At 44.7% G+C, this 72,089-nt stretch overlaps 3 protein-coding genes across 4 annotated transcripts; all 3 read right to left on the minus strand.

Moving 5' to 3' along the window:
- Nucleotides 1–10,113: 10,113 nt before the first annotated feature.
- LOC310824231 (uncharacterized protein) lies at nucleotides 10,114–25,343 on the minus strand. Its single transcript, XM_083697063.1, has 12 exons — nucleotides 25,201–25,343; nucleotides 25,034–25,103; nucleotides 24,820–24,932; nucleotides 24,549–24,603; nucleotides 24,268–24,357; nucleotides 23,469–24,157; nucleotides 22,818–23,246; nucleotides 22,254–22,565; nucleotides 22,026–22,175; nucleotides 21,857–21,932; nucleotides 12,896–13,699; nucleotides 10,114–11,347 (listed from the first exon to the last, which is right to left on the minus strand). Exons 7-11 carry the CDS (start codon nucleotides 23,160–23,162, stop codon nucleotides 13,629–13,631), a joined length of 954 nt encoding a protein of 317 aa, XP_083553189.1. The 5' UTR covers nucleotides 23,163–23,246; nucleotides 23,469–24,157; nucleotides 24,268–24,357; nucleotides 24,549–24,603; nucleotides 24,820–24,932; nucleotides 25,034–25,103; nucleotides 25,201–25,343; the 3' UTR covers nucleotides 10,114–11,347; nucleotides 12,896–13,628.
- A 3,863-nt stretch (nucleotides 25,344–29,206) lies between these two features.
- LOC310824232 (uncharacterized protein) lies at nucleotides 29,207–31,517 on the minus strand. Its single transcript, XM_083697064.1, has 5 exons — nucleotides 31,399–31,517; nucleotides 30,748–31,176; nucleotides 30,184–30,495; nucleotides 29,956–30,105; nucleotides 29,207–29,862 (listed from the first exon to the last, which is right to left on the minus strand). Exons 2-5 carry the CDS (start codon nucleotides 31,090–31,092, stop codon nucleotides 29,767–29,769), a joined length of 903 nt encoding a protein of 300 aa, XP_083553190.1. The 5' UTR covers nucleotides 31,093–31,176; nucleotides 31,399–31,517; the 3' UTR covers nucleotides 29,207–29,766.
- A 176-nt stretch (nucleotides 31,518–31,693) lies between these two features.
- LOC310824233 (uncharacterized protein) lies at nucleotides 31,694–34,091 on the minus strand. Of its 2 annotated transcripts, none has more exons than XM_083697065.1 (6): nucleotides 33,871–34,091; nucleotides 32,964–33,033; nucleotides 32,750–32,862; nucleotides 32,479–32,533; nucleotides 32,198–32,287; nucleotides 31,694–32,087 (listed from the first exon to the last, which is right to left on the minus strand). In XM_083697065.1, exons 1-6 carry the CDS (start codon nucleotides 33,882–33,884, stop codon nucleotides 31,701–31,703), a joined length of 729 nt encoding a protein of 242 aa, XP_083553191.1. In that variant the 5' UTR covers nucleotides 33,885–34,091; the 3' UTR covers nucleotides 31,694–31,700. The 2 variants fall into 2 exon arrangements, with proteins under 2 accessions (XP_083553191.1, XP_083553192.1); XM_083697066.1 differs by lacking the exon at nucleotides 33,871–34,091 and adding an exon at nucleotides 33,131–33,273.
- Nucleotides 34,092–72,089: the final 37,998 nt, after the last annotated feature.

A 72,089-nucleotide genomic window follows, 5' to 3' on the forward strand; every position in this document is an offset into this window, starting at 1 on the left:
CCTAGATTCATTAAGAATACCCAAAATGCTATTTTACATCCCCTCAAGTTAAGATAAATTGTCTTGTGAGGAGTTTACGCTCATGCCAATAACAGTAGCTAACTATCTCTACGTCTCGATGATGATGCATGTGAACATTCAACAATCAATGAGAGAACCTGGTCATGATTATGTTGTGCTGTATTAACAGAACCTTTATCTAGCGCACAACCTCACATTAATGCACATAGGAAGAATGAGAATAGAGTATCAACAAAATAACCAATTTAACAGTTTCAAAGTAACATATCACAAACACAAAGCAAAACTCAAAGAACATCTTCCTGTCCTTCTCCTTAAGTATCATTCCCAACAAAGGACAAGGTGTGAGACACATTACAATTGCAAAGGAATTGACAAATGGCGAGGGTGCGATTTCTTCAGGATGTCCGCCAGGCACGCTCATAGTAAATAGGTATACACATTTAAATCAAGGCTGGCGCCATCAAAATCCATCTACAGAAAAATTAGTCGTGTGAACTAGATTCAAGTCACAGTGGCTGTGAAAAAAACTTCAACATATGAATTATTGTTTATCAGCTCCAGATCTAGTTATTCTGAGAAACCTAACTCTAATGATATCAGCACTTCCTTTTTGTGTTTTTTTTTTTTACTGTGCTGTAGTGAGCTATGAGATCTGAACATGCTCAGTGTTGACATAGCAGTCTACGATGTGGTGAGAATGAGTTGTGGATTTTGCTAGTTTATTTTTGACTGAAGTGAAAAAACATTATTCAACTATTATTTTGCACCTCCATGTTGAAGGTGAGTCTAATCTGGTCTTCTAGTCCATCATTAATAAATGTACTGTTGTGTAGCAGAGGTATTCTGCAGACTTAGTCCTCAATAATGTGAATGCACTATGATAATGATTGAAATTTAATATGTTGACCAATGAATTTCACAGATTGGAGCTATTTCAAATCAGACAATGTGACCGAAACACGTTGAGAGCATTGCCATGGTGTGGTGTGTTTATCCTCATGACCATGTGAAAAACAAGAAATTCTTCTGTTTGGGGAAGAATCCTTTCGTGTGTGAAGACAAGATAAGAACTACGATACAGAATGAAGTTGTGTATGATAGCAGGTTCTCCCTGAGGGATTACCCCAGACTGACACACTTCACCGTGTCCATCAGAAATCTGAAAGTAGAGGATGCTGGGACAAACTGGTGTGGATCTGACCGAACCATGAAGCCTGCCGACGACACCAGGATTCACCTCTCTGTGGGTAAGTGCTTGAAATTCTGCTTCTTCCTACAGTTAGTCACATTCAATGATCTGTCACATCAAATGATCTGTTAACAATTTATTGAGCTGGAGAATTGCAAACACTTTTTGGCCTTTACTTCTCTGTGTTTCAAAAGTCAAAGTCAAAGTGGCTTTAATGTCAATTCTTCACATGTCAAGACATACAAAGGAATCGAGAGGACGTTTCTCACTCTCCCATGGTGAGACAGATAAAGTGCCCAGACACAACAGATAAGACAAGACATACTAAAAGTAAAACATTCAATAAAAATAATTTAAACAGTGCAAAAAGAACAGTCAGTAAAGACAGTAAATAGCAGCCAAATACTGTGTATTCTGTGTACAAATAATAGTGCAATAGTAGATTATAACAATAGAATAGTAGATTGTCCAGAGTCCGTAGTGTTTTTAGGGGGGGGGGGGCTGAAGGGTTGGGGGGGGGGGGGGGTCTCCGGAAGTCGACCACAATCTCCTTAGTTTTGCTGACATTCAGCAGGAGGTTGTTGTCTCTGCACCACGTGGTCAGAAGGTTGACCTCCTTCCTGTAGTGGGTCTCGTTGTTCTTGGAGATGAGACCCACCAGAGTTGTGTCGTCCGCAAACTTCACCATGTGATTGGTGCTGTAGGTTGGTGTGCAGTCGTGAGTCAGCAGGGTGAAGAGCAGGGGACTGAGCACACAGCCTTGGGGGGCCCCTGTGCTGAGTGTGATGCTGCTCGAGGTGTTGTTGCCGACGCGTACTGCTTGTGGTCTCTCACTGAGGAAGTCCAGCAGCCAGTTGCAGAGGGAGGTGTTGAGCCCCAGCTGGTCCAGTTTACAGATCAGTTGATTATGGTGTTAAATGCTGAGCTAAAGTCTATGAAAAGCATTCTCACATATGAGTCTGCTTTTTCCAGGTGGGTGAGGGCTGGGTGGAGAGCAGAGCAGATTGCGTCCTCTGTGGAACGTTTTGCTCGGTATGCAAACTGAAAGGGGTCCAGGGTGGGGAGGAGGATGGACTTGTGTGAGACATGACTAGCCGTTCAAAGCACTTCATGATGATCGGGGTCAGTGCTACAGGGCGATAGTCGTTGAAGCAGGATGGAATGGATTTCTTTGGCACAGGTATGATGATGGAGGTCTTGAAATGTGATGGGACAGCAGCTTGACTCAAAGAAGTGTTAAAGATGTCCGTGAAGACATCCTTAAGCTCCTCTGCGCAGTCCCTCAGCACACGGCCTGGAATGTTGTCTGGGCCTGTTGCTTTGCGGGGGTTGATGGTAGAGAGTGTCCTCTTCACACTGGCAGCAGACAGGCACAGGACCTGATCGTGGGGGGGGGTGGAGTTTTCTGTGGGCTTGTGTTGTTTGTTGCTTCAAACCGTGCAAAGAAGCTGTTGAGGTTGTTGAGCAGAGAGATGTTATAGTCGCAGGTCTGTGGTGCGGGCTTGTAGTCCGTTATGGTCTGAATGCCCTGCCACAGGCTCCGTGTGTCTCTGCTGTCCTTGAAGTGGCAGGTAATCTTGTTTGTGTAGTCCAGTTTTGCTTTCCTGATGCCACGGGACAGGCTGGCTCTCGCTGTTCTCAGGCCATTTTCATCCCCGGCTCTGAAGGCTTTGTCTCTGGCCCTCAGCAGCCGATGGACAGCCCCTGTCAGCCATGGCTTCTGGTTAGCCCGAGTGATGGTGGTCTTTGTGTGGGTCACATCATCAGAGCACTTACGGATGTAAGAGAGGACAGTGTCTGTAAGCTCCTCATTGTCCGTATGGTTGTTCTGTGTGGTTGCTTGCTTGAACATGCCCCAGTCTGTTGTTGCAAGACAGTCCTTGAGAGCAGACCTGGACCCCTCCGGCCACACAGTTATCTCTTTCCGGACCGGTTTTCCGACTTTCACTCTGGGCCTATATGCTGGCATTAACATAACAGTGATGTGATCAGAGAGTCCGCTGTGGGGGAGGGGGGAGGCCTTGTATGCTCCTTTGTGTGAAGTGTAGACCAAGTCCAAGGTGTTTTCCCCTCTTGGTGGGAAATTGACATGCTGATGGAGTTTTGGTAGGACAGTCTTAAGATCAGCATGATTAAAATCTCCAGCGAGGATGGTAAATCCATCTGGGTGTGCTGTCTGTTGTTCACTGATGGCCTGATACAGTTCACAAAGTGACGCATTCCTGTCACTGTTGCTGGAGGTTGGAGGGATGTATACCGCGGCTAGCAAGACCGCAGTAAACTCTCTCGGCAGATAGAAAGGACGGCACTTTATGATCATAAACTCTGCCAGTGGTGAACAGTGTTTGCATACTACCACAGCGTCCCGGCACCACGCATCACAAATGTTAACACAAACCCCGCCGCCACGCTGTTTACCTCCGTTGACAAGGGCTCTGTCCGCTCGATAGCATGTTAGCTGCTCAAGTTGTACAGCGGAGTCGGGGATGTTGTCGTTAAGCCATGTTTCAGTGAAAACAAGTACACAGCAGTTACTCACTGTCCGATTCGCTGACCTCAGCAGTCGTATGTGATCCATTTTGTTGTCCAAGGATCGTACATTAGCCAGGATGATGGATGGTATGGCTGGGCGAGTTGGACTAGCCACTAGCCTAGCCCGGATAACTCCGCGCTTACCCCTCTTCTGCTTCCTCGCGCACCGCTTCCGACCTCTCCTTTCCGGGGGAGTAGTGGCAGTCGAGTCGAGTTGAGTCGAGTCGAGTCGAGTAATCGCAGGCTGGCAAAGTAATCCAAGCTCTTTGAGTTTCTCTGTTGTGGTGTCCAAAACGTTGTAAATCTTGCTCTCGCAGATGTCTAGCAGAGCCTGTCGACTGTACTTGTATTCTGACGCAGACAGATGACACGAACACGACAAACTTTCGGGCAAACAATTATTAAACAAACAAAACACTGCATTCTCTGGAGCGCGAGTGGTCGCTGCGTGTACACGCGCCGCCATCTTGTATCACTAAAAGTGCAGCAGTTATTGCATTTGCAGCTATTTGCATTTATCAGTTTTCAGCTGCTGGATAGTTAGTGTTAGATGTACTAAACATTTTCATCTGTGATCAGTTTGCGCCTCTTAGGTCATGAGAGAAGAAACAGGGAACCTCCATGCTTATCATGCCCTCCACTTCCATCTAGCCTGTGTCAGTCCCTTTCCCTCTCCCCAGTCTGTGTGTCTGTGTGTGGGTGTGGCTCCAGGCCCCTGCTGGCCCATTCACGTAATCATCTCCACCTGCCGACCTTCACACCTGCGGCTCGTCTACTCATCACCCATCTGTGTTTTATTCCCTAGATTTCTGTGCACTCTTTGCCGGTTCATCATAATACTTCCTACCTATATGTCGCAGCATTTCTAGTTTGTTGATGCCTGGTTTCGGATCTACAAGTGTTTTCTGGACTGTGCTTCTGCCTAACCCCTGTCGGATTATCTGTCTTCCCCAGAACTGCCTGCCCATGTCTCGACCCCTGCCTGGATTTCCCTGTCGGATGATTGATCAAGCTTTCTCTATGGGCAAAATTCAAACATTGCCTGAAATCGAAGAAAGGCGACGATGCAGAGCTCCCCAGGGGCTGCTTTTATATTTGTGTCCTGTCTCTGTGTCCGGCGCTTGGGTTCCTTAGCTCTGACTGTAACAGTATGATCTTCAATCCATTCACGTGTTCTGAATGGTTTATGCCAATTTTTGTTTTTGTTTCTATTTATTTGTTTTACCACTTTTTGTTTTTAATAACACTGTCGATGAAGAAAACATCCAAATGGAGGATACTACTGACATGAATATATATTATGAACTGAGAGGTTTGTTTCTTATTTGGCTTTGCTTTGAGTCATTTTTTAAGATGTACAGTGGGGGAAATAATGATTTGATCCCCTGTTGATTTTGTTAGTTTGCCCGATTACAAAGAAATGAGCAGTCTATAATTGTTATGGTACTTTTATTTTAACAAATAGAGACAGAATATCAACAAAGAAGTCCAGAAAAAACACATTATATAAAGTTATAAATTCATTTGCATTTGATCGAAGGAAATAAGTATTTGATCCCCAAGCAAAACATGACTTAGTACTTGGTGGAGAAACCCTTGCTGGCAAGCACAGAAGTCAGACATTTTTTATAGTTGGTCACCAGGTTTGCACACATCTCAGGAGGGATTTTGGTCCACTCCTCTTTACAGATCCTCTCCAAATCCTGAAGGTTTCAAGGCTTTTGCTTGGCAACTCGAAGCTTCAGCTCCCTCCACAAATTTTCGATAGGATTAAGGTCTGGAGACTAGCTAGGCCACTCCATGACCTTAGTGTGCTTCTTCTTGAGCCACTCCTTTGTTGCCTTGGCCGTATGTTTTGGGTCATTGTCATGCTGGAAGACCCATCCTCAGTGCTCTGGCTGAGGGAAGGAGGTTCTTGTCCAAGATCTTATGGTACATGGCCCCGTCCATTGGCCCCTCAATGCAGTGAAGTCGTCCTGTACCCTTAGCAGAGAAACAACCCCAAAGCATAATGTTTCCACCTCCGTGTTTGACGGTGGGGATGGTGTTCTTGGGATTGTAGCATTCAGCATTTCTCTCCCTCCAAACACGAAGAGTCGATTTTATGCCAAAGAGTTCAATTTTGGTCTCATCTGACCACATCACCTTCTCCCGAGCCTTCACTGAATCATTTAGGTATTCATTGGCAAACTTCAGATGGGCCTGTACATGTGCCTTCTTGAGCAGGGGGACCTTGCGGGCACTGCAGGATTTCAATCCGTTACGGTGTAGTGTGTTACCAATGGTTTTCTTGGTGACTGTGGTCCCAGCTGCCTTGAGATCATTACCAAGCTCCTCCCGTGTAGTTCTGGGCTGATCCCTCACCCTTCTCATGATCATCCTTACCCCACGAGGCAAGATCTTGCATGGAGCTCCAGGCAGAGGGCGATTGATGGTTATTTTGTATTTCTTCCATTTTCTAATAATTGCACCAACAGTTGTCTCCTTCTCACCAAGCTTCTTGCTGATGGTCTTGTAGCCCATTCCAGCCTTGTGCAGGTCTACAACTCTTACCCTGATGTCCTTTGAATGTTCTTTGGTCTTGCCCATGGTGGTGGAGAGGTTGGAATGGAAGAGATTGATTCTATTGACAGGTGTCTTTTATACCCATAACAAGCAGAGATTAGGAGTACTTTTCCTAAAGTGACAGGACTAATCTGTGTGCCTCATGGGCATATAATCGGTCTGTATGAGCCAGAATTCTTGCTGGTTTGTAGGGGATCAAATACTTATTTCCTTCGATCAAATGCAAATGAATTTATAACTTTATATAATGTGTTTTTTCTGGACTTCTTTGTTGATATTCTGTCTCTATTTGTTAAACTAAAAGTACCATAAAAATTATAGACCGCTCATTTCTTTGTAATCGGGCAAACTAACAAAATCAGCAGGGGATCAAATAATTATTTCCCCCACTGTATGCACCCGTCCAAATGCATAGCGTTTCATGTTAAGAACAACACAGTGCAATTTGTAACCAGGAAAGTTGAGAAATAAGTGGCAGGACAACTCATTCATGCTTTCTGCTGTCTGTAAGAGTCAAATAACGTGGAGAGAGTACAGTGTAAGGTCTCCCATTGCAGTTTTAACACTGAATACATGCAGTGATAAAAACTACAAACATCCACATGACCCTTCACTCCTCTCTCCCTAACATATATACCTTTCACTGTCAAACACAGTGTTGACTTGCATTACAACCCACAGTGCTCAACATTTCAACTCTTACAGTTTGAAATCACTTTGTTCAACAGCAATATTCACATTTCTTTGAGAAAATCGAGTGCCATTGACATACTGTAGTTATAGTGTTCACAAAACCATTGTTAAAATCACACCACAATAAACAGCATACCAAAGTATTGTAAAGTATTCTGAATTTGTTCTATTTGCTGAATCAAAATGGTGCCCCCATATCACCAGAAACATAAAGACCTGTTTTCTCACACAGTTAATGAGGACAGAGTTTTTATATTGTTTTGAATAATAACTGTTTATTTCAATTTAGCATTTGTTACAGAGCACTGAATTTTCTGCAAATCTCTAAAAAAGTGTATAGGAAAGGAAAAAACACTAGCAAAAATACACATATTTTCCATCGATGTTTAAACACAACTCACTGCAACACAATTAGGTCATTAACAAATGCTATTTCGGTCCAGAAAAAGCTTCTTTGACCACGGAGACAGCTTCAACATAGAAGCTGCGGAAGAGGGGCATCCGTTAGTAGGTGGCTTGTTGGTCTAGGGGTATGATTCTCGCTTTGGATGCGAGAGGTCCCGGGTTGAAGCTATGCTCACCACTATACCACCAATGCATTCATGACACCAATTGGAACCGCAACCATGATATGACCATTCATGACCACCACATTCATATGCCCTCCAGGACTCACCATTTCAACATTTTGCGGTGTCTTTGTTGTCACCTTTTTTTCATGGGCTGGATTACTCAGTAAAAAAGGCAGGGGGGGGGGCGAGAAAAATCTTACAACAAATCACACACAGTGGAAGTAAAGTCCCTGCTTTTTGCCAACAGGGCGGACACGTCCCCCAACCTGAGGCTCCATTGCGGGGGAGGGGCATCTGTTAGTAGGTGGCTCGTTGGTATAGGGGTATGATTCTCACTTAGGGTGCGAGAGGTCCGGGATACAAATCCCGGACGAGCCCTTTGATGAAACCTTTCACCAGCTGGGTCCACCAAATGGCAGTGCTTTGATTCAATGGTTCAACAGATGTTGCCCTGGGGAGCAGCAAAATTCTATGGTCATCATGTCCTGGCTTTAATGATCCGGTGGGGAAGGCTACCGGGCCAACACAGCGTAGGACGAGCTGTTAACGAGAGACGGATACGAGCGAGTTTGACTGCTACCAAAGGTAAGCTAGCTGTACGATCGCTGAAAATCTTAAACCACTAAAACAAACTTGAATAGCTTCCTTATATTAGTTGAATCACTAAGATAAGATCTCCGATGATGAAATATGTGCTTGTCACTTGTTTGATGGCGAAATGTTTAAACTGTCGGCTGTGTGGTGCCATTATACGGTTTAGTGCAGAGAGTGATCCATTCTAGATAGATTGATTTGATTCATAACCATTTTTATTGACAATGAAGTGTATGTAGATAAAAGCTTATGATTGATGACAGGTAGACAGATTTGATTGATTATAAAATATTGCTCCTAGTCCCATGACAGAATTTCACAGATAGATGTATCGCTCCTAGTCCCATGACAGACTTTGACAGTTAGATTGACATTCTTCCTCTTGTTGGCCTCAGATGGTGACCAAGAAGCACAGGGCCATGGGAGACAGGACAGTGAGTGGCTGTCTCGCCTCAAGACCTCTGCCACCACTGGGGTTTGGCCCTCTGATGTAGGGGACAGGCCAGCCCCCAGTCAGAAGAGGTGGTATACTCTCTACCAGAAGGTAAATATTGTCTGTGAAATACACCAACAGATTAAACAGATATAGGCTAGGTTGTATATGCCATGACATTGAGCATACCATTTGAGAAATGTCCAGTGCAGACCCGCGGCCAGACATCACTGTTTGGTGGGCCAGAGTTGTGTCTGTGGATTTCACTCCCAGAAGGTAATGAAGGGACATCAGATGTAACTATTTGTCATGCTGAAAAAGGATCCCATTATCAGTAGTATTGATACTTGTTGTATCTGTATGTCTTCAGCAGACAGCAAGTGTTCTACCGGCACCCACATCTACCTCCGTGCCTGCTGCTGCCACGGTCCAGGGTCCAGCTCCACCTCGTGCCACGGCCCCTGCAGAGACCACAGCCTCAGTCCCTGCCAAGCCTGGTAGAGTCCTCTCCGGCCTACATTGACTGTGTCAATGGTAAATATTTCCATAACATTTTGCCAAACGTTATCCATCTATTTTATCGAAGCACTGTTTTGTCATCATTATTATCCTGACCAATTTCACTTGCCATTCTACTCTTCAGTTTTATAAACCCCGGTTTGGAGGGGCATCTGGTGCTGCAGCCAAACCAAACCTTGTGGCTAGGAAGGCTGTTGAGGTATTACATGAATTTGTTCGTCTTAATATCTCTGTGTTATTAGTGTAACTCGTGTGTGACTAATGTGGCTTATGCCTACAATCACATAGATACATGCACAATCACAATATCAATCAACCGAACAATCACAATATACTCTCCTGGTGTACTCTACCTTTCCTCTCCCTCACAGTCTCTGTCCAGCCCTACTACTACCTCTGCTGGTACTGCCAGCAGTGCTACATCCTCCATGAAGACCCCCTCCTCTGTACCCAAGTCCCCCTACAGCCCTGCTACGGCCTCCATCAGGACCCCTTATCCTGTACACAAGTCCCTGTCCAGCCCTGCTGGAGCCTCTATGAGGACCCCTTCCCCTGTTCTAATCAATCAATTTGACACATTGCTAATAGCGAGTGATGCAGTCCATAAGAGAAAGAAACAGAGGTCTGATCATTTCAGATGCATAAACAAAGATACACACGCAACTTGAATAGAGTACAGACCTGTAGGCCTATAGCACAGTCATTAAACATCATTAAAACAACAGCAAGTGTAAATAAACTTCTGGTTGTTATGTCACATAAAGCAAGATGTTGGCTAAAGCGATCTTGAATTTACACAAAACAACACTTTGGGAGACTTTGCCTATTTTTATTTCTGCCGCTGGTGAGACTCGAACCGGTGACCTTCGGATCCACTCTTCCCCCCCATTCAAAAACGGAAAAGGCGATATTTTTAATTTTTCTTTAATCGTTTCGAATACATACTGACAAAAAAACTAGTAGATAATGGAAGAGAAGCCTCAATTTCGCTCTCTCTCTTTCTTTTCCCTCTTTTCTCTCTTTTTTCTCCTTTTTCACACCTTCTTCCCCCCCTTTGGCACAGTCGGAAGAGCATTAGACTTTTAATCTGAGGGTTCAGATTCAAGTACATGTTCAGGCAAAGCTGCATTTCACTTCAGGATCTACTCCAACAATCGTAGGAGATTGGGCATCTCTCCATTAACAATGCGTTTTTGCTTTCCGTTTGGGGACGAAGTCTTACATGCTCACAACTAAAACTCCCTGACCCTGACATGATTTGAACACGCAGCCTTCAAATCATGAGTCAGACACACTACCATTGCACCACAAGGTCCTTGCAATGTAACTGTCATTTCAGACAATGTGAATCCCAAAACCAAGTTTGGGAAGTTGATGAGATGATTACAAAAGCTGGAAACAGAACACCATGTGATCGCTTTTACTGCAAGTGTCTGGATAACTCAGTTGGTAAAGCATCAGGCTTTTAATGAGAGGGGATAGGATTCAAGTCCTTCTTTGGAATGAAGTCCATTTTGCTGCTAGATCGACGACATCCTTGCAACAGTGGAAAGAGATTGTTCATCGTGCTTTTCCATGTCGTGTTAACTCACAATTAACATAACGCACCGCCACACAAACAATGACAAAACACACCAATAACAAAAACAACTTGCGTTGTTAAACGTCAGTTGGTTCATTTGGGTGTTTCTACAACACCGAGACACGCACACCAAAATAAGAAGAAAGAAGAAAGAAGAAAAAAGGCACGCAAAAAAACACATCACACAGATGCGCCAGTCCGGAGCCTTAACAGGTGAGTGGTAGCGTAACACAACAGATAGCAATTATGGGCTAAGGTTACTTCATCTAATTCAAGGATATTACAAATTCACACTTAATGAAGCAACAAAGACGATTTCGGTTAAAAATAATAATAGAATAATAGAAATCCACAATGCATCATTGAGCTGGAAATGACAAACATCTGTAAATAAAATAATAAAAATCCCCTATAGGTTTCCTCCCGGTTATATCGGTTGGACAGCGAAATAACAAATGTCTCAAAGTAGGAGTAATTCGTCTGAAAAGGAAAAGCTACAGGTCGCCAGCATCCTGTGTTGTTCACATACGGGCTCCTCTCTCCTCCGCAAGTCCTGTTTCTCTCGCCGAGTAACAACTGGTGCACCCTGCCCTCCCGCGATAGAGAGAATGGTGTGAATTGGAACCCTGAGGTGAATTGGAAAGCTATCACAACAAGCAAAATCACAACAAGCATACAACAACAAAAGACGAAACGAAAAAAAAAGTAAAAAAAATCAATTTACAGTTATATATTTCCCATATCATTTAGTCATTCTCATCAATATCATCATACTGACCGAACATGGCATTGTCATTTACATAACACTCACAACTAACACCTCTACTTCTGCAAGCGGTGCAGAGGCCCTTCACTTCATTACTGACGGGAAACTGGGCCAAGCTTCATTGCTTTCAGAGTTACAGCTTAACCTGGGATGAGTGGGCACAGGCTGGCAGTGTGTGTGTGTGTGTGTGTGTGTGTGTGTGTTTGTGTGTGTGTCTGCGTGCGTGTGTGTGTGCGTGTGCATGTGTGTGTGTGTGAGTGTGTGTGTGTGTGTGTGTGTGTGCGCGGGTGTCTGTGCATGTGTGTGTTTGTGTGTGTGTGTGTGTGTGTGTATATGAGGCAGTCAGGCAGTGGTGTGTGTGTGTGAAGAGGATGGTCGTCAGTGTTTAAGGATGGACAGAGCAGTGGAATGACTCTTGTCTCCAGTGCGGAGGAGAGGATACGTTCGACCCATTGTATCTGTGTTGGTCCACTTCCACAGGGGAGAGAATGACTGGATGGCTTTTCAGAAATCATTACGCTGTCTAACACATCTCATATGATCTCCTACAGTACTACAGTGTGTGTTTGTGTGTGGGTGTGTGTGTGTGTGTGTGTGTCTGTGTGTTTACCCGCAAGGGGGCCCGGGGAATGGCCGGGGGATTTACTAACTGACATTCCCGACAGGAAGCGCACCACCTACGCACCTCTGCCCGAATCCCGGGCCAATAAAATCGAGCCATTATACGGTGCAGTGTTTTGTCATACCCTAGATGGCCCGCCATGGGGTTGAAATGAGCCGCCTGGAAGACCATTTCGCGGCGGCTGCGGGGAACCAGCAACTGGGTTACTTCCTCCTGACTATGTGAGTCACGACTTACTCGATATAACCTGTCGCTGATAATCGCAAAATAGGGGTGGGCGCGCACTGTGTCTGGCCGTATCAAAGTACCATCAATTGCTATCACTTGGTCAAAGGCTGATCTGAGGGTCTCGTCACGAGACTGCTCGAGGGGGAAGTCGCCTAGCAGCGGATAGTTCGGCGAGGAAGTCTCGGGGTGAGGCGCCCCCGCCGGCTCCGGCTCCCCGGCAGTGTCGCGAGGCGCCGCCTCGGCACAGAGCACATTACACGCCACACACCTCCCTAGCTGTCGTGCACGCATCCCGGTAGCTCTCTTTACCGCTTGAGGAAACCCCTCCCAATCCACACCTAGAATCAGGGGATGCGTGAGGCGTGGGCTAACCGCCGCCTGTACTCTATGGTTTTTCCCCTCAAAATTAATTTCGAAAGCGACCACCGGATATTCGTGAATGTCCCCATGCACACACCTCACCCGCACCCTCGATGCCTTCAACAATGCCCCCGGCCGAACCAGGCGCTCCTGGATCATGGACTGCATGCAGCCCGAATCCAGGAATGCCTGGTGCGTATCATGTTGTATCCTTACCGGAATACGATACGCCGCTCCTGGTCCGGGGGGAGGGCCCGGTATGTCGCCGATGCGGACGACCCGTCCCACGTCCATCGCCCAACACTCGGCCTGCACGTGGCCCGGCCGTCCGCACCGCCAACACACCCCCCCTGTCGCTCGAGGTGCTCCCTGTGGGGCCGGGGTTGGTTCCGGATGGGTGCGCCCCTGCCATCTCGTCCTCGGGGCGGGCGCCGGCCTCTCTCCTTCTGCTCCCCCGGCTGGGCGTTGGCCCCCACCCCCCTTGCCGCGGGGCCGGGGTTGGTCGTTGTGGCCCCCGCGGTGGGAGGGAGAGATGGTCCTCGGCCTGTCCGACGGCGGTCTGGAGGTCCTGGGGGCGGTGGTACTGGACCTTGGGGGGACCTGGTGCCGCTCCGGTCCCCGGCGCCGGCCCGCCGACCCTGGTGAAGTCCTGAAGGAGGGCCCTGTCGGTGATCCTCGCCGCCGTTAGTTCCTCCAGCGTCGTCTGCTGGGTCTGCTGCAGGGCCGTCTGCTGCTCGAGGACCAGCGCTATCCTCGACATTGCCGCTGCTAACGCCTCCATTCTGCCTTCCCTCTGTGTCCCAGGTTGGGCGCCAATGTAACGAAGTCCGTTGTACACAGAGGCAGACGCAGTATCGTAGTGAGGGATTTTGTCCCGTTTATTATCACAACCATTCACTTTATCGGCTTTTCAGCCCGTCTCAAAGTTCTAGCGGCTTTTCAGCCCGTCTCACAGTTCCTGCGACTTTTCAGTCGTCTGTCTCGGAAGCCACTCCTGTCGTTCCCAGCCCACCTCGCCTTCTGAAATGGCAGAAGCACACACATCTTAAACATTCGCCGGCGAGACTTAATTCGCAGCAGGTGTGCAACAAAAGTCTCGCCGACACAACCCCGGCCACGGTCCTGTAGCTCCCTCTACAGGCCGAACGCTGCATGTCCCCCCACAATGGTATTTCAGGCATTTGAAATATAATAAATATTTGCCACCTGTTGACCTGTGTCTCAGTATGGTTTGAAATCCAACAAACTTGTGACTAGGATGACTTCAATGGATCCGTCTCACACACGCACACGCACACACACACACACACACACACACACACACACACACACACCCAAAATAGCAGCAGCCATCTGAGTGGATTATGGTTTGCTGTAATTTGTAACCTCTGGTGGCCCAGTGTTGACTGTGTGCGTGAGAGAGAGACAAACACAGAGAGACAGAGAGAGTCAGTCAAAGGCAGAACAAGAGGTGTGCATATGCATGTGCGTGCGTGCGTGCGTGCGTGCGTGCGCGTGTTTCACACCAGGGATCTCCTACACAGTGTGGATGGGAACCAAACAAGACAGCCTGAGTCCCAGTAGTCATATTTCAATGTTCATTACTCAATGTCCCATGAACCACCATGTTTAACGTAGTCATAACATGAGGCTCTTTAGTGGTTGGCCTCTCTAAGCACAAACACTGACAGTAATGCATTAGAACAGTGTGTTGGGCCGTGAGGCAGAACACCACCTTAAAGGTACAGCTCATACTGTACACACACACACGCACACACACACACACACACACACACACACACACACCACACACACGGAGGAATGCATTACAATATTCCCCCACAAAACAGAGCTTGGGAGGGGCCGTGCATTTGCTTTTTAAGAGAGGCACCTTTGATCTAAGATTAAACCTAAAGTAGCACATATCAAATATAATTTCCAGCAAATTCTAACATTCCTTGAACTCTTCACTCCCCCCCACACACACACACACACTCCCATCCCACACACATACACACACAACATACTATCTTCAGCAGGGCCTTCACTTTACCGCTGAAAATACATTTCAACAGAACATGAGGTCATGTTAGCCATGATAAGAGCATGGTGATGGAAATGGACCAGGGCCAGGGAGCCTTCAACGCTTCACACCCCCAGACAAAGACAGGCCAAGCTGGCAGAGAATCTGGGGAGATGCCGGTGGGAAAGGGCCAGCGTGGTGGAGTGTGTGTGGGATGGGTGTGTGCGTGTGTGGGATGGGTGTGTGTGTGTCCAGTTCACATGAAATGCGGAGGTCCACGAGGCTCAACGGAAACCACTTTAGATAGCCTTACAATATCCAAACATTGTCTTATCCGTTTGACTTGAGGATCATTTGTACTCTTTTATATCGTCGTGCTATCAGGCCTGGTCACAGGCCAACTTCCTCCACTGATACAGAGAATGTGCGTCACTGTTCATAGTTCATAGTTGTTGAGTCTATTCAATGAGATCAAATAGAATCAAATCCAACTTTATTTTTAGAACACATTTCACGCACGGATGCAGCACGATGCACTTTACAGGAATATGAATAAAAACAATTCAAAGACAACGAGACAAATCATAAGAGGATAACAAGTAAAACAGTCCTGGGAGTTTAAGACAGTCAAAGCAGAGAACAAGTGAGGCCTGTAGATGAGTTAAAAGAACTGAAGGACTGAAAGAGTAAAAAACAATGATCTAATAGAGTTTGAGATGATCTCAAGAGCACAAACATTTATTTGGTCGTCAGAAGTATTAGCGAGACGTCCATGCCCAGACGTTCAGTCTGCTACAACAGAGCCATTTAGCGTTTTCTTTTTTGTAAGTGTTCGTGTGCTCGGGTGCCTGCATGCGTGTATGTGTGTGTTTGCGTACATGTTGGCTCTTGATAAAATAAAGTTCCCCTCTGATGTTCAAAACGAATCTTGTTTTGACATACGAGACAAATTCAGCAAGATAAGATGAGAAAAGCACAAACACAGGAAATAAGATGTGAGTAATTATTCACACATTCAATCCAAGGAAGAAGTCTCACTTTTAGATGTTTATGCTACCATGTAAGGTGTTTGTGGACCAGCAGTAAATACGTAGAAACTATCAACCAATCGACCACTTTTTTCCTGACACCATTTACATGCGAGGTCTACGGGGTGATAGAGGAAAGCTGTTTGTCTTCACATATCTGTGTGAGATTAAATTCAGTGCTTATGTTTAGCAACATCTGTTCCAAATTTTCCTTCTCAGAGCCTTGCTTGGCAAAGTTTTTGCGGGGAATTTTATCCTAAGCTCTTGAGTAGCATTGACTGTGAAGAAAAGCTTTAAGAACTCTTCATAACAAAAGGAGATGTGGCCAGCCATTTGGATGCAAAAAAAAACGAATTGCACCTTTAAGTACTATTCACTCACAACAATGAAAGTTCCACCGGCTACCCTTTTGGGTTGTTGTCTGTCCCTGTGACAGAACCCTTGAAAGACCCCTTTTGGGTTCCAGGTAGAACTGTCCGTGGGAGAGGGGGACAGCCGAATAACCCTTTCGGAACCCTCTTTCTGTAAGAGTGTATACTGTACCAGGGGAGGCTAGTGGAGGTAGAAATCGGAGGATGGAATGAGCAATGGTATCAAACACACTCCTAATGAATGACAGATGACCGTTTCACTGTCCTACTGTGGATGTCTGGTGAATAGACCCTTTGTCCATCCTGTTGAAGAGACAATGCTGATGCTGCTGATGGACCCGGCGGTGAAAAGGTTGTATACAGTTGATGTGATCTCTGTGACGACCAACAACAACCAACAGGCTACCTTCTCGTAGACACCCACCACATACCAGGGTGGGGGAGGCTGGTGGAGGTAGAAATCGGAGGACGGGATCATTGTCACGCATGGAATGGAATCAGGAATGATGTTACCATACCATTCCTCATTCCGTTCCATGCATGACAATGAGCCTGTCCTCCAATGTCTACCTCCACCAACCTCACCTGTTGTATACAGTACCTGTATATGCTATCCTGGTATGCAGAGTGATAGATGAAACAGTGATAAAAGCATCAAGGTGGACAGGGTTCCCAATTATACCAGAGGCCTCTTCATGTTGTCAGTTGAGGACACCAACACACCCTGCCTGTCTGCCTCTGTCTGCTGGGACACATCCTGAAAGGGCAAGCTGTTGCTCCAGATACCACCACTGCTCCACAGGAGATATGTGAATGTGTGTGTGTATGTGTGCGTATATGTGCGTATGTGTGCGTGTGTGTGCATGTGTGTGTGGGGTGAGGGGGCTGGGGGGGTGGGTGGGTGTGTGTGTGCGTGCGTACGTACATGCGTGCGTGCTTGTCTGCAACTACTCCCTGTGTTTGAAAGGGACTACAACTTTAAGAACTACAATCCCTAGAGGATGTTATACCTCTCATGTCTCATGAAGCTCAGAGTAGCGGTCCTAAAGGCCTGAGGTGTCTCACAAGTCGTATAATTATTGTCCTGGATAAAACTCAGTCAGAAAACTGCAGAATACTGTAGACATTCCTACAACATACACACCAGGGGAGGCTGGTGGAGGTAGAAATTGGAGGACAGGCTCATTGTAATGCATAGAATGGAATAAGGAATGGTATCAAACACACCTATACCATTCCTCATTCCATTCAATGACCCCGTCCTCTGATTTCTACCTCCACCAGCCTCCCACTGAAGGATAGGTGTCTTCTGAGGAGATATGATGCAGTATGAGGACCATGAGAAAGTGAAAGCCAACAGTTTGTCTGTGATGAATTAAAGGTAAACAAGAGTATATCCACATTGACCAGGAGCTGTCATGTTCAAAGGTTGAAGTGAGAGACACAGTGTGAGTGTGTGTGTGTCATCTCCAACGTACAGGCTTGATTGAGTGTGTTTACACTGGTCAGATAGAGAGACCTCCTGGCCTGTCTGTTGCTGCTGCTGCCTTGGCTGACCTGGCTTTAATAGAGCAGGAGGGGGACGTGGTGGAAAAGGGCCAGGGGTGGGGTGGGTGTGGGTGTGTGTATATGTGTGTGTGTGTGTGTGTGTGTGTGTTGGGTGGGGCTCAGGACAGGTGTTGTGGGCAACACTTATAGGTTATGGAAAATGACCAGTCAGACACTTAGCCCATCTATGTATGAGGATATTAGGCTAGCAAGATCAGTATTCTCTTTTAAATCTCTTCTTAAAACTCATGTTTATAGACTAGCCTTTAACTGAAAAATGAATGTGTTGTGTTTTACTGTTTATCTAGTTAAATTTTTTGCTAAAGGTGCTTTTTAAATAAAGTTTATTATATTTTTTATTATTGTTATTATCATTGTTATTATTATTATTATTATTATTATTATTATTATTATCCTCCTCCTATCTGTCTAAACCTACTATGAAAGAAATACATAAACAAGAACATTTTCAGATTATTATTTTTTTATTTTCTGAGGAGCTGCAATTTCAAAAGTCCCCAGTATGGGAAGCAGCAGCCCTTGGGCATCTCCTCATCTTCGTTCACAGGACGTACCGTTGCCTTCTTGTTTTTAAAGCAACGTTTAACTATTGTCCAGAAGGACAGTTTAGATTTAGGAACAGACCCAGGCATACATAGCTCAGGGGACTGAGCCTCAGATGGCAGAAGGTCATTCTCACCAAGAGGATAGACAGCAAACGGCCAGGTTTGGTCGACTAGGACTAGGATCTCCAGAGCAGACATTGAGTTCAGGGAGTGGTATAGAAATGTGTCACTTTCAGCCATATTTATAGTGTAAAATGTTGTGACGTCACGGTGCCCTTTGTGTGATGTCATAGTGCCATTTATACAAAACTGTGGTGTTTGTTTTATTTTTACAGACCTGGCACGATGCATGTGTAGCCAACTAACCATAGATAAGCATTGAGGCACTGTTAATCTACCATTATATCACTGATTCAGAAAAACATTTCATGGAGTTTAACAATATTAATATGCGTTTAGGCTATGGAGTTATTATTCCCTTAAATTTACATTTTTGACATTTAGCAGTCGCATTTATCCAAAGCGACTTGCAAAAGAAAGTTAGACAGTTTTAGTTTCTGCCTGTATGCTGGGATCAGATGAATAAGAGCGTGGTCAGACAGTCCCAGAGCCGCGCAGGGAACTGCGTGATTGTTAAAGTCCCCAAGGACAATAACTGGGGAATACGTGTTCTCTATCTCACACACACACACACACACACACACTTCTACGGTTATGGTGCACGATCAGGACGATAGGAAATGATGGCTCTGGCTGTTCGTCATTACCAGAGCTGTGTAGGCCTAAATGAAGAGTAGTGTCATTCAAATTCTTGTGATGTTAGAAAAGAAAAGGTGTTGATTGTTCTCCATCCTGACTCTAACCCTAACCCTAACCCATTTCAAATGTCATGCTGGGTTTAAAAGATATTGAAGAGAGAAAGCCAAATAGAGTTCCTAATCTATCTCTAATATAATGTAGGTTTATTCCATATTCACAGTTTTGATCAAAGCATTTGCATTATCTATTTGAGATTATGGAAGATGTTGATTGGTTCTGTAGCAAATGTTTATATTAATTTGGACTGAATGAGTACTGATGAGAAGCAGAATGTTTCAATTGTACCGTGTTTTTTTTTCATTTGCTCAGGTCATACATAACCTGTTAAACCAGAGGTTTAAATAATAAAGGAATGACCTGGAATCAAAATAAAAGGGGGAGCCTCCAGATTAAATCATCATATACTGTATTTCTGAGGTGATCAACTCCAGATTAACAAAGATGAGCTAGAATAGGAAAACAATGTTAGTGCAGAAGGTACCTCAAAGAAAGTAGTAATTTTATTAAAAATATATACAGTATTTACGTCATATACATTTTATCCCAACACATTTCACAGGAGCCAATCAAACACACTCACAGCAGTCACTCTAACCTACCTGTTGTAGACTCCCACAGACAGCTGTTTTGGGAGGAGCGGGGATAGGCAGATGGTTGGTGTGTTGTGTTAAGATGTGTATAGGTACACAAGAGTAGGTTATGCTGAGTGAGAGTGGGTGTAGGCCCACTGTATGGGTACTAAGGTTGCATTTTGGGCTCATAGGAATGTCTCTTTGCCTTTTAAAGATGAGGAAACTTGCTGCCAAACATGTCTTACCTTAATTGAATGATTTAGAAAAGTAGAGAAGTCCTGAGCGATTATTACAGAAACATATTGAATTCCCTTTTGGATGATGAAAGGAAGGGTGGTAGCTATAGAGATTGGCCCAATAGTTTACTTCATATGGTTGGTTTGTTATTACTTAACATATGCCATTTAGCACACGCTTTTATCCAAAGCGACTGCATCGAACCCCCAAACTAAGCATTGTTAGCACTATGTCTACCAACTGAGCCACAGAGGACCATTATTACGTCCCTTACAGTCGTCCCCCCTCCAGACAAAATGTGCAATATACAGTATGTCATATTACAGTACATAGAGAAAGTACAAGAATTGCTCTGTTCTGATAGGTCAAACGGTGACACCCCCCCCCCCCCGTGACCTCAACACTGCAGAAGAAAAGGTAGAGCAAGTGAGGGTGTTTAGACTGGGGCACTTGTAGCCTTGAATGTCTCTCAAAAGCACAGGGCTCTTTACTAAAATGCAATTATTTTTCAAATCAAAGGGCAATCATAGACAAACCCATACAAACTCACAAAGAAAGAAAAAAAGAAATACAGTATGAGTTCTCCATCCCATCCCTGTCTATATATCATAAGTGATACTCGCATCATACCTTCATGCTGAGGTTATAGTACCTTCGGATATCCTCTGGCACTCTGTAGCTCCTAAACATACACTCTTCGAAAAAAAAGTTCCCAAAAGGATGCTTTGGCTGTCCCTGTGGTAGAACCCTTTTCCACAGAGGGTACTACATGGAACCAAAAAGGGATCTTCAAAGAGTTTTCCCACAGGGTCAAGTCGAAGAACCCTTTTTGGTTCTAGTAAACGTAAGAACCTTTTTTTTTTTCTTCTTCAAAGAGTGTAGCAGAGGCAAGTCAGAGGGAGAGTTTTATATGTGTCTTGTATGAGTGTTTCAAAGACAAGAGAAAAAAAAAAGAGACAAAATTGTGCCAAAAGATTAAGATGATTCTTTTAATTGTCAATCTGTTTTGATACTGCATACAAAGGTTGTAGCTAAAGTGTTTTTTTCCAATGTTGTAGAAAAAGTGTGTGTGAGTATTGATATATTGATTAGTGTTTTGTTGATCTACATTATGAAACTCTAGCAGCCCAAAGGCCTTTTAGAACTTTTAATCTATTCTTTGATCTATGAGGACTGAAATAGTGAGGCAAATGCTGTTGACTGTGTGGTTAAATACAAACAACTAACATACAATGTGTGAGAGTGGGTGGAGAGGAGAGTTGGATTATGAAACGTGATCAATTCTGAATGTAATTCTACAGTGGCACTATTTCAGTAAAGGTAAAAACTGGACAGCATTCAAAATGGATTCTCAGCATTCTTAAGTGGTAAAGAAATATGGCAGAGCCATTAAATTCAGGTCTCAGTGTCCTTTTAGGTCAACGTGAGCCAGCCAATTCATGTGAAGTACAACCATTTCTTATACTTGTCATTGCTGTTTTAGTTTTCCTTAAGCTGGACACACTGTACAGTAGAGTGTGATATCAGCATCATGCTGATTTGTGTCAATGTGTAAGACTATGGAATATGATGAAGCCAGAGATTCCTGGCTGCTGTTACAATCATGAATTTGAAATCTTGATGTGTGCTTTGTTTTTGAATATGTGCTATGAGGTACAGCTTTTAGGAAAACCTACAAACAATAAAAAGTGGAAGCCAAATTCAACCACTGTGCTGCCATGTATTATTTTTTATGTCTGTGGACATACTGACAGTGGGACAGTGAAGCATTTTCTCTTCTTTTGGCTCTACCCTCGACAATGAAACAATTACTTTGAGGTTATAGAACGAGATTCTCAGCTTTTATTTGATGGCTGATTGCATGGATATTGGTTTCACCATTCAGAAATTACAACGCTTTTGGAGTGTATTTTTTCAGGTGTCCATCCTTTAAAATCACTCTTGACACAGAGGTTAAACATGTCAAAAGTGTGTCCGCCTACTAAGTAAATTGTCAAGTTGTCAAGTACTCACCACCGCAGTGTTCTACTGCTTCAACGCAGCATTCAGCTGCCTCAGTGCTGCTCGCCAGTGTCATGAGCCCAGCAGGCTGTAAACAAAGACAATGAACAGTATAAGAGTAGGAAAAACTGTATTGTATTTCATCTTCATGATGTAATTCAATGTGATATTTATTGCTTACCAGAACCACTCCACTGAGTTCAGCTGCAACTCCACTGCATTTAGCTGCAACTCCACTGCATTCAGCTGCAACTCCACTGCATTCAGCCAACTCACTGCAGCTTTCAGCTTCCTCTCCAATGCTGCACACCATCGTCATAAACCCAGAAGGCTGTAAACAAAGATAATAGAACAGTATAAGAGTAGGAAAAACTCCATCTATTAATTAATTTATTCATTCATTCATTACCTTAGGGAGCTGTGGAGTCATCGCTGGGAGGACACATTCCAGGGTAATGTGTGATTCCTCCTCTGTGAGTTGAATCTCCATCTTTGGGTCCAACTGCTTACTTTCCCTTTTGATCTGGTCTATAGCCAGCTGGATAGACCTGCTCACCTCTACCTGGGCAGTCTTCTGAAGGAGCTGTTCCAGCTCCACCTTGGTGTTGTCAGAGGACTGGTCACCCAGGCAAGCCATATGTGGCTCAGTCTCGCTGATGGTAGAGGAGTCCTCAGCAACCGAGTCCACTGACATGGCATTGTCACTGCTCTCCTCAATGGACTGTAAACAGACAGAGTAAAGCATCACTTTAAAACTCATTCTGTAGTTGGTTCATGGAGTACACCAAACATATATAACATGAATGATGATTATGATGTATATGCTGTACTGTCCACAATTATATAAATATACATCCAGTATCATAATACATTTCAACTACAAAAGAAAACAAGTTTAAGATTTAAAAAGTCAATATAATGGACCAGCACTAAACAATTAAATAGAGCATTTCAGATGGCTCTTATTTCTTACCACAGTGGCCAGGCGTGGTTCTAGCTCCTCTTCAGGGAGGTCCATGGTGTTGAGGTCAGCCTGGGTCTTCAGACTGACCTGGACCAGCTCCTCCAAAGCATTCTGCTGAACAGCCATCCTGTCCTCCTGGATGATCTGGTGGATCGACAGTCTGAGAACCTTCTCAGTATGTGCCTGAGCAGTCAGCAGAAGCTCTTGTTCGAAAATCTTGGTGGTGGAGCCCTCCACCATGGTGTCCATAGAGGCCTTGTCATTGAGACTAGCCATCTCTGCCTCAATCTCTCTAATGGTGGTGGAGTCCTCCATCTTGGTGTCTATTGAGGCCTGGTCAATAATGGGCGCCATCTCTGCCTCAATCTCTCTGATGGTGGTGGAGGCTTCACTAACTGCATTCACTGATGTGGAAATGGCACTGGTCTCCTCTATGGACTGTAAACAGACAGAGTGATTAGGTCTAAGCATAATTAAAAGCACACACCCCGTAGCAATCTCAGAGCACACTAAACCTATACAACATAAATTATGATTATCATGTGCCTGTATTGTACCTGTATTTACAATTGATTAAATATAACATATCACAGATACAATATAATGGACCAGCATTAAACAAAATCAAAAAGAGCATTTCAGATGGCTCGTATTTCTTACCACAGTGGCCAGGCGTGGTCCAGGGTTACTGGTAAAGCCCACACATGCTTGTGTGAGCTGAAGCACCACCAGACACTTGGCCGTGACCAGAGCCTGTAATGCGGTACAGCTCAGACAAAATGCTCTGGACAAGACCGGAGACTTGGGAGTGGTGGAGAAGGCCTTGCCCAATCCCCTCTACTGCCTCAATCCAGGGGAAAGAGCAGAGGATCTTGTCCAACTCACTTCTGTTGAGTTCACCCCCTGGGCCCAGGGGAATTTTCTGAAGACCACCCTCACCATGTCCTGTGACATGTCCTTGCTTAAGGCGGTGGGTCGTCGCCATACTGCCGCAAGTACTTTGTTGCGGCTCGGGCGACCAGCCCACAGATCTCCTGGACGGCAGCACCCTTTCTGGCCTTCATCATGGCCCTATCAGACTGCTGAAAACTGTTCCCCACTGGCCCGTCCTCTAGGAGATGCTTTAATGATAACCTCACCACCTCTGGGATGAGGTCCTTTTTGGTAGACCTGAGGATGGCCTGCAGAGTGAAAACCTGGCCTCTCTTCCCGTGTCTCTTGTCCCTCTTGGGCCCAGCCACGATGGAGTTTTGCAACCCGGAGAAGACAGAGAGGAGGATCTTACTCGCACCCATTTCTGCTGCCGGGCGGAGCTTCTCTAAGAACATCTGCAGCCCCTCTGTGGTTATCTTTATAAGAGAGAAAGAGATGGGAGAGAGAGAGAGAGAAAGAGTGAGTTAACTCAACCAAGGTTTGTCTGGTGTTCCAGGAGCAGACAACAGGATGTGGTGATACATACTATTCTGTAGAACTGCCTAGAGAGGTGCTGCTCTCTGCAGAGCTCCTTCTCCATCTTCTCCAGACAGAGGAGCCTCTGTCCATTCCAGGCCTGGAAAAACATCATTATGTCAGTTTCAACATTTAAATAGTAAGGGAAATGTGACACTGGTCCATCATTTAATTAAGTTGAATATAGACCGACATACTATTGTAAATGTTACTGCTTACTCTACAACATTAAACTCATCTCAGTGATTTTCTGTGAATATGTATGTAGGCCTACTATGCTTTCATCCTTACCACTTCAGCCATATAGAGCTCCCTTAACTCAGCTTTCAAAGGGAAGTCAGGAAACCTATAAAAAAATGTATATGTAAGATCTCTCTCTCTATCTATCAATGAATCACAATATACATCATATTATTAACTGGACATCTAGTTTCTAACTTTTAGAGTGAATTGTACTATCTATAATTGAAGAATAGGTTACAGTGTAGCAAGCAGTTGACTATTTCTGGTAAGTATCTATTCCTGAGTAGTATCTATTTCTGAGCACCAAAGCTTAACTTACTCCTCCAGGAAGACCCTTCCAGCCATCAGCCAGTCCTTCATGTCGTTTAGGGTGATGTTGGACGGGACTTTGTCCTGGTCCTTCATGAGAAGGAAGTGTCTCATGAGCTTTTTCTGCAATATAGAGTTCTCCATTAGTACAGTAATAAAACAGTAAATATTGTTGATTTTGGCAAAAATATGTTTCATTGAATGATTCAACAAAACAAACTTACCTCGGCCAGAAACTGTGCCTTTCCCACTGAGTATAAGGCTTTATTGGGCAGGTCGCCATCCATTGCAATCCTACAGAATAAGAACATATGTTATGTTTAGCTCGAACATAATTTTACACAGGAGTAAAAAAAAAAAAGTCCGCTTTAGTAATGTGAGAGATACGTACCTGACAAAGAACAATGAATGCTACTTAAAAACAGAAAGTGCTATTAAAAGAGGTTACGGCGGAGTATAGATTGGTGTCAAATAAATTGAGATTGATGCAGAACGTTTCTATCTAGATGCTTGAATGCATGTCATCTTGAGCACTGTGACGCGCACATTGTTGCGCAGTGCACGGCAAAAGCCATTTTCTCTACTGTAAAGTGATTGCATCACATCAAAGAATACCATCACAATATCTGAAGACAAACGTGCTAAACCTGTATAGAAATCTCAAAAGGAGAATGAAAATAAAGCTATTTAAGCAACATTGTTGTGCGTGAAAATATTTTATTTGATATTCAAGACATACAAGTGGTCATGTGGCTGAACACCGATTTTTAAAAATATATCTTCTAACTTGTGCAGTTTTACACACTGTCTCAATGTCTGGGATAATTAGGACATATTCAAATATATTACTGTAGGAGTACATTTAGCAGCCAAATATTATACATATGATTGTCAGGGCTGTCATGGTGATGAGAGAACGCGTTTAAATAACAGTATCAAACAAAGTGCATCATGTGAGAAATAGTCTATCTTCATACCAACCTCTGTATGATTTTCTATTGCTTCTAAAAGAAAGTGGAGAAAGTTAGTCAACTGTACACTGTGTTGACATGGCTTTTTAAAACTATTCCGAATTAAATGGTTGTAACATATATATCAAATGGATATATATATAAATCAATGTCCACCTACCTTTTCTTTTGCATCTGCGCCGTTTCTTTTTGAACTTGCGTTTTAGTGGGTGTGTGTATGTGTGTGTGTGTGTGTGTTGGGTGGGGCTCAGGACAGGTGTTGTGGGCAACACTTATAGGTTATGGAAAATGACCAGTCAGACACTTAGCCCATCTATGTATGAGGATATTAGGCTAGCAAGATCAGTATTCTCTTTTAAATCTCTTCTTAAAACTCATGTGACTAGCCTTTAACTGAAAAATGAATGTGTTGTGTTTTACTGTTTATCTAGTTAAACTTTTTGCTAAAGGTGCTTTTTAAATAAAGTTTATTATATTTTTTATTATTGTTATTATCATTGTTATTATTATTATTATTATTATCCTCCTCCTATCTGTCTAAACCTACTATGAAAGAAATACATAAACAAGAACATTTTCAGATTATTATTTTTTTATTTTCTGAGGAGCTGCAATTTCAAAAGTCCCCAGTATGGGAAGCAGCAGCCCTTGGGCATCTCCTCATCTTCGTTCACAGGACGTACCGTTGCCTTCTTGTTTTTAAAGCAATGTTTAACTATTGTCCAGAAGGACAGTTTAGATTTAGGAACAGACCCAGGCATACATAGCTCAGGGGACTGAGCCTCAGATGGCAGAAGGTCATTCTCACCAAGAGGATAGACAGCAAACGGCCAGGTTTGGTCGACTAGGACTAGGATCTCCAGAGCAGACATTGAGTTCAGGGAGTGGTATAGAAATGTGTCACTTTCAGCCATATTTATAGTGTAAAATGTTGTGACGTCACGGTGCCCTTTGTGTGACGTCATAGTGCCATTTATACAAAACTGTGGTGTTTGTTTTATTTTTACAGACCTGGCACGATGCATGTGTAGCCAACTAACCATAGATAAGCATTGAGGCACTGTTAATCTACCATTATATCACTGATTCAGAAAAACATTTCATGGAGTTTAACAATATTAATATGCTCAGATGAATAAGAGCGTGGTCAGACAGTCCCAGAGCCGCGCAGGGAACTGCGTGATTGTTAAAGTCCCCAAAGACAATAACTGGGGAATACGTGTTCTCTATCACACACACACACACACACACACACACACTTCTACGGTTATGGTGCACGATCAGGACGATAGGAAATGATGGCTCTGGCTGTTAGTCATTACCAGAGCTGTGTAGGCCTAAATGAAGAGTAGTGTCATTCAAATTCTTGTGATGTTAGAAAAGAAAAGGTGTTGATTGTTCTCCATCCTGACTCAGAATATATCATTTCAAATGTCATGCTGGGTTTAAAAGCTATTGAAGAGAGAAAGCCAAATAGAGTTGCTAATCTATCTCTAATATAATGTAGGTTTATTCCATATTCACAGTTTTGATCAAAGCATTTGCATTATCTATTTGAGATTATGGAAGATGTTGATTGGTTCTGTAGCAAATGTTTATATTAATTTGGACTGAATGAGTACTGATGAGAAGCAGAATGTTTCAATTGTACCATGTTTTTTTTTCATTTGCTCAGGTCATACATAACCTGTTAAACCAGAGGTTTAAATAATAAAGGAATGACCTGGAATCAAAATAAAAGGGGGAGCCTCCAGATTAAATCATCATATACTGTATTTCTGAGGTGATCAACTCCAGATTAACAAAGATGAGCTAGAATAGGAAAACAATGTTAGTGCAGAAGGTACCTCAAAGAAAGTAGTAATTTTATTAAAAATATATACAGTATTTACGTCATATACATTTTATCCCAACACATTTCACAGGAGCCAATCAAACACACTCACAGCAGTCACTCTAACCTACCTGTTGTAGACTCCCACAGACAGCTGTTTTGGGAGGAGCGGGGATAGGCAGATGGTTGGTGTGTTGTGTTAAGATGTGTATAGGTACACAAGAGTAGGTTATGCTGAGTGAGAGTGGGTGTAGGCCCACTGTATGGGTACTAAGGTTGCATTTTGGGCTCATAGGAATGTCTCTTTGCCTTTTAAAGATGAGGAAACTTGCTGCCAAACATGTCTTACCTTAATTGAATGATTTAGAAAAGTAGAGAAGTCCTGAGCGATTATTACAGAAACATATTGAATTCCCTTTTGGATGATGAAAGGAAGGGTGGTAGCTATAGAGATTGGCCCAATAGTTTACTTCATATGGTTGGTTTGTTATTACTTAACATATGCCATTTAGCACACGCTTTTATCCAAAGCGACTGCATCGAACCCCCAAACTAAGCATTGTTAGCACTATGTCTACCAACTGACTACCAAGTGAGGGTGTTTAGACTGGGGCACTTGTAGCCTTGAATGTCTCTCAAAAGCACAGGGCTCTTTACTAAAATGCAATTATTTTTCAAATCAAAGGGCAATCATAGACAAACCCATACAAACTCACAAAGAAAGAAAAAAAGAAATACAGTATGAGTTCTCCATCCCATCCCTGTCTATATATCATAAGTGATACTCGCATCATACCTTCATGCTGAGGTTATAGTACCTTCGGATATCCTCTGGCACTCTGTAGCTCCTAAACATACACTCTTCGAAAAAAAAGTTCCCAAAAGGATGCTTTGGCTGTCCCTGTGGTAGAACCCTTTTCCACAGAGGGTACTACATGGAACCAAAAAGGGAAGAGTTTTCCCACAGGGTCAAGTCGAAGAACCCTTTTTGGTTCTAGTAAACGTAAGAACCTTTTTTTTTTTTTCTTCTTCAAAGAGTGTAGCAGAGGCAAGTCAGAGGGAGAGTTTTATATGTGTCTTGTATGAGTGTTTCAAAGACAAGAGAAAAAAAAAAGAGACAAAATTGTGCCAAAAGATTAAGATGATTCTTTTAATTGTCAATCTGTTTTGATACTGCATACAAAGGTTGTAGCTAAAGTGTTTTTTTCCAATGTTGTAGAAAAAGTGTGTGTGAGTATTGATATTGATTAGTGTTTTGTTGATCTACATTATGAAACTCTAGCAGCCCAAAGGCCTTTTAGAACTTTTAATCTATTCTTTGATCTATGAGGACTGAAATAGTGAGGCAAATGCTGTTGACTGTGTGGTTAAATACAAACAACTAACATACAATGTGTGAGAGTGGGTGGAGAGGAGAGTTGGATTATGAAACGTGATCAATTCTGAATGTAATTCTACAGTGGCACTATTTCAGTAAAGGTAAAAACTGGACAGCATTCGAAATGGATTCTCAGCATTCTTAAGTGGTAAAGAAATATGGCAGAGCCATTAAATTCAGGTCTCAGTGTCCTTTTAGGTCAACGTGAGCCAGCCAATTCATGTGACGTACAACCATTTCTTATACTTGTCATTGCTGTTTTAGTTTTCCTTAAGCTGGACACACTGTACAGTAGAGTGTGATATCAGCATCATGCTGATTTGTGTCAATGTGTAAGACTATGGAATATGATGAAGCCAGAGATTCCTGGCTGCTGTTACAATCATGAATTTGAAATCTTGATGTGTGCTTTGTTTTTGAATATGTGCTATGAGGTATAGCTTTTAGGAAAACCTACAAACAATAAAAAGTGGAAGCCAAATTCAACCACTGTGCTGCCATGTATTATTTTTTATGTCTGTGGACATACTGACAGTGGGACAGTGAAGCATTTTCTCTTCTTTTGGCTCTACCCTCGACAATGAAACAATTACTTTGAGGTTATAGAACGAGATTCTCAGCTTTTATTTGATGGCTGATTGCATGGATATTGGTTTCACCATTCAGAAATTACAACGCTTTTGGAGTGTATTTTTTCAGGTGTCCATCCTTTAAAATCACTCTTGACACAGAGGTTAAACATGTCAAAAGTGTGTCCGCCTACTAAGTAAATTGTCAAGTTGTCAAGTACTCACCACCGCAGTGTTCTACTGCTTCAACGCAGCATTCAGCTGCCTCAGTGCTGCTCGCCAGTGTCATGAGCCCAGCAGGCTGTAAACAAAGACAATGAACAGTATAAGAGTAGGAAAAACTGTATTGTATTTCATCTTCATGATGTAATTCAATGTGATATTTATTGCTTACCAGAACCACTCCACTGAGTTCAGCTGCAACTCCACTGCATTTAGCTGCAACTCCACTGCATTCAGCTGCAACTCCACTGCATTCAGCCAACTCACTGCAGCTTTCAGCTTCCTCTCCAATGCTGCACACCATCGTCATAAACCCAGAAGGCTGTAAACAAAGATAATAGAACAGTATAAGAGTAGGAAAAACTCCATCTATTAATTAATTTATTCATTCATTCATTACCTTAGGGAGCTGTGGAGTCATCGCTGGGAGGACACATTCCAGGGTAATGTGTGATTCCTCCTCTGTGAGTTGAATCTCCATCTTTGGGTCCAACTGCTTACTTTCCCTTTTGATCTGGTCTATAGCCAGCTGGATAGACCTGCTCACCTCTACCTGGGCAGTCTTCTGAAGGAGCTGTTCCAGCTCCACCTTGGTGTTGTCAGAGGACTGGTCACCCAGGCAAGCCATATGTGGCTCAGTCTCGCTGATGGTAGAGGAGTCCTCAGCAACCGAGTCCACTGACATGGCATTGTCACTGCTCTCCTCAATGGACTGTAAACAGACAGAGTAAAGCATCACTTTAAAACTCATTCTGTAGTTGGTTCATGGAGTACACCAAACATATATAACATGAATGATGATTATGATGTATATGCTGTACTGTCCACAATTATATAAATATACATCCAGTATCATAATACATTTCAACTACAAAAGAAAACAAGTTTAAGATTTAAAAAGTCAATATAATGGACCAGCACTAAACAATTAAATAGAGCATTTCAGATGGCTCTTATTTCTTACCACAGTGGCCAGGCGTGGTTCTAGCTCCTCTTCAGGGAGGTCCATGGTGTTGAGGTCAGCCTGGGTCTTCAGACTGACCTGGACCAGCTCCTCCAAAGCATTCTGCTGAACAGCCATCCTGTCCTCCTGGATGATCTGGTGGATCGACAGTCTGAGAACCTTCTCAGTATGTGCCTGAGCAGTCAGCAGAAGCTCTTGTTCGAAAATCTTGGTGGTGGAGCCCTCCACCATGGTGTCCATAGAGGCCTTGTCATTGAGACTAGCCATCTCTGCCTCAATCTCTCTAATGGTGGTGGAGTCCTCCATCTTGGTGTCTATTGAGGCCTGGTCAATAATGGGCGCCATCTCTGCCTCAATCTCTCTGATGGTGGTGGAGGCTTCACTAACTGCATTCACTGATGTGGAAATGGCACTGGTCTCCTCTATGGACTGTAAACAGACAGAGTGATTAGGTCTAAGCATAATTAAAAGCACACACCCCGTAGCAATCTCAGAGCACACTAAACCTATACAACATAAATTATGATTATCATGTGCCTGTATTGTACCTGTATTTACAATTGATTAAATATAACATATCACAGATACAATATAATGGACCAGCATTAAACAAAATCAAAAAGAGCATTTCAGATGGCTCGTATTTCTTACCACAGTGGCCAGGCGTGGTCCAGGGTTACTGGTAAAGCCCACACATGCTTGTGTGAGCTGAAGCACCACCAGACACTTGGCCGTGACCAGAGCCTGTAATGCGGTACAGCTCAGACAAAATGCTCTGGACAAGACCGGAGACTTGGGAGTGGTGGAGAAGGCCTTGCCCAATCCCCTCTACTGCCTCAATCCAGGGGAAAGAGCAGAGGATCTTGTCCAACTCACTTCTGTTGAGTTCACCCCCTGGGCCCAGGGGAATTTTCTGAAGACCACCCTCACCATGTCCTGTGACATGTCCTTGCTTAAGGCGGTGGGTCGTCGCCATACTGCCGCAAGTACTTTGTTGCGGCTCGGGCGACCAGCCCACAGATCTCCTGGACGGCAGCACCCTTTCTGGCCTTCATCATGGCCCTATCAGACTGCTGAAAACTGTTCCCCACTGGCCCGTCCTCTAGGAGATGCTTTAATGATAACCTCACCACCTCTGGGATGAGGTCCTTTTTGGTAGACCTGAGGATGGCCTGCAGAGTGAAAACCTGGCCTCTCTTCCCGTGTCTCTTGTCCCTCTTGGGCCCAGCCACGATGGAGTTTTGCAACCCGGAGAAGACAGAGAGGAGGATCTTACTCGCACCCATTTCTGCTGCCGGGCGGAGCTTCTCTAAGAACATCTGCAGCCCCTCTGTGGTTATCTTTATAAGAGAGAAAGAGATGGGAGAGAGAGAGAGAGAAAGAGTGAGTTAACTCAACCAAGGTTTGTCTGGTGTTCCAGGAGCAGACAACAGGATGTGGTGATACATACTATTCTGTAGAACTGCCTAGAGAGGTGCTGCTCTCTGCAGAGCTCCTTCTCCATCTTCTCCAGACAGAGGAGCCTCTGTCCATTCCAGGCCTGGAAAAACATCATTATGTCAGTTTCAACATTTAAATAGTAAGGGAAATGTGACACTGGTCCATCATTTAATTAAGTTGAATATAGACCGACATACTATTGTAAATGTTACTGCTTACTCTACAACATTAAACTCATCTCAGTGATTTTCTGTGAATATGTATGTAGGCCTACTATGCTTTCATCCTTACCACTTCAGCCATATAGAGCTCCCTTAACTCAGCTTTCAAAGGGAAGTCAGGAAACCTATAAAAAAATGTATATGTAAGATCTCTCTCTCTATCTATCAATGAATCACAATATACATCATATTATTAACTGGACATCTAGTTTCTAACTTTTAGAGTGAATTGTACTATCTATAATTGAAGAATAGGTTACAGTGTAGCAAGCAGTTGACTATTTCTGGTAAGTATCTATTCCTGAGTAGTATCTATTTCTGAGCACCAAAGCTTAACTTACTCCTCCAGGAAGACCCTTCCAGCCATCAGCCAGTCCTTCATGTCGTTTAGGGTGATGTTGGACGGGACTTTGTCCTGGTCCTTCATGAGAAGGAAGTGTCTCATGAGCTTTTTCTGCAATATAGAGTTCTCCATTAGTACAGTAATAAAACAGTAAATATTGTTGATTTTGGCAAAAATATGTTTCATTGAATGATTCAACAAAACAAACTTACCTCGGCCAGAAACTGTGCCTTTCCCACTGAGTATAAGGCTTTATTGGGCAGGTCGCCATCCATTGCAATCCTACAGAATAAGAACATATGTTATGTTTAGCTCGAACATAATTTTACACAGGAGTAAAAAAAAAAAAGTCCGCTTTAGTAATGTGAGAGATACGTACCTGACAAAGAACAATGAATGCTACTTAAAAACAGAAAGTGCTATTAAAAGAGGTTACGGCGGAGTATAGATTGGTGTCAAATAAATTGAGATTGATGCAGAACGTTTCTATCTAGATGCTTGAATGCATGTCATCTTGAGCACTGTGACGCGCACATTGTTGCGCAGTGCACGGCAAAAGCCATTTTCTCTACTGTAAAGTGATTGCATCACATCAAAGAATACCATCACAATATCTGAAGACAAACGTGCTAAACCTGTATAGAAATCTCAAAAGGAGAATGAAAATAAAGCTATTTAAGCAACATTGTTGTGCGTGAAAATATTTTATTTGATATTCAAGACATACAAGTGGTCATGTGGCTGAACACCGATTTTTAAAAATATATCTTCTAACTTGTGCAGTTTTACACACTGTCTCAATGTCTGGGATAATTAGGACATATTCAAATATATTACTGTAGGAGTACATTTAGCAGCCAAATATTATACATATGATTGTCAGGGCTGTCATGGTGATGAGAGAACGCGTTTAAATAACAGTATCAAACAAAGTGCATCATGTGAGAAATAGTCTATCTTCATACCAACCTCTGTATGATTTTCTATTGCTTCTAAAAGAAAGTGGAGAAAGTTAGTCAACTGTACACTGTGTTGACATGGCTTTTTAAAACTATTCCGAATTAAATGGTTGTAACATATATATCAAATGGATATATATATAAATCAATGTCCACCTACCTTTTCTTTTGCATCTGCGCCGTTTCTTTTTGAACTTGCGTTTTAGTGAGCAGTCTGAAAGTCCCATCGTGCGAGTGTCGTTTCCCAAATAATAATATAAAATCCGCAGCCAGAGATTAGCTTGTGCGGTGTCCACACTTCCGGTTTCCACTTCATTTCTATGAAATGAAAAACTGCACGACTCAAGCGGTCTCTGTCTTTCACCGAGGCGCCATCGATGTGGTAGCGGTATAAGCTTGTACGCATAATTCTCCAAACCCCTACCTCCTTGTTTGGGTGCCACCTTGCTGTGCAGAATGTCATAGTGTGACATCACTTCATCTCGATTTGATGAGAACCTTATCACGCGCTGAGTTACTGTATTTTGGATTAAAACACTGCTGCGTGCACCACAGCTCTGTCCAAATGCGCGCGGCGCGCTATAAAACAATCCCAAGCTGTCGTGCATGAATACTGTGCATACATTCAAACATACATACATGTGTAGTAAACATTTCATAATCTATACAATCCATCACTTTCTAGGTAGGATAGACATGAGATGGACCTTCCTTGCTCATTGACCACATCGCAACATATCACTACCACTTGAAGCCAAAAAGTGACGAGTAGCATTGGTGATGAAAAGTATATCACATGTAGGTTATGCATGGCTTGCATATAGACAGCTGCGATCTGCAACTCTGCTATTTCTCCAAATTCACTTCTATTGTAAAGTCAAGGTCAAACTAGACCTGATAACCCTGGGTCCGTTGTAATGGCCTGAAGCACTAACAAGACAATCAAGCTGCTACATGTTAATTAGGACATGATTGGCTTCAGGTGTGGGAGACAGGATGTAGCCTTCATAAACCGCTCACAGGCACAAGTAAGATATTCACTCTTGAGGAACAAAAGTCACATCATGAACGCTGTGAGGGTATTGCTGAGCTTTGCCCTCAATTGTTGGATCCTCAAAGGTTTGAAAACTGAGTGTTATAATTAGAATGGATTGTTTCCATGCTACAGTTGGGTGAAATGGGCCTTCTGTCTTGTTACTTAATCATTGACACATTTTCATGTCAAAGCCATTATTTGATGAGATTGCTACGGTGTGTGAAATCAACGTCTGCTTGCACTATTTCCCCATAGTTTCTTGTTCTCCTGTTGGAAACACTTTTTCCCAAAATGAAATCCCTGTGGAGAGACCATTCGGAGGTAAGGAACGTCTTTGTAGTCATCCTCTTGCTGTAGTTGAAGTTTGCGTTCTTAAAGCCGCAACCCACAATTCGTGAAGCTTTTTTTGCATATATAGATTTGTTATACCCATTGATTAAGAATATGCGCCATGAGCGGTTTTACCCCAGCATAACCCATAATGTGTGGGACTTTAACTCGCAATGTTCAAACAATCGAAATGTGAAAACACTGTAGCTTCAAACAACATTGACTAGCATGATCGACAGTCTGTCCAGGCATGACATTTTGATGATGGATTGTGGCTTTAATTTACTTTCTTCCAGAGATAATAATTAGTGAAACACTTGCTTTTCAGGACTGCAGGATTTGATTGGTTTCAATGGTATTCAGTAACTCAGTTAATTGCAACCTGTTACATGGCCGTCAGATTCCACAACTCTGTTGGATGACACTCTGAGCGGTGTGTTTGAATTGCAACTGTTACTTAACCCACATTTCCTGCATATTTTCTAGGTGACTCCCAAGGGACTTCCCTGAAGGTGCTTCTGTCCATGGGATCTGTTGCCAAAAACAATGTGAAAGAAGGTGAAGCCTGTCATTTAACGTCTGTTAGTTTGATACTTGTTCAAGCGTTTACTAAACATTTTCTAGGACTAACTTGCACTTCACTATGCCAGGTCTTGACTACTGACATTCTTCTCTGATATTCAAGTGTATTTGGAAACTAACGAACTGGATATTGGAGCCTCTCTACACTCTGCTGCTGCTTCCTTGTCTGGCAACCTGTCAGCGGATGTCGTGCCCGGGAACAACCTGACAGCGGACGGCAATCTCACAGCGGACGTCGTGCCCGGGGGCAACCTGACAGCGGACGGCAACCTGACAGCGGACGGCAACCTGACAGCGGACGGCAACCTGACAGCGGACGGCAACCTGACAGCGGACGGCAACCTGACAGCGGACGGCAACCTGACAGCGGACGGCAACCTGACAGCGGACGGCAACCTCACAGCGGACGTCGTGCCCGGGAACAACCTGACAGCGGACGGCAACCTGACAGCGGACGGCAACCTGACAGCGGACGGCAACCTGACAGCGGACGGCAACCTGACAGCGGACGGCAACCTGACAGCGGACGGCAACCTGACAGCGGACGGCAACCTGACAGCGGACGGCAACCTGACAGCGGACGGCAACCTGACAGCGGACGGCAACCTGACAGCGGACGGCAACCTGACAGCGGACGGCAACCTGACAGCGGACGGCAACCTGACAGCGGACGGCAACCTGACAGCGGACGTCGTGCCCGGGAACAACCTGACAGCGGACGGCAACCTGACAGCGGACGGCAACCTGACAGCGGACGGCAACCTGACAGCGGACGTCGTGCCCGGGAACAACCTGACAGCGGACGGCAACCTGACAGCGGACGGCAACCTGACAGCGGACGGCAACCTGACAGCGGACGGCAACCTGACAGCGGACGGCAACCTGACAGCGGACGGCAACCTGACAGCGGACGGCAACCTGACAGCGGACGGCAACCTGACAGCGGACGGCAACCTGACAGCGGACGGCAACCTGACAGCGGACGTCGTGCCCGGGAACAACCTGACAGCGGACGGCAACCTGACAGCGGACGGCAACCTGACAGCGGACGGCAACCTGACAGCGGACGGCAACCTGACAGCGGACGGCAACCTGACAGCGGACGGCAACCTGACAGCGGACGGCAACCTGACAGCGGACGTCGTGTCCGGGAGCAACCTGACAGCGGACGGCAACCTGACAGCGGACGTCGTGCCCGGGAACAACCTGACAGCGGACGGCAACCTGACAGCGGACGGCAACCTGACAGCGGACGGCAACCTGACAGCGGACGGCAACCTGACAGCGGACGGCAACCTGACAGCGGACGGCAACCTGACAGCGGACGGCAACCTGACAGCGGACGGCAACCTGACAGCGGACGTCGTGTCCGGGAGCAACCTGACAGCGGACGGCAACCTGACAGCGGACGTCGTGCCCGGGAACAACCTGACAGCGGACGGCAACCTGACAGCGGACGGCAACCTGACAGCGGACGGCAACCTGACAGCGGACGGCAACCTGACAGCGGACGGCAACCTGACAGCGGACGGCAACCTGACAGCGGACGGCAACCTGACAGCGGACGGCAACCTGACAGCGGACGTCGTGCCCGGGAGCAACCTGACAGCGGACGGCAACCTGACAGCGGACGGCAACCTGACAGCGGACGGCAACCTGACAGCGGACGGCAACCTGACAGCGGACGGCAACCTGACAGCGGACGGCAACCTGACAGCGGACGTCGTGCCCGGGAACAACCTGACAGCGGACGGCAACCTGACAGCGGACGGCAACCTGACAGCGGACGGCAACCTGACAGCGGACGGCAACCTGACAGCGGACGTCGTGCCCGGGAACAACCTGACAGCGGACGGCAACCTGACAGCGGACGGCAACCTGACAGCGGACGGCAACCTGACAGCGGACGGCAACCTGACAGCGGACGGCAACCTGACAGCGGACGGCAACCTGACAGCGGACGGCAACCTGACAGCGGACGTCGTGCCCGGGAACAACCTGACAGCGGACGGCAACCTGACAGCGGACGTCGTGCCCGGGAACAACCTGACAGCGGACGGCAACCTGACAGCGGACGTCGTGCCCGGGAACAACCTGACAGCGGACGGCAACCTGACAGCGGACGTCGTGCCCGGGAACAACCTGACAGCGGACGGCAACCTGACAGCGGACGTCGTGCCCGGGAACAACCTGACAGCGGACGGCAACCTGACAGCGGACGGCAACCTGACAGCGGACGGCAACCTGACAGCGGACGGCAACCTGACAGCGGACGGCAACCTGACAGCGGACGGCAACCTGACAGCGGACGGCAACCTGACAGCGGACGGCAACCTGACAGCGGACGGCAACCTGACAGCGGACATCGTGCCCGGGAACAACCTGACAGCGGACGGCAACCTGACAGCGGACGGCAACCTGACAGCGGACGGCAACCTGACAGCGGACGGCAACCTGACAGCGGACGGCAACCTGACAGCGGACGTCGTGCCCGGGAGCAACCTGACAGCGGACGGCAACCTGACAGCGGACGTCGTGCCCGGGAACAACCTGACAGCGGACGGCAACCTGACAGCGGACGGCAACCTGACAGCGGACGGCAACCTGACAGCGGACGGCAACCTGACAGCGGACGGCAACCTGACAGCGGACGGCAACCTGACAGCGGACGTCGTGCCCGGGAACAACCTGACAGCGGACGGCAACCTGACAGCGGACGGCAACCTGACAGCGGACGGCAACCTGACAGCGGACGGCAACCTGACAGCGGACGGCAACCTGACAGCGGACGGCAACCTGACAGCGGACGGCAACCTGACAGCGGACGGCAACCTGACAGCGGACGGCAACCTGACAGCGGACGGCAACCTGACAGCGGACGTCGTGCCCGGGAGCAACCTGACAGCGGACGGCAACCTGACAGCGGACGTCGTGCCCGGGAACAACCTGACAGCGGACGACAACGTGACAGCGCAGGTCGTGTCCGGGAGCGACCTGACAGCGGACGACAACGTGACAGCGCAGGTCGTGTCCGCGAGCGACCTGACAATGTACGGCGTGCCTGAAGGTGTCTTTGAGGGTGAGGCCACCTCTACTGAAACGGCTGTCGTGGGTAAGGCCTGTTTTTAACATCTACTTAAGTGAATTTGAAGTCTTATTCCTAGTGAACATTTTACAGAATTAATTTGCATTTGTCTTGACTACTGACCACTGATATCTTTCTCTTTTAGATTCAAATGTTGCCACTTGGAAGTGAGATCTCAAAAGTGCATCTGGTGTTTATTCACTGTGAATAAAATATTTTACTCAACTCATTGAGCCTTTGGATTTTTGAAGGTGCCTCCACTCAGGCAGTTTACACTAGGAACTCTGTTCAGTATCTGGACTGTTCTTTATGGCTGGGGTTAAAGGGATTTAGTCAGATGGTCCCTTACCTTGAATGTCTATGGGCCACGAGAAAATGCAACTCATGGTTCAGTTGTTTTAAATATTATTGGCTGACTTTCACCTTACAATGGGAGGTTTAGGTCCAACCCCCATATGGTATAAACAGTCATTAGTCTTAGCTGCTGTTCTTCGAAACCAGCATACCTTTTGACTGCGTCTTCTGCATGTTGCGGAAGTAGTGTGGTAACTAGTTACAACTGGTATACCTATGCAATGTCAATGGAATTGTCATATCCGATTTTGCCAAATGTAAGTTCTAATGGCTGAACCTCACATGCCACCTGCTTTTACCAGCTGTTTTGAGCGACAACCTGTCAATGCAGAAGACTACTTCAGTCTATGCATGATTGTGGGGTAGATGCTCAAATGGGATCCTTGGATTGACCCTTACCTAACCCTTACTTGAAGTGTTTTAAAATCTCTACTTGAGTGGGGTGACATCCGTCAGGCTGTCCCACATATTCCCACTTAGCATTTCCAGTGCTTTGAGTCTGATCCTGCACAGCCCACAAACTTCTTGTGCCTATTCTGCATAATCCCACCACTCCCATTTCATCAATATCAGGTTTTTAATCCCTGTCAATAACATACCATTGTCCTTAGATTGGTAATCCTTATGAATGATATTGCAATTATGATGTCAATCATGCCACTGTTCTGACAACACTTACCAAAGAGTTCATCGCTATTACGCTGGTGAAGTGATTGCATCACGTCAAAGAATACCATCACAATATCTGAAGACAAACGTGCTAAACCTGTATAGAAATCTCAAAAGGAGAATGAAAATAAAGCTATTTAAGCAACATTGTTGTGCGTGAAAATATTTTATTTGATGTTCAAGACATGAGCGAATACAAGTGGTCATGTGGCTGAACACCGATTTTTTAAAATATATCTTCTAACTTGTGCAGTTTTACACACTGTCTCCATTTCTGGGATAATGGGGATACATTCAAATATATTACTGTAGGAGTACATTTAGCAGCCAAATATTATACAGATGATTGTCAGGGCTGTCATGGTGATGAGAGAACGCGTTTAAATAACCGGAGCTGACTTATCAAAGCCATTTGAATTACTGGTCAACACATTCAGTTGATTGGAGTTATTTTGATACTTTTCCTTCCGTATTGATCAGTCCTGCCTGGGCCAACGGTAACTACAGTTTAACACCATGAAAAACTGTATCAAACAAAGTGCATCATGTGAGAAATAGTCTATCGTCTTACCAACCTCTGTATGATTTTCTTTTGCTTCTAATAGAAGTTGGAGAAAGTTAGTCAACTGTACACTGTGTTGACATGGCTTTTTAAAACTATTCCGAATTAAATGGTTGTAACATATATATCAAATGGATATATATAAATAAGTGTCCACCTACCTTTTCTTTTGGATCTGCGCCGTTTCCTTTTGAACTTGCGTTTTAGTGAGCAGTCTGAAAGTCCCATCGTGCGAGTGTCGTTTCCCAAATAATAATATAAAATCCGCAGCCAGAGATTTGTGCAGTGTAGCTTGTGCGGTGTCCACACTTCCGTTACCTTTAATGTGTGTGGTTTCCACTTTATTTCTATGAAATGAAAAACTGGACGACTCAAGCGGTCTCGGACTGTCCTGTCTTTCACCGAGGCGCCATCGATGTGGTAGCGGTATAAGCTTGTACGCATACTTCTCCAAACCCCTACCTCCTTGTTTGGGTGCCACCTTCCAAATACCAGAAGTATTTATTAGCCTTTCAAAATAAAGGTATATTTGAAGCTTAATCCCTGAGGTGAGACAATGTGTCTCTAAACGATAGCCGACATAACATCAATACTTATCAATGCATTAGTCATGACATATGAAACATTGATAGTGGTAAGAGTTAAGAAATGTATGTTTAACATAATAGGCATTTGCACAAGATTTCGGCAACTTTAACAACTGAGGTATTCTTACTACCTTTGTATCTTAATGGAACATTGAATTAATTTAACCACTATGTGTTATCTGTGTAGTACTTCTATGGAGATTTGCTGTACTGTTCCAAATAGAACAAGAAACTAGAGGGGGGAGGTACAGCAGAGATGCTGGACACATTTCTTTTTTCTTTTAAAATGTTATTATTCAGGTAATTGACACTGTCTGTTATGTGTAGGACTTTTCCATTTGCTCCATGCAGTTGTCATGGTGACAATGGACAATGCATTGTCACAGAATGTGTGATAATGTCACAAACCAACATGATGACATCACATACAAAATGAAGACAAAGTAAAGACAGATTCACCAGAACCTTCAGTATTGACTCCACCTTCAGAGAAGACTGGATTTAATTTCCATAAACATGGTCAAAATCCCAATAACAGAAGATGGGGGTACTCACTCTGGTGAGTACTGAGAACTTTTACGACACGAAGAATTTGTGTTAAATAGATTCATTCTGGGTGAAAAAACATTTCATTACATTTTTTGTGACCTGAAGGATTGGACTCTGATACTCATGTTAAGTAAGTGATTTTCAATGTTTAATTCTGTCCTGTCAGATGTGTCCTTGGAAACCGTTCAGGACGGGTCGAACATTGGGTTGGACATTGCGGCCTATGAGCTTTTCTGCGATTGGCTCCAACATTCACGTGACCCCTGCCTAATGGGCAGATTATCCACTATCATGGACCAGACTGCCAATGCCCGGATCAACGTCACCTGGGTGGCCGTCTCCCAGCGTTAAATTACCAGGCGCACTATACCCAGATGCAAAGTCCCCATGTGGGCCATGACCAGGTGGAGGGCCACCAGGTGATCCGTCAACAGGTGCAGATTGAGTGGATGCAGGGACCTGATATACCCTACCCACCATCTAGAGTCTAGATTCTAGACTGATGTGGTTCCAGGACGGGTCCTTTTGGATCGCGGACCCTGAGGAGTTTATCGACCCAGAGCTGGGCCTCATAGTAATCCCAGAGTGGCGGGTACACCAGGGCGAGCTACCCTACCTCTACCCACAGATGCTGTGGTACCAGCAGGGTTGCCTGTACCCGGTCGATCCTATGGTCGTTGTGAACCCTCCCAGGGAAATGGAACCCATGGCAGAAGAATCAGAGGAGTCAGAGGACTCTGATAATGATAATGATAATGATAATGATGATAATGATGATGATGGTGATGATGATGATGACGATGAGGAGGATGGTGCTGAAGAGGTCATCGAGGCCCCCCTTGTCCGCAGGCCATTGGAGAGGGCCTGTAAAAGAAGCAGGGACTTCATCTATATTAGCGAGAGCGAGAGCGAGGATGGCGGTGCTTCTAAGCGCCAGAGACGGTCAGATGACACTGACTCTGAGGAGGAGTGGTCCCCCAGCTCAAGGCCTGGCACCTCAGGAGTGTCGAGGAAGAGGAGCAGGGACGACGATGATGACGGCGACAACAAACGCACTAAGAGGCAGCGTCCTCTGTGAGAAACAGACTGTTGTAACTCTATTAATATACATAGATAAAATCTCTTACCAAACAATAGAGGGTAAAAAAAACACTGTGTGGCTTTATAGTTCATTGTTAGGTAATTGAACTACAGAGGAAAGATTTGGTGGAGACATAAAGCCCAGGTTTGTTTTAATATGTCAATGTTTACCATAACCTATATGGTTCAGTTGTGACAGTAACAGTGGAATATGCATCAGCTATAATCATGTGACAACATGTGTTGCAAACCAACCAACATCATGAAATCTTAGGCCCCAGCCACACTAGTCGTATAAGGATGAAGTCTCGGTCTGATTTGATTCGGCCGTCATATTTAAAAACTAAACACTCTGAGCCAAACAACACTTGTCATCTCTGTTGTCTGTCAACGGATGACTCCCATGGAGAAACCATTGGCTCAATCCGTAAGTAAGGTGAGATGTATGGTCAGAGGTCAATCTTTGGATGAACTTTCATGACAAAATAAAAATGTTAAAGACAACACAAAAGCACCTTCTTAAAAGAGCATACATTTCAGTGTGTTGAAGACAACGTTATCACTTTTGTAAAAAATTAGTTGAAGAGCTTCAAGAGACTGTTGAGTCCAGCTCTCCCAGAATGCTTTCAGAGCGAATTGTTGTTGACATATTGGAGAAATGTAAAAGCTATATACAGTATCTTTTTATTGAAGCCCTGGATATGTAGTTTCATACTAGCATGTTAAAATGAGCAATATCTGCATTTTTAGGTTCAGAGTTTGTTGTGTGCCAAAGTGCGAATGTGTATTTCAGGGAATCGCTAAACAAGGACACCCCATACTTTTCAACAAGATCTGCACAGAGCTCTACATCACAGAGGGAGATGCAGAGGTCAACACTGAACATTAGGTGAGGAAGATTAAGGCAGTATCCAAAAGACCATACTGTATAGTGAGGGGTTAGTATACTGTATAGTGTGTGTGTGTGTGTGTGTGTGTGTGTGTGTGTGTGTGTGTGTGTCAAGTCTACAGTTTCAGCCATGATTGTTAGTTTGCTTGTATTCCAAGCAGAGGATGACATTTGCCTTTTTAACACAAGTTTAATCCACACCCATAGAAAGTAACTTTCAAGGAGATAACAGAGGTTTGTCTATGGACCTACGTGTGTAGAATATAAAACCTCCCTTTCCCCATTTATGCTGGCATGGGGTCATGAACTTTAACCTCAAATTGTCACAAAATCATTTCATGAAGTCTGAACTTGAGTAATACGAACCTCTGGTAGAAATCTTAACAAAACTATATACCATACTAATACACATGTTAATACTTTTATATACATATAATATGTATATAGGAAGGAAAGATTTGTATGTCAGTGCTTTTGCTGCGAAACATGGGACACTATGCTTGAAAGGGTACCTGTCACGCCTTCCACTTCCACCTAGCCTGTGTCAGTGGTGGACTCAATTTCCTAACCCTGGTCCTTTTTATAAAACTTCAGAAGTCTTTAATTCCTTGGAACAGGCAAGGAAGTGATGATGAACAAGAGGTGACGTCACTCCATGTCCTGAAGCTCCGTGCCCAAAGAGACCTCTGTGTGGAGAAAAGAATAAAATAAATATGTCACAGGACTATTATACCCTAATCAGAGTACAGTGCTGAACCAAGACATCAAACTCAAACTCTGTGGTGCATAACGACGACTCTGACATATAGCCACTGTAGAGACCCTGCTGTGCTGCTCAGAGGGTCAAATGGATTGGTAAATTCTGATCCACGATCAGTTTCATTTGTTTCCCAGTTCAGTTAGGCTTGAGGCTCAGAGAACTGACGAGCTGATCCTTGATCTGTATGGTAGGTGGGGGAGATGTCTCCAAAGAACAGCATGGGCTCATCTATGGCCTGATTCCAATCCATTCCCTTGCCCCTTCCACTGATTCCTACACCTTCAGTGACTGAGTACAGTATGTGAAAGCACCTTGAAGCCTGTATCCACAAAGTGTCTCAGAGTAAGAGTGCTGATCTAGGATCAGGTCCCCCACCTTTCCATATAATCTTCTTCAATCTGATCTAAAAGGTTGAACTGATCTTAGATCAGCTTCCCTACTTTAAGACGCTTTGCGAATATGAGCACTGGTGAACACTGAAGACATAGGAGCTAGGTGAAGGGACCGAAATAGAACTGGACCAATACATGACACTCACCTGGTTTGGGGCAGTTCCTCCTTGTTGTGTAAACAGCTACAATGACAACCAGAAAGGTCATTGTCGTAAAGAACACTATGCGACTGCTGGACAACCACTGAGCAACAGCACAAGGACCTGGGCAATGAGACAAACAGTGATTAAACACAATCTACTCTCATAGTGAAATGGTTAACATCCTTCAGATTGATCTCAATGTTGTACCATCAAACAGCCACTAGAGTGCACTGAAGATCAATATGTTTCTGTCAAACACTTAAAGCATTAGCTGAGAAAAACATCCAACAAACTCTTACCTGGAGTTACTGTACCTGGAGGACTAGTATATGGCATTACAGTTGTCCTATATGAAAAACATATCCAAAATGGACATTTATTTCAGAAACGGTACACTTGTCCTGTACAGTGTATGTGTTGAGGTGACAGATGTATCTACTTATCAGTGAACAGGGAGATATTTACCTTTCCAATCTAAGAGTGTGAATTTTTGAACTTGATAGTTAAGGGTTAGGGTTCACTTCTCCGTTATCGGTCAGCTGACACCTCCACTTCCAGTTGTTGTCCTCCCTAGTGATAGATTTAGCATTAACAATCAATGCAATGAATAGCTAGGTGTATTCGAGATCACTAGGTTGAAATAGAGAGACTCACTGTTTAGAACAGACAGATCAACGTCTGCTCTTGAATGTCTTGGGTCATCCTCTGGGTATTGTCGACAGATGTAGCGTCCAACATCCTCAGCTCTGACATGATCAACATGCAGAGAGCAGTCAGAGCCCACACTCAGTCTCTCTGCTCTGTCTGAGTTGTCACCTCCGATAATCACCCTGGTGACCTCTTCAATACCACTCCTGAATTCATCTCTGTAATAGGTCCATGTAGTTAAGGAGCAGTCTCCTTCACGAACCACGTTCTTACACAGCACTCTGACATCTTTACCCATTCTAGAGAACTGAACAGTGTACTGTCCTTTGACCCCTGTGAAAAGGAAATACAAGTAAAGTGGTAAATATATTTATAAATGTTTTGTCAAACGTCACACTGACATCATCACCCATTCTGTGGTACAGAGAGGGAGAAACCCTACTGACACCTGGATAAACAGAATTAGGTGTCTTAGACAACATATTATTTGGCCACAGCCTGTCAACCATAACATTATATGCTCATATGTTCAAGATTGTGAACTCACAGTGATCTCTAACAACACAGGTACTAGTGTACAATGAAGTTGTCTCTCTTTAACACACAAACATGTCAGTCAGTATTTGAGAATGAGTTGAAAGTATGCTCCAAGCTCCAGTTCTAAATAAGATACAGTTCCAGACAAGAGAAGAGCAGTGGTGATCGGTATCTCCATCAGAAGACCTCCCCACCTTACACTAAGCTCTGCATCCACTGACATATACAGCAATGAAGACAAGCCAGGCAATACAATAAAGTACAATACAATACAATACAGTTGTTCTGTTTAGCATTTGTTTAGTGCAAATTGTAATAGTGTGTGTGTCTCTTTAAGAGACCAGAGCGCGCCAGTGAGTCATATGACAGCAAACAGGAAGTAAAGTTCAGTAGCCAGTACGAATTCCTGTGGTGCAGAACGATCGGTAATCTGCTGCGATCTGTGGGCATCCTCAGTTTTATAGAGGCATCGTTGGTATGTGATGTTTCTTATTTTGTAACGTAACTTTGTTGTAATTTTGCAGTTTGGCAACTCGATTGTTGAGTTCGTGTGTTTGTTACAAACGGCCATAGGAATGTATGTAAGTTCGCCATCTGGCCAAACACCAGTTATAAATAAGTCAATTCACGATTTTATGAGTTAACAACCATTGTATATGTTGCATTTCAATCTAAAACACTGACTTTGTTTATTTACAGTAACTTGATTTATCCATTTGTGTATGTTTTAGTTTCACACTTCTTTGACGACATTAAACCTGGAACAAAAGAGGTGGCTTCAGAGTCTTGTTGTCAGGGAGGAGTGGGCGAACTGTCGAGTTGCATCCCCTTGCAAGGAGGGCAGTATAGTGAAACAACGGCCTCTCAACAAGCGATGCATCGCAGTGTGAGCAGGAGGAGCTGAACAGACATCGTCACACGCAGCCAGTGGGCGATCAACACAGCAAGTATTCTTCTAAATCATCATAATTGACAGTAACAATGATGGATGAAGGAGTAACATGGGAGACGCGGTCTCGAGCATCATGCACTTCAGTGCGATCAAGATCATCAACAACAGAATCTGCTGCTGCTAAAGCACGGGCTAAAGCAGAAGCAGCCAAAGCACGCCTCGCGTTCGCTGAAGAGGAGGCTACGTTAAAGCTAGAACAAGCCAAATTGGAAGCATCACTTTCAATACTCAACATCAAAAAGGAAACAGCTGCAGCAGTGGCTGAAGCTGAAGCACTCGAAGCAGCTGCTGATTTGAATAAAGACACAAATAACAACCAGCTCTGGGAAAGGCCTCCTTTAGAACCCATTGAGCGCACCACAGAATACGTCCTCAGCCAAGGCCAACTCTGTGGTGCAGTACCACAACAAAGCAGTCTACGTCAAAAACCTGAGGTGAGTGTTAACACTCCAATTACACATCTTAAGCCTGAAGCCAATCCCTTCACACCACTCCAGGGCAGTAGTGCATCTCAGCTCCATCACCAGATGTCTCAGCAGCCCCATACCTACGCCAATGAACACACTCATAACAACCGAGTCCAATTTGAGCGTGGACACGCCTTTCCACCGCAGGCCCTCACGTCACCATTGGACAGTGGTCGTTCCCCTCATTCGGCATATCCAAATTCTAAATTTGACAATTCAAATGTAAGTGACTTTGTAAGATATCTGGCTAGACGAGAGCTTGTTAACTACAGGCTTACTCAAGTTTAACGACAAACCACAGAATTACAGGGCCTGGAAACGGTCATTTCAGTCTGCAATCCATGGCTTACATCTGACGTCCAGTGAAGAGATGGATCTTCTGCTCAAGTGGCTAGGCGATGATTCAGCCGAACATGTGGAGCAAATCAGAGCGATCCACATAAACCGCCCGGATGCAGGACTGGACATGATATGGAACAGGCTTGACCACACCTATGGCTCCTCTGAAGTTATTGAGGATGCCCTCTTCAGACGAATTGACACTTTTCCCAAAATAACAAGTCAAGACTATTCAAAACTAGTTAAGTTAAGCGATCTATTGAGCGAACTCCTAGCGGCTAAAGAGGAAGGAGACTTACCTGGCCTTACCTACCTTGACACGGCGAGAGGGGTCAACCCAATTGTGCGGAAGCTTCCTTTCAACCTGCAGGAAAAGTGGGCGTCAGTTGGTGCATCATACAAGCGCAAGCACGAAATTTCCTTTCCACCATTCAGCGTCTTCGTAGATTTCATCAGCAAAGAAGCAAACGTCCAGAACGATCCAAGCTTCAACTTCCACAACCAAGAGACTGGTTTGAAGGCCGAGAGGACAGCTTGGACGCCTAACAAGCATCGAGACATTTCAGTGCACAAAACTGAAGTGTTCTCCAAAACAGCATTAGAAGCAAGTGATTTCCCCTCAAAGTCAGACGACTGCAACACGTTTTGTCCACTGCACAAAAAACCACACCCCTTACGCAAATGTCGAGCATTCAGGGAGAAGTCCATTGAAGATCGTAAAAGCTTCCTCAAAGAGAATCACGTCTGTTTTAAATGCTGCTCCTCTACATTGCACATAGCAAAGGACTGCACAGTCAAAGTACAGTGTACTGAATGCAGCAGCGAAAGGCATCCTACAGCGCTCCACCCTGGGCCAGCACCTTGGACAGTGGAGGTCGACCCCACATCAGAGCACGGCGGGGAGGATGCCTCATCTCAAGCGCATGTCAGCACCCAGTGTACTCAAGTCTGTGGTGGAGATCTTGCTGAGAGGTCATGCTCCAAAATATGCCTCGTGAAAGTTTATCCATCTGGCCGTAGAGACATGGCTAAGAAAGTATATGCCATCTTAGACGATCAAAGCAACCGATCGTTGGTTCGATCCCAATTTTTTGAAATCTTCAGCGACACAAGTCGAAGTGCCCCGTACACTTTGAGAACGTGTGCTGGAGTGAAACAAGTGGCTGGAAGGAGAGCTACAGGCTACGAGGTGGAATCTCTTGACGGAAGTGTTCGCATCCCATTACCAAGCCTCATCGAGTGTAATGACATCCCGAACAACCGAGAGGAAATTCCAACTCCCACTGTAGCACTTCACCATCCTCATCTCAGGTCGCTGGCGAAACTCATTCCAGAGGTTGACTCAGCGGCTCCAATCATGCTGCTCTTGGGTCGCGACATACTCCGTGTTCACAAGGTCAGAAAACAGGTGAATGGCACTCACAACTTACCCTATGCACAGAAACTGGACTTGGGATGGGTGATAGTCGGCAACGTGTGTCTAGGCAACGTCCACACACCACCAACGGTCACCACATTCTTCACCAACGCCACTGATCTTGGACGTGCTACGCTCTTCCAACCCTGTCCAAATGTCTTCCATGTCAGGGAGAGATACAGCGGACTCCAAGTCAGCGAGCACCCTTCAACACGCTTAGATGAGTTGTCTGTGTGTGAGACCGACCACCTAGGTTCCACCGTGTTCACGAGAACCAAAGACGACAACCAAGTAGCCCCCTCGATCCAGGATGCCTACTTCATGAAAATAATGCAGGAAGGACTGTGCAAGGACTCAAACAGCAGTTGGGTAGCGCCATTGCCCTTTAAGTCTCCACGCCAACGACTCCCGAACAACAGGCCTCAAGCGCTGAAACGCCTCACATCTCTCAGGCGCAACTTCGACAAGAAGCCCGAAATGAGAGAGCACTTCCTCAGCTTCATGGACAAGATGTTCAAGAACGGCCATGCAGAGGTAGCTCCTCCCCTCAGTTCAGTAAGACACACCCCCTGCAAAGGCTGGCATCACTGTAAGTCGGACATCAGCATTGAGGAAAGAAATCAGGCCTCAACTATTATCCTTCAAACAGTACAAGAGGAGTCCTATGGACAAGAGATCAAGTGCATTCAGGAACAAAGGAAGATCCCACGGAACAGTCCCCTGAGTAACCTTGATCCCGTCATAGACTACGATGGTCTGCTAAAGGTACACCACCAGGGCCGGCTATTTACAGAAGGCGCAGTTCGGACCGCTGGCTTTTGGATAGTTGGTGGGAAGAGACGAGTGAGCAGTATTATTCACCAGTGTGTTACCTGTCGACGACTTAGAGCTCCCCTTGGTGTCCAGAAAATGGCTAACCTCCCAGCAGCTCGTCTTTCTACAGACTCTCCCTTCACACATGTTGGACTAGACGTGTTTGGCCCTTGGACCATCTGCTCACGACGAACCAGAGGTGGGCTTTCACATAGTAAACGCTGGGCTGTGATTTTCACGTGTATGAGTGTGAGAGCCGTACACATCGAAGTCATCGAGTCTCTCGAATCATCCACCTTCATCAATGCCCTTCGGCGTTTCATCTCTGTTCGTGGGCCAGTCAAACACATCTATTCGGACAGAGGGACCAACTTCATCGGGGCCTGCAAAGAACTTGCAATACCTTCCAACATTGACAGCGCCACAGTGAGAACTCACCTGTCAGATCAAGGCTGCTCGTGGACCTTCAATCCTCCTCACGCCTCCCATTTCGGTGGAACATGGGAGAGGATGATTGGGCTGGCGAGAAGAATCCTTGACTCGATGTTTGCTCAAATGAAAGACAAGCTCACACATGAAGTCCTGACAACATTCATGGCAGAAGTTGCAGCGATCATCAATGCCAGGCCGCTGGTTCCTGTGACAACTGACCCTGATGATTCTTTCATCTTGACACCTGCTGCGCTGCTCACTCACAAGGTGAACATTGTTCCAGCACCTGCTGGAGAGTTCGGAGCTTCAGACCTCTACAAGCGACAGTGGCGCCAGGTCCAACACCTGTCGAACACCTTCTGGGACAGATGGCGGAAGCAGTTTCTTCCAACGCTGCAGCCACGCAGGAAGTGGCTGTCAACTCACTCAAACATTGAACCCGGCTAGGCCTATCTCAGAAATAGTGCTTCTTCTCCCTCCACACAGCTAAGGACTGTTCTTGTGTGGCGTGTAATTACGCCAGACGGGGAGTGTTCTGTTTAGCATTTGTTTAGTGCAAATTGTAATAGTGTGTGTGTCTCTTTAAGAGACCAGAGCGCGCCAGTGAGTCATATGACAGCAAACAGGAAGTAAAGTTCAGTAGCCAGTACGAATTCCTGTGGTGCAGAACGATCGGTAATCTGCTGCGATCTGTGGGCATCCTCAGTTTTATAGAGGCATCGTTGGTATGTGATGTTTCTTATTTTGTAACGTAACTTTGTTGTAATTTTGAAGTTTGGCAACTCGATTGTTGAGTTCGTGTGTTTGTTACAAACGGCCATAGGAATGTATGTAAGTTCGCCATCTGGCCAAACACCAGTTATAAATAAGTCAATTCACGATTTTATGAGTTAACAACCATTGTATATGTTGCATTTCAATCTAAAACACTGACTTTGTTTATTTACAGTAACTTGATTTATCCATTTGTGTATGTTTTAGTTTCACACTTCTTTGACGACATTAAACCTGGAACAAAAGAGGTGGCTTCAGAGTCTTGTTGTCAGGGAGGAGTGGGCGAACTGTCGAGTTGCATCCCCTTGCAAGGAGGGCAGTACAACAGTACAACACACCATTATGTACACAAGTGTGCAAGGTGCAGTAAGATGTAAAGGCGACAGTTCACAGGTTGTCATGATGAAACCTAAACACAGTGTTGGTTGTCTCCTGCTTCATGACTAGCTGCTCTCTTATCCTGTCATAGTCAGTCTCACCTGTGTTGATAAAGTTTAGCATCACCAGCAGTCCTACGAGGGAAGTCTGAAGGACCCCAGTCATTGTCCTGTCACTCTGGCCTCTGTTCTGTAGCAATTTCCTCCTGCTCTAAGTGTGTTGTGTAGTTTGTACCAGAGTGTTTTGTCAGGACTAAAATGCCCCTCTGTTGGGTACTAGTCTTACTGAAATGCCACTTCCTTGATGTGCTCATCTCATCTGCTCTGTGGTTATGCCATAATGACATGAGAGGGTGATAACAGTAGAAGCACACCAAGCCCCTCTATTAGACCTCTACATGTTGACGGATTTAGAATCGAACGTGATGAAATTCTTATTTTTTATGAAGTGGGAAATCACAGTATAAGCTACTGCTCAGTTGTGAATTATGTATGTATATGAGACCAGCTGGTGATTTGGTTTCTAATTGATTTTAGTTTTGACAAAACCGGTATCTTCACGACCTAGAAATGGTAAATTATCACAATTAGTAGTTTTAATCAACTCTGCACTTTACAATGTACATTTAATTATTTTGTTATTTTGTGTGTGTTGTTGTGTTGTATTGGAAGCCATAGAAGCTGAATATGTATTTATTTTTTTTACACTGAAAAATGTACAATGAAGCATTTGAACTTGAACTTGAACTTATTTGGTTATTCAAAACCAAATCCAACCAATGGTTATTCATGGAGTGTGTGTGTGTGTGTGTGTGTGTGTGTGTGTGTGTGTGTGTGTGTGTGTGTGTGTGTGTGTGTGTGTGTGTGTGTGTGTGTGTGTGTGTGTGTGTGTGTGTGTGTGTGTGTGTGTGAAAACAAATGTTGCACAATATGCCGAATGAGGAAGGAGTTTTTATTTTATTTTCAATCATACCATTTCATTTCAATGCAGCATTTGTTACAGTCCGCTGAATTTCCTGCAAATCTCTAAAAAGTGTATCGGAACGGAAAATACACTTGCAATAATACACATATTTTCCATCAATGTTTAAACACAACTCATTGCAACACAATTAGGTCATTAATAAATGCAATTTTGGTCCGGAAAAAGTGCTTCTAAAATGCTGTGTCCTACTCGGTTTGCATATAGAAATGTTGTTAATTCCAGGGGTGTTCTAGGGGACTGGACTCAATTTCCTATACCTGCTCCTTTTATAAAGCTACAAAAGTTTTGAATTTCTGAGAACAGTCAAGGAAGTGATGATGAAGAACAGGAGACTCCAACTCCTGAAGCTCTGTGCCTGAAGACCTCTGTGTAGAGAAAATGATATACATGTAAGGAAATATGTTACAGCACAATTATACACTAATCACACTACAGTGCTGAACCAAGAGAATAAACTCTAACTCTGTGGTGCATAACGACCACTCTGACATGGAGCCCCTGTAGAGACCCTGCTGTGCTGCTCAGAGGGTCAAATAGTTTGAAAAGCTCTGGTCCAGGATCAGTTTAATTTGTTCCCCAGTTCATTCAGAGTCACGCGGGTTACAAAGTGCTTTGGCTCAATGGTTCAACAGATGTTGCCGCAGGTAGCAGCAAAATTCCATGGTCGAAAAGCCTTTCTTCACGTCCTGGCTTTAAGGATCCGGTGGGAAGGGCTACCTGGCCAACATGAGCATAGGATGAGGTGGCTGAGTGGTTAAGGCGATGGACTGCTAATCCATTGTCCTCTGCACGTGTTGGTGCGATTCCCATCCTTTATACACAGCCTTGCTTCTTTTTCCACTTGGACGACCGTGGGCGTGGAAACAGAGGAGGTGGAGAAACAATGCAAAGCATGCGGCACATCCTTCGGAGACCACATTCAGACGGGACATCGTCCAACAGCTTCTTTGAGCACAGAGACAGCTTCAACATAGAAGGCAGAGGCGGGGTTCGAACCGAGGCTTTCAGCGAGACTGCAGTGTCGGTCCAGTGCCTTTGGATACGCAGGCATGGGCCCCTGGGGAAAAGGACACATAATTTGTATTGGCCGGGAATCGAACCCAGATCAACTGCTTGGTAGGCAGCTATGCTCACCACTATACCACCAATGCATTCATGAGACCAGATGGGACCGCAACAATGATATGACCACTCACAACCACCACATTCACATGCCCTCCAGGACTCACCATTTCAACATTTTACGGGGTCTTTGTTGTCACTTTTATTCTATGGGCTGGATTACTCAGTAAAAAAGAGAGGGGGGGCGAGAAAAGTCTTACAACAATGAACACACAAAATCAGAATCAGAACCATAATCAGAATCTGATTTATTTTATTTGGCCAAGTATATTTGCACATACAGGAAATTGACTTGGTGAGGTTGGTGCATGGACATAGAAAACACAAATATTGACAAGAAATAACAAATATTGACAAGAAATTTACAAAATAGCATTAGCAAGTATTAACAAAATAGTAATAACTAATTTACAAATTTACAAAAAAGAGCAGCAGAACAATACATCTCGTAGGCTGTGTGAGACTAAATGTCAATGAGGCTAGAGGCTGTGAAATGGTTGTGGGGCATGTACACTATAAATTAAAATAATTTTAAATAATTATGAATTACTCTGTCAGTGCATTGTTTGCGTGACAGGGTGGGGGGGGGGTCAGTGAGAGGCAGGGGGCTTGGTTGCGAGCCCCACTGCCATTGGGACGAGACTGTTCACGTGGCGTGAGGTTTTAGTCTTGATTGACCGGAACCTTTTGCCGGATGGAAGTCTCTGGAAGAGGTTGTGACCAGGATGAGAAGTGGAAGTAAACTCCCTGCTTTTTGCAGACAGGGTGGACACGTCCCCCAATCTGAGGCTCCATTGCGGGGGAGAGGCATCCATTAGTAGGTACCTCGTTGGTCTAGGGGTATTATTCTCGCTTTGGGTGTGAGAGGGTGGACCACTCCATCCAAGCGCCTTGCCTCACCGCATCAGTGGATTGGTCGCCTTACTGGCGTTGCATACGCGAATGAAGTAGTCCTCTCTTTATGCGGACACTTCCCACAACCTGAGGCTCCATTGCGGTGGAGGGGCAGGGAGTTGTCAGACGGCTCGTTGCTCTAGTGGTATGATTCTCGCTTTGGGTGTGAGAGGACCTGGGTTAAAATCCTGGACGAGCCGTTTGACAAAACCTTTCACCAGCTGGGTCCACCACATGGAAGCGCTTTGGCTCAATGGTTCAACAGATGTTGCACCAGGTAGCAGCAAAATGGTCAAAAACCCTTTCTTTACGTCCTGGCTTTAAGGATCCGGTGGGAAGGGCTACCTGGCCAACATGAGCGGTTAAGGCGATAGACTGCTAATCCATTGTGTTCTGCACGCGTGGGGTCGAATCCCATCCTTGTCGCACAGCCTTGCTTCTTCTTCTGCTTGGACGACCGTGGGCATGGAAACAGCGGAGGTGGAGAAACGATGCAAAGCATGCGGAACTTCCTTCGAGGACCACATTCAGACGGGACATCGTCCAACAGCTTCTTTGAGCACAGAGATTGCTTCAACATCGAAGGCAGAGGCGAGGTTCGAACAAACGCTTTTATTGAGACTGCAGTGTTCGTCCAGCGCCTTTGGACACGCAGGCATGGGCCCCTCGGGAAAAGGACACCTAATTTGCATTGGCCAGGAATCAAACCCAGGTCAACTGCTTAGAAGGCAGCTATGCTCACCACTATACCACCAATGCACTTGTGAGACCAGGCGGGACCGCAACAATGATATGACCATTCACAACCACCACATTCACATGCCCTCCTGGACTCACCATTTGAACATTTTGCAAGGTCTATGTTGTCACTTTTATTTCATGGGCTGGATTAATAAAAAAGGGAGGGGGGGGGCGAGAAAAGTCTTACAATGCACACACAAAATCAGAATCAGAATCAGAATCAGAATTATTTTATTTGGCCAAGTATATTGACAAGAAATAGCAAATATTGACAAGAAATGTACAAAATAGCAAAGTATTAACAAAATAGCAGTAACAAATTTACAAATTTACAAAAAAGAGCAGCAGAACAATATATCTCGTAGGCTGCATGAGACTAAATGTCAATGAGGCTAGAGGCTGTGAAATGGTTGCGGGGCATGTACACTATAAATTAAAATAATTTTAAATAATTATAAATTACACTGTCAGTGCATTGTTTGTGTGAAAGGGTAGGGGGGGGACTGTTCAGGTGGCGTGAGGTTTTAGTCTTGATTGACCGGAACCTTTTGCCGGATGGAAGTCTCTGGAAAACCCTAAATTAAATAGATGGATGGATGGATGGATGGGTGGATGGATGGATGGATGGATGGGTAGATAGACAGACAGACAGACAGACAGACAGACAGACAGACAGACAGACAGATAGACAGATAGAGTTTGTGGATACAGGTGAAAGTTGGATTGTCAAGATTGAAAGATGAAAGGAGTAGTACCCAAAAACGGTTGTATGAGTCGCCACATGTGTGCATTCAGTTCAAAAATAGTTGTTTTTCTTTCCTTTTTCTTTTTTTCTTTTACAAAAGTGTTTTGACAGTTTGTTTTGATTCTCTGACGGTGATGGTTATGCATCACCATCTAGTGGCGAAAAGTAGGCATTTCTTCACGAGAGTCTCCTTCCCTCTTCCCTCTGCCCACATCTGGTTAACCTGCAGACCAATTTCTGATTACTTCCCTGATGACTGTATTCACATGGTGACGGAACTCAGAGGGTTTAGTGACTCACAGAAAGAGGAGTTCTAGCCACCTAGCCCATGTGAAGTCATGTGGTAGTCTGTACATCACGTGTCAGATATCTTCAATTTGTTCAACTCGGGCCTCTGGGATGCAGGGATGAAGGAGCTCTCTTTAAGACTAGGGACCAAACAGTGCAGACTGGAGAGATTGACCCTGACAGGTTGTGGAGTGACAAAGACAGGCTGTGAATATCTTGCTCAAGCTCTTAACAAAAACCTCCATCTGAAAGAGCTGGATCTAAGCTCGAATGAACTAGAAGATTCCTTAAATGGAGTGTGCTTAATTGCTCATGGACTGGGATATCTCCAGGAAAGACTAAATACTCTCAAATAAGTCAACCTTTCATCGGAAAGTAATCACTTATGCTAACCACTGAGATTCAAGGTCGGGGACGAGTCCTGTGCTACTCTGGCTAGATCTCTGATAAAGTTTAGCAGTTGTGACTTGTGCACTGAACTGGATTTAAGCATTAATAACCAACGAGACCAAGGTGTCAATCAACTCATTGGTACACTGATGCAAGTTGACCGAGCAAGTGTGGCGTGAGTATTAAATTCACCCTGTAATTGAGTGTTTCACATATAAAATGAAGTTAAAGCTTCCAGTTTGGATATTTGAGCTTTAAAATAGTGCCCAATGGCCATGATATATCGGTAGCAATCAAGGAATGATATCACGCGATAAAAAACATTCAGTGAAGAGCACTGTTTTGGTTCACACAAAGAGCTTTATAAAATCTGGTGTGAAGGTTGAGTACTGGCGTTGTTTGTTTACAAGGATATGCACATTATGCCGCTATATATGTACATATTCAAATTCTCAGTAATATATTCATGTTGCATGGATTTGGTTTCTGCTCTGTAATGTGTAAACATAAGAGGAAAACAAATAATGTCTCCCCTTTTATTCTAGTCTTGCAAACTGTGGAATCACTGAGGAAGGCTGTGCTGCTCTGGCTTCTACACTAAATGCAAACCTCTCTATCTCGGAATGCCTGAGAGAGCTAGATCTGAGCGGGAATCACCTAACAGACTCAGGAGTCAACCAGCTCGCTGCAGCACTGAAGAATCCATCCTGTCTAATAGATACACTCAGGTGAAAACTAGAACCAGTACTCCCATATCAGAAAAAATGTGTACTGTATAACTTTACATGCAACATTGTATTAAAATGCTTTTCATGGGCAATTTGCGTCAAGGGGAATGGTCTTTATTCAATTTGAACATCCAATGACCGTGTGTATTATTTACAGTTAGTCATTAACGAATGCAATTTTGATCCGGAAAAAGCTCTTTCCAAAATGCCATGTCCTACTCGGTTTGCATATAAAATTGTTATTACTACCAGGAGTGTTCAAGAAGACTTTCCTAACCCTGCTCCTTTTATAAAGCTACAGAAGTTTTAAATTTCTTACAACAGGCAAGGAAGTGATGATGAAGAAGAGGTGACGTCAGTTATTATTGTTTTGAATAATAACTGTTTATTTGCTTTCTACTTTATTTCATTTAGGTCTGTAAGAGTCAAATAACACGTGGGGAGAGTACAGTGTACAGTCTCCCATTCCAGTTTTAACACTAAATACATGCAGTAATGAAAACTACAAACCCTTCACCCCTCTCTCCAAAACATATTTACTTTATTACACTATCAAACACAATGTTGACTTGCATTACAACCCACAGTGTTCAACATTTAAACTCCTTTCCAGTTTTGAAATCACGTTGTTCAACAACAATATTCACATTTCTTTGAGAAAATCGACTGCCATTGCCATACTGTAGTTATAGTTTTCTCAAAACCATTGTTAAAATCACACTAAAATAAACATCATACTGAAGTGTTGTAAAGTATTCTGAATTTGTTCTGCTCAGCACTATTTGCTGAATCAAATTGGTGCCTTAATATTACCAGAAACATAAAGACCTGTTAACCCCACACAGTTAATGACAACAGAGCTTTTATATTGTTTTGAATTATAACTGTTTATTTCAATGTAGCATTTGTTACAGTCCACTGAATTTTCTGCAAATCTCTAAAAAGCGTATAGGAAAGGAAAAGACACTCGCAATAATACACATATTTTCCATCGATGTTTAAACACAACTCACTGCAAAACAATTGGGTCATTAACAAATGCTATTTTGGTCCAGAAAAAGCTCTTTCTAAAATGCTGTGTTTCGATATATAAATGTTGTTACTACCAGGGGTGTTCAAAGGGAATGAACTCAATTTCCTAACCCTGCTCCTTTTATAAAGCTACAAAAGTGTTTGAGTCCAGTTTCTTCGAACAGGCAAAGAAGTGATGATGAAGAAGAGGTGACGTCATCCAACTCCTGAAGCTCTGTGCCTGAGGAAACCTATATGTTACAGGACTATTATACCCTAATCACACTACGGTGCTGAACCAAGACATCAAACTCTGTGGTGCATAACGACCACTCTAACATGTAACCACTCTAGAGACCCTGCTGTGCTGTTCAGAGGGTCAAATGGATCGCTAAGCTCTGGACTGGCGATGGACTGCTAATCCATTGTGCTCTGCACGTGTGGGTTCGAATTCCATCCTCGTCGCGCAGCATTGCTTCTTTTTCCGCTTGGACGACTGCGGGCGTGGAAACAGAGAGGATCGCGGTGGAGAAAAAATGCAAAGCATGCGGCACTTACTTTGGAGACCACGTTCAGACGGGACATCGTCCAACAGCTTCTTTGAGCACAGAGACAGCTTCAACATTAGGCGGGGTTTGAACCGACGCTTTCAACGACACCGCAGTGTCAGTCCAGGGCCTTTTGATAATTAGGCAAGGGCCCCTCGGGAAAAGATCACCTAACTTGCATTTGTCTGGAATCGAACCCAGGCTAACTGCTTGGAAGGCAGCTATGCTCACCATTATACCACCAATGCATTCATGAGACCAGTCAGGACCGCAACAATATGACCATTCACGACCACCACTTTCATATGCCCTCCAGGACTCACCATTTCAACATTTGGCAGGGTCTTTGTTGTCACCTTTTTTTCATGGGCTGGATTACTCAGTAAAAAAGGGAGGGGGGGGGGGCGAGAAAAATCTTACAACAATGCACACACAGTGGAAGTAAACTCCCTGCTTTTTGCCGACAGGGCGGACACGTCCCCCAACCTGAGGCTCCAGTGTGGGGGAGGGGCATCCGTTAGTAGGTGGCTCGTTGGTCTAGGGCAGGGGTATTCAACTAAAATTCAAATAGGTCCAGTTAGAGAAAATTTCCTCAAGCAAAGGTCCAGAACATCATAATGTCTAACTTGCGTTATGATTTAGTGTGATATATATTGAAGTAGCCTAGTAGTTGTATCAACGTATGCATGTAATCAACAACTGACTGTCAAATCAAATAAAGAAAGAACAATTCAAAAACATTTAGACAATATTCATTGACACTTAACATTTAATTATACAAATATATAATACTGTAGATATGTATTATTTTCTTCTCTCTTTAAGGAAAAGAAGGGCTGCATTTAAAAATAAAATAGTGAAAATAAATAAAATAGCTTTTTAAAAATTGGCCCCTGGTGGTGGTTAGTACAGTTCTTTCACTGTGACTTTGTTGACAAGTCCATATGACTCTCTGCTCTCTTTCTTGTGTTTCCTGTTAGCAACCTGGTGGGTTTGTGGAGCATCTGTACTCTCTTCTGCACTCCTGCCTGCCTGCCTGCCAGCAACATGGAATCAGAGGCTGAGAGTCAAAGTCAAAGTCAAAGTGGCTTTATTGTCAATTCTTCACATGTCAAGACATACAAAGGAATCGAGAGGATGTTTCTCACTCTCCCACGGTGAGACAGATAAAGTGCCCAGGCACAACAGATAACACATACTAAAAGTAAAACATTCAATAAAAATAATTTAAACAGTGCAAAAAGAGCAGTCAGTAAAGACAGTAAGTAGCAGCCAAATACTGTGTATTCTGTATAAAAAAATAAATAAAAAAATAATAATAGTGCAATAGTGCATTGTAGCAATAGAATAGTGGATTGTCCAGAGTCCGTAGTGTTTTTTTTTTTTGGGGGGGGGGGGGGGGCTGAAGGGTTGGGAGGGGGGGGGTGGTTGGGAGGGGGGGTGGTGGTTTCAGCTTCTTGACAGCTTGGAGGATGTGGCTGGGGGAAGTGAGGGGAGAGAATTTAGCTTCCTGACAGCTTGGGGTATGAAGCTTTCCGTGAGTCTGGTGGTGTGGGCACGGAGGCTCCTATACCTTCTTCCAGAAGGCAGGAGGCTGAACAGACTGTGTGCGGGGTGGCTTGCGTCGCTCACAATCGAGGTAGCTTTGCGGGTGAGGCGGGTGGAGTAAGTCTCTTGCAGGGAAGGGAGTGGGGCACCAATGATCTTAGCAGCTGTGTTCACAATGCGTTGCAGTGCTTTCCTACTGTGTTCGGTGCAGCTACCGCCCCACACAGTGATGCAGCTGGACAGGATGCTTTCAATGGTGCCTCGGTAGAATGTTGGCTGGAGATGGCTGGTGCAGCTGAAAGTACAGACAAGTTCTGATGTTGTTACTGTTCCTTCTCTCTAGCATTTAGCATCCAATCTATAGTTCAGTTTAAATGGATACTGTGAATTAGCAGTAACTCAGAGCCTTAACTCAGGGCGGGCTGATGATGCTTCTGGAGGTTCCCTGGTACTTCAAACCAGAGTCTCATGGGAGTTTCCAGCCTCCTGGAGCACCACCTGCAGCTCCTCATGGAGTCCTCCTGGACACACACACACACACACACACACACACACACACACACACACACACACACACACACACACACACACACACACACACACACACACACACACACACACACACAGGCTTTTAAGTAATAGGAAAAAGTAGTTTAAATGATTGTAAGTAATTGTATTCTGACCATTATTTTTTCACTTCCCCCTCCCCTCTCTCTCTCTCTTTCTTTCTCTCTTAGGAATTCCATAGGGTCAGACCTCATCGGTCACCCCAAATAATGGGAAGTTCTTCAGTGAAATCCAATAAGTATTCCAGTTAAAGTTTTAAAAATAACCTCACGTCTTCTTGTTATGTCTCCCCCCCCCACCCCCCCGATCTGCAGGACCACAGGAGCCTCACTGATTTGTTACGGATGGGGGTTGTGCTTCCCAGTGCCTCCCCCTACTTGCCTCCCTCCGTCCGTCCACTGTGCCACCTCAATCACATACTTATCACCAGCACCTGTGTGTAATTGTCACTCATGCAATATGTACCCTCACTTCCCTTCACTCCCGCTTCGTCTTCACCTTTGTTGGTCGCTTTGTGAGCGTAAGTCATACGAGTATACAAGTACTGTTTTGAGACTGTGATCTCCTCTTTGATTTCGAGCATTGAGTCCCTATTTTTGTGTCCTGTTTTGACTACTCATCCAAAGTAAAGATCCTTTTGTTTAGTACCGCTAACTACTTGTCCGCCTCTCTTTCTCTGCACCGCACCTGGGTCCGTTAACATACCTAAACCTTACACTGATTTGTGTCTTTGCCACTTTACTTTCATCCTACAGATACTTAGAATATATATTTGCAAATAAATGAGTAATAGAGTAGTATTTACTGTCTCTGTTTTCTTTTCTTTTGGTGACACTTCACACAAAGGGGTTTCCGTTATAATGGGTTCATAATTCAGTTTGCACATTATAAGCATGTGTTGCATTTATAAAGCATTAGTAACAGCGCAGCCACATATTTTCAAACTACTTTAATTGTCATTATCTACAAATGAATCATTAAAAGAGAATATCGTGACTATTTCTGTATTTTTGAAACCTCTTGTTTTGTGTCTGAATTGAATCAATGAATCAATGCGTAGTTCGTACAAATATAATCTATGAATCGAATCACTGTTTTATCTCATTCAGCCACGGAATCCCTAGTTTAACAGCGTCAACTTTAGAAGCAGCATTACTGTTAAGTGTCACTTTCATTTTGTATAGTGTGCCCATGGCATTGGGCTGCATGGAATCCACACGCATACACACCACACTAAGGGCATGTGACAGGGACCCGTGTCTGCTTATTAGCGCTACGTTTAGAACTGTAAACTGAGATAATACAAATTTTCCTGTAACATCACTTTAATAGTCTATAAACTCATGAATCCTTATGCATAAATGCTTTGTTATTTCCTTTCAAACCCTTCCTGTAAGTCCCTTTCACATGTCAAGAAGTAACTTACTGTAAGTAACGATAAAATGCTAAGGGTAGCTGTGATCGAAATAGAAAAATACCTTCCAGAAGAAAAACAAATGTGGTTCCCAATGCCTTTAGGATTGCTTCTTGTGCGACCATGGCCCTTTCACACGTGAAGAAGTAACTTAGAAAATGATAAAAATCACCAGGGAGCTTTGATGGCGAAGAGGTTAAGGTGTAGGATTACTAATCCAATGGGGTTACTCTGTGCAGCTTTGAACCCTGCTCTCAGCGTAAACACAGCTGTGTCCCTATTTATGTACAAGATGTCGGCCCACTTTTGGAAACCTGATATAAAACAAATCGAGCTGCAATTGCAGGATGGTTAAGGCGTTTGCTTTAAAACCAAACATATTTCCCAATGCCTTTGGCATTTCCTTTCAAACCCTTTGCCTGCAAGGCTGTGTCATTTTCATGTTTCAAAATTTACAAAAGTGTAAGGAACAATGACATGCAAAGGGAAGCTGTGATGGCCGAGTGGTTAAGGTGTTGGACTTGAAATCCAATGGGGTTTCCCCGCGCAGGTTCGAACCCTGCTCACAGCGCTGGGACAACGACATCCCTCTTAAAGGACGACATGTTGGTCCACCTTTGGAAAAATGAGTTGTTGAGACGCAATTGCGTGATGGTTGAAGTGGTGGTGTAAAATGCAATTGTGGTTCCCAATGTCTTTGGGACCTCCTTTCCTGTGTAGCCCATGGCCCTTTCAAATTTGAAGAAGTAACGTAGAAACATTTAAACAACAATGAAAGGCTAAGGGCAGCTGTGATGACGGAGTGGTTAAGGATAAGGACCCGAAATCCAATGGGATTCCTTTGCTTTCTCAAAGTGTTGTTGCGCATGTATTTGTGTAATGTAAGTTGCATCCTCGTAACATGGCTTCTGTGAATTGATATTCAAAAGTCTCTATATGAGGCTTCCTTCATAAGCAAACTCTGGTCCGTGTCTAGATCTTGAAAAGATTTTGTCTTTACTACAGACCAGGCAGTGCAGAAGCCAGCATAGCTGTGATGGCCGAGAGGTTAAGGCGTTGGACTCGAAATCCAATGGGGTCTTCCCGCGCAGGTTCGAACCCTGCTCACAGCGCACAGTTTACAAAATTGAGTCTATGTATTTGAACAGAACAAAGTAAAGACCAGCAATGTTGCTTACTCAACTTAAAGTGTGTTGTTACACATGTATTTGTGTGATGAAAGTTGCAAAAGAAGACTCAATTTCTCTTTCATTTTCTTCTTTTTTCTCCTTTTTCTTCTTCCCCCTTCTTCCCCCCCCTTAACAGACTATTGTTCCCCAGGTTGATGCTAAGGGAAGAGAAAGAGAGAGAGAAATTGAAGCTTCTTTTCCATTATTTACTAGTTTATTTATCAGTATGTATTCTAAACGATTAAAGAAAAATAAAAAATATTGCCTTTTCCGTTTTTGAATGGGGGGGAAGAGTGGATCGGAAGGTCACCGTTTTGAATCCCACCAGCGCCAGAAATAAAAACAGGCAAAGTTTCCCAAAGTGTTGTTTTGTGTAAATTCAAGAGCCAATATCTTGCTTCTTGTGACATAACAAACAGAAGTTTAAGCACACTTGCTGTTGTTTTAATGATGTTTAATGACTGTGCTATGGGCCTACAGGTCTGTTGCTCTATTCAAGTTGCGTGTGTATCTTTGTTTATGCATCTGAAATGATCAGACCTCTGTTTCTTTCTCTTATGGACTGCATCACTCGCTATTAGCAATGTGTCAAATTGATTGAATAAAACTCAGATAAAAGATTTATATTTGAAAATAGATTTTTTTTTATTGAAATAAACACAAAAAACCTGTGAGCTGCCTCCTACACTCTGGACAGCACACCCTGACCTACCATAGATGGTAGGGCATCCACGCCAGGAGCCTGTGGGTGAAAAAGTGCTCTGGTGTTGGGGCCTGGTTAGAGTGGCTCGTACCAGAGTTTCGAGTTTGGCCGCAACCTCTGGTTCGCCCACAGGGTGGATGCAATCATCGCTGGTCTTGCTGTGGAATGGTCTTCTTCATCTCTGCCGGCAGCCAGAATGAATCGGGCGCCTGACCGAGAAAGGCAGGGGCAGCAGGACAATAGAGAGGACCAGGAGGGGCAGCAGGACCAAGGAGAGGACCAGGAGGGGCAGCAGGACCAAGGAGAGGACCAGAAGGGGCAGCAGGACCAGTAGTAGGGAAAACACCCACATCGGACTCATCTTTAAAAAATAAAAAAAGAAGCCAAACTCAGTGAATTACACATGCATCATCATATCAGAGTTATTTAACACACACACACACACACACACACACACACACACACACACACACACACACACACAGAAACAGACACAAATAGACACACAAACACAGGTAAAAACCTGCCTGCCTGAATGATTACAGGCCAGTAGCACTCACTCCAATCATCATGAAGTGTTTTGAGAGAGTGGTACTGGCACACATTAAGAGCAGCATACCGGACACCCTAGACCCCCTGCAGTATGCCTACCGGCCCAACAGGTCCACCTCAGACGCTATCGCTGCTGTCCTCCAGTATTCCCTCTCCCACCTGGAAAACAAAGACTCCTACATCAGGATGGTCTTTATAGACTACAGATCCGCTTTTAATACGGTCATCCCCCACAGACTCATCCACAAAATGTCCACACTTGGCCTGCACCCCACCCTCTGTGACTGGCTCCTAGACTTTTTGACTGGCAGGCCCCAGTCTGTCAGATTGGTAATAGGACTTCAGCCAGCATTATTACAAATGTTGGCACTCCACAGGGATGCGTCCTCAGCCCCATCCTCTACACCCTGTTCACCCCTTGACTGTGTCGCCTCCCACAAGGACAACATCATCCTAAAGTTTGCGGACGACACCGCAGTGATAGGATGCATCACTGGCGGGGACGAATCGGCTTACAGGAGGGAGGTGGCCAGTCTGGTAGCATGGTGTGAGGACAACAACCTCACCCTCAATACGGACAAGACCAAGGAGATGATAGTGGACATGAGGAAGAAGAGGGGACCTCATCGGCCACTGTACATCCGGGAACTCGAAGTAGAGAGGGTGAGCAGCTTCAAATACCTGGGCGTCCACATCAGCGAGGACCTCACCTGGACACTTAACACCACACAGCTGGTTAAGAAGGCCCAACAGCGGCTGTACTTTCTGAGGAGGCTGAGGAAGTTTGGCATGTCGCCCAAGATCCTCAGCAACTTCTACAGCTGCATTGTTGAGAGCATCCTAACCAGCTGTATCACTACTGCTATGGACCGCAGACTCCTTCAGAGAGTGGTGAAGACCGCTGAGAAAATCACCAGGACTCCACTGCCCTCTCTGCAGAGCATCTACCACCGCAGAGTCCACAGGAGAGCCATCCATCCTCAAGGACCCCACCCACCCCCAACACGGACTGTTCACACTTCTACCCTCAGGCCGGAGGTACAGAAGTGTTAAATGCAGGACCACCAGACTAAAGAATTCCTTCTTTCCCACTGCCATCAGACTCCTAAACAACGCATAGGAGATTATAATCATTGACTACCTCTTATAACTGTACTACCTCATAACTGAACGCGACTTCAGTTTGCACATGCATAATTGCACTGTTTACATTTGCACTGTTTTATTATTATTATTGTTGCTTTTTTATTATCACATGCTGCCTTAAATTTTGTTATCTTGTACATTTTGTTTAGTATATATTGTATATTTTTTAGTATTGTACATTTTACATTGGTTGGCATTCTGCGGACAATAAAGCAAGAATTTCATTGTACAGGGAAACGTGTTTTCTACTGTGCATATGATAATAAACACTTTGAATCTTGTTCAACAGGGGAAGGGGTCCTCATAGACGGCCGTAGCAGGGCTGGACAAGGACTTGGGTACAGGGGAAGGGGTCCTCATGGAGGCCGTAGCAGGGCTGGACAGGGACTTGGGTACAGGGGAAGGGGTCCTCATGGAGGCCGTAGCACTCCTGCCTACAGGGAGGAGGTCCAGCACCTAACAGTGTGGTGCAACGACAACAACCTGGCTCTCAACACCAGGAAGACCAAAGAGCTCATTGTGGACTTCAGGAAGTCAAAAGCTGGCACACACACCCCCATCCTCATCAACGGGACTGAGGTGGAGCGAGTCACCAGCTTCAAGTTTCTGGGTGTCCACATCTCTGAGGATCTCTCCTGGACCCTCAACACCTCTACCCTGATCAATAAGGCTCACCAGCGTCTCTTCTTCCTGAGGAGACTAAAGAAGGTCCATCTGTCTACTCAGATCCTGGTGAACTTCTACCGCTGCACCATCGAGAGCATCCTCACCAACTGTGTCACAGTATGGTATGGCAACTGCTATGCATCTGACCGGAAAGCACTGCAGAGGGTGGTGAAAACTGCCCAACGCATCACCGGTTGCTCACTCCCCTCCATTGAGGCTGTCCAGGGCAAACGATGCTTGCGTAAGGCACGCAGCATCGTCAAGGACATTTCTCACCCCAATCATAGACTGTTCACCCCACTCCCCTCCGGGAGGCGCTACAGGTCTCTCCGCACCCGAACCAGCAGGTTCAGAGGTAGCTTCTTCCCTGCGGCTGTCACCCTACTGAACTCGAACTCTGCACCTAGGTGATAACCTACCAACCCCTGCACCCCCCCCCCCCCCCCCCCCCCCCGGACAATTGCTATTATAAATTTACAAATTACTAAACTGCTCTTACTCCATACCACTGCTCTTCTGTACATATCTGTCTATACTGTTCATAATCTGTCTATACTGTTCATAATGCACATATCCTTATATTCTTCTTTAATACTGCTATTAATACACTGCACATATCTGTACATACTGTACATACCTGTTTATACTGTTCATACGGCATATCCATATTTATTCTGCTATTTACTCTAATGTTACTGTTAATACGTATACCTAGACTGCATTGCCTATACAGCTCATATGCTGCTTACACTGTTCATACTGCATCCTATTTATTCTGCTATAATGCTACTGCTAATTCATATACTGCTTACACTGCACTACTTATACTATACTGCACTATTATACTGCACTACCTGTATATACTGTACTTTTCTGCTTTTTTGCACTTCTGGTTAGACGCTAACTGCATTTCGTTGTCTCTGTACTTGTACTCTGCACAATGACAATAAAGTTGAGTCTAATCTACTCTAATTTAATCTACTGGCAGTACCAGCAGGGGTAGTAGCAGGGCTGGACAGAGACTGTGAGGGAGAGGAAAGGTAGAGTACACCAGGAGAGTATATTGTGATTGTGCATGTATCTATGTGATTGTAGGCATAAGCCACATTAGTCACACACGAGTTACACTAATAACACAGAGATATTAAGACGAACAAATCCGTGTAATACCTCAACAGGCTTCCTAGTCACAAGGTTTGGTTTGGCTGCAGCACCAGAAGCCCCTCCAAATCGGGGTTTATGAAACTGAAGAGAAGAATGGCAAGTGAAATTGGTCAGAATAAAATGATGACAAAACAGTGCTTCGATAAAATAGATGGATAACGTTTGGCAAAATGTTATGGAAATATTTACCATTGACACAGTCAATGTAGGCCACAGAGGACTCTGCACAGGCTTGGCAGGGACTGAGGCTGTGGTCTCTGCAAGGGCCATGGCACGAGATGGAGCTGGACCCTGGATCATGGCAGCAGCAGGCACTGAGGCAGATATGGGTGCCAGGGGAACACTGGCTGGCTGCTGAAGACATACAGATACAACTGTATCAATTATCAATACTACTGATAATGGGATCCTTTTTCAGCATGACCAATAGTTCCATCTGATGTCCCTTCATTACCTTCTGGGAGTGAAATCCACAGACACAGCTCTGGCCCACCAAACAGCAATGTCTGGACGTGTATCTGCACTGGACATTTCTCAATCTGTAACCAAATGGTATGCTCAATGTCATGGCATATACAACATAGCTTATATCTGTTTAATCTGTTGGTGTATTTCACGGACAAAATGTACCTGCTGGTGAAAGGCTAAATCAAAAAACCTGTTGTACGAGGTCCGTCTGAATGTGGTCTCCGTAGGATGTGCCGCAAGCTTTACATTGTTTCTCCACCTCCTCTGTTTCCATGCCCACAGTCGTCCAAGCTGATAAAGAAGCATGGCTGTGTGACAAGAATGGGATTCAAACTCACGCATGCAGAGCACAATGGCTTAGTCCATCGCCTTAACCAGTCTGCCACCTCATCCTATGCGCATGTTGGCCCGGTAGCCCTTTCCACTGGATACTTAAAGCCAGGACGTGAAGAAAGGCTTTTTAACAGTGGAATTTTGCTGCTACCTGGGGAAACATCTGTTGAACCATTGAGCCAAAGGACTATCATTTGGTGGAACCAGCTTGTGAAAGGTTTCGTCCAGGATTTGAACCCGGGACCTCTCACACCCGAAGCGAGAATCATACCACTAGACTAACGAACCGCCTGACAACACCTTGCCCCTCCACCGCAACAGAGCCTCAGGTTGTGGGAAGTGTCCGCACTGTCTGCATAAAAAAGGACGATCTCATTCGCAACGCTGGCAAGGTGACCCATCTGCTGAAGCGGCGATCCAAGACACTTTGATGGAGTCGTCCGAGCTGGTGAAAGGCTAAATAAGAGGGCTCGTCAGGGATTTGAACGCGGGACCTCTCGCACCCTGAGCAAGAATCATACCCCTAGACCAACGAGCCACCTACTAATGGATGCCCCTCTCCCGCAATGGAGCCTCAGGTTGGGGGATGTGTCCGCCCTGTCTGCAAAAAGCAGGGAGTTTACTTCCACTGTGTTTGCATTGTTGTAAGATTTTTCTCTCCCCCCCCCCTCCCTTTTTTACTGAGTAATCCAGCCCATGAAATAAAAGTGATAACAAAGATCCTGCAAAATGTTGAAATGGTGAGTCCTGGAGGGCAGATGAATGTGAATGGTCGTGAATGGTCATATAATTGTTGCGGTCCTGCCTGGACTCATGAGCACATTGGTGGTATAGTGGTGAGCATAGCTGCCTTCCAAGTAGTTGACCCGGGTTCGATTCCTGGCCAATGCAAGTTTGGTGTCTTTTTCCCGATGGGCCCATGCCTGCATATCCAAAGGCGCAAGTATGACACTTCAGTCTCGTTTAAATGGTCTGTTCGAACCCATCCTCGGTTGAAGCTGTCTCCGTACTCAAAGGAGCTGTTGGACAACGTCTGTCGAAATGTGGTCTCTGAAGGATGTGCCGCACGCTTTACATTGTTTCTCCACCTCCTCTGTTTCCACGCCCACGGTTGTCCAAGCTGACAAAGAAGCATGGTTGTGGGACGAGGATGGGATTCCAACCCACACGTGCAGAGCACAATGGATTAGCAGTCCATCGCCTTAACCACTCGGCCACCTCGTCCTACGCTCCTGTTGGCCCGGTAGCCCTTTCCACCGGATACTTAAAGCCAGGACGTGAGGGAAGGCTTTTTCAAAGCGGAATTTTGCTGCTACCTGGGGAAACATTTGTTGAACCTTTGAGCCAAAGGACTTTCATTTGGTGGACCCAGCTTGTGAAAGGTTTCGTCAAAGGGCTTGTCTGGGATTTGAATCCAGGGCCTCTCACACCCAAAGCGACAATCATACCACTAGACCAACGAACCGTCTGACAACACCTTGCCCGTCCACCGCAACGGAGCCTCAGGTTGTGGGAAGTGTCCACACTGTCTGCAAAAAAAAAAAAAAAAACCTTGACTGACCGAAGGGATTCTTTCGGATTACCTTGACTTCATAAGTGAGCTCAGTGGATCACATTCTTCTAGCCAAGGGTTCCATGGTGTACTGGTTAGCACTCAGGACTCTGAATCCTGCGATCTGAGTTCAAATCTCAGTGGAACCTGTGGACATGTCATGTTTCCTTAAAAAGACAGTATCTGTGCAGGTCCAAGAGTGTTTTGCCTGATTGGAGGGTTTCTCATAACCTTGACAAGTATCCATCGCCACAGGACCAACTCCATCCAGTAAAGGGTTCCATTCTGTAATGGTTGAGCAAGGTTCCATGGTGTGATGGTTACCACTTTGGACTTTGAATCCAGTGATCCGAGTTCAAATCTTGGTGGAACCTCTGGCAACAGCCTGTTTCTTAAAAACACTGCCAAAAAACATAGAAATTCAACAAGACAAAGACACGTTAGTTGTTTTTGTGCTGTGAAGTGAAAGGAATGCAAGAGACATTGTGCAGGTAAGAAAAATCCTTCTTCAGGCCATGAGATGCTAGGAATAAGAAGCCATTCTCCCCCTCTGGAAATCGAACCCCGGTCTCGCGCGTGACAGGCGGGGATACTCACCACTATACTAACGAGGAGCTGGTTACCCTGAAATTCCACACATTTCAAAAAGATATTGATTTGAGAATTAAAAAGAGAAAAAAAAATACCTTGATTGACCGAAGGGATTCTTTCGGATTACCTTGACTTAATAGGTGAGCTCAGTGGATCACATTCTTCCAGCCAAGGGTTCCATGGTGTAATGGTTAGCACTCAGGACTCTGAATCCTGCGATCTGAGTTCAAATCTCAGTGGAACTTGTGGACATGTCATGTTTCCTTAAAAAGACAGTATCTGTGCAGGTCCATAAGTGTTTTGCCCGATTGGAGGGTTTCTCATAACCTTGACAAGGTATCCATCGCCACAGGACCAACTCCATCCAGTGAAGGGTTCCATTCTGTAACGGTTGAGCAAGGTTCCATGGTGTAATGGTTAGCACTCTGGCAACAGCCTGTTTCTTAAAAACACTGCCAAAAAACATAGAGGTTCAACCAGACAAAGACACGTTTGTTGTTTTTGTGCTCTGAAGTGAAAGGAATGCAAGAGACATTGTGCAGGTGAGAGAAATCCTTCTTCAGGCCATGAGATGCTAGGAATAAGAAGCCATTCTCCCCGTCGGGGAATCGAACCCCGGTCTCCCGCGTGACAGGCTGGGATACTCACCACTATACTAACGAGGAGCTGTTTACCATGAAATTCCACACATTTCAAAAAGATATTGTTTTGAGAAAAAAAAATACCTTGACTGACCGAAGGGATTCTTTCGGATTACCTTGACTTCATAGGTGAGCTCAGTGGATCACATTCTTCCAGCCAAGGGTTCCATGGTCTAATGGTTAGCACTCAGAACTCTGAATCCTGTGATCTGAGTTCGAATCTCAGTGTAACCTGTGGACATATCATGTTTCTTTAAAAGAACAGTATCTGTGCAGGTCCGAGAGTGTTTTGCCTGATTGGAGGGTTTCTCATAACCATGACAAGGTATCCATTGCCACAAGAACAACTCCACTCTGGTGGGACTTGAACCCACAACCTTTGCTTCCCTACCACTGAGAAGCCTAGAAGTCCAATGTGCTATATGCGCTAAAACTGTTAAAAATAATAATAAAGCAGAGCTTGAAGATGGCTTTTGCTGTGAGTGCAAGCAGAAGTGTAAGGCACCGCTGGGATTCGAACCCAGGATCTCCTGTTTACTAGACAGGCACTTTGACCAACTAAGCCACAGCGCCTGCACAGAGTCTACACAACCCATTTGTCAGTAAACTTGCAAATCCAAATCAGATTCGATGGGGGAA

The sequence above is a fragment of the Argentina silus genome (genome assembly GCF_951799395.1).
Source record: "Argentina silus genome assembly, chromosome: Y".
NCBI classification, from domain to species: domain Eukaryota; kingdom Metazoa; phylum Chordata; class Actinopteri; order Argentiniformes; family Argentinidae; genus Argentina; species Argentina silus.

Bases quoted from the DNA above. Each gene is read 5' to 3' on its own strand.
- LOC310824231 (XM_083697063.1), bottom strand. From the start codon at position 23,162: ATGGCGCCCATTATTGACCAGGCCTCAATAGACACCAAGATGGAGGAC. The intron at 22,566-22,817 runs GTAAGAAATAAG...GTCTGTTTACAG, and splicing joins AACCACGCCTGGCCACTGTG to TCCATTGAGGAGAGCAGTGA. The intron at 21,933-22,025 runs GTAAGCAATAAA...CTTTGTTTACAG, and splicing joins AACTCAGTGGAGTGGTTCTG to CCTGCTGGGCTCATGACACT.
- LOC310824232 (XM_083697064.1), bottom strand. From the start codon at position 31,092: ATGGCGCCCATTATTGACCAGGCCTCAATAGACACCAAGATGGAGGAC. The intron at 30,496-30,747 runs GTAAGAAATAAG...GTCTGTTTACAG, and splicing joins AACCACGCCTGGCCACTGTG to TCCATTGAGGAGAGCAGTGA. The intron at 30,106-30,183 runs GTAATGAATGAA...CTTTGTTTACAG, and splicing joins TGACTCCACAGCTCCCTAAG to CCTTCTGGGTTTATGACGAT.
- LOC310824233 (XM_083697065.1), bottom strand. The intron at 32,534-32,749 runs GTAAGTTAAGCT...ATTTTTTTATAG, and splicing joins GGAAGGGTCTTCCTGGAGGA to GTTTCCTGACTTCCCTTTGA. The intron at 32,288-32,478 runs GTAAGGATGAAA...ATGTTTTTCCAG, and splicing joins AGCTCTATATGGCTGAAGTG to GCCTGGAATGGACAGAGGCT.